This window comes from Oncorhynchus kisutch, linkage group LG29, assembly GCF_002021735.2.
Source record: "Oncorhynchus kisutch isolate 150728-3 linkage group LG29, Okis_V2, whole genome shotgun sequence".
Lineage (NCBI taxonomy): Eukaryota > Metazoa > Chordata > Actinopteri > Salmoniformes > Salmonidae > Oncorhynchus > Oncorhynchus kisutch.
In genome coordinates this window covers 37,293,660-37,365,347 of record NC_034202.2, presented here as the reverse complement: position 1 = coordinate 37,365,347, position 71,688 = coordinate 37,293,660, and the positions used below count along the sequence as shown (strand labels likewise).

General features: G+C 43.0%; 3 protein-coding genes, 2 non-coding genes and 1 pseudogene across 6 annotated transcripts; 3 read left to right on the top strand and 3 right to left on the bottom strand.

Moving 5' to 3' along the window:
• Positions 1–19,638: 19,638 nt before the first annotated feature.
• On the bottom strand, positions 19,639–20,589 carry LOC116358263 (uncharacterized; annotated as a pseudogene).
• A 12,002-nt stretch (positions 20,590–32,591) lies between these two features.
• On the top strand, positions 32,592–36,528 carry medag (mesenteric estrogen dependent adipogenesis). Its single transcript, XM_020465805.2, has 5 exons — positions 32,592–32,894; positions 33,020–33,156; positions 33,708–33,823; positions 33,981–34,151; positions 34,829–36,528. Exons 1-5 carry the CDS (start codon positions 32,698–32,700, stop codon positions 34,847–34,849), a joined length of 642 nt encoding a protein of 213 aa, XP_020321394.1. The 5' UTR covers positions 32,592–32,697; the 3' UTR covers positions 34,850–36,528.
• Positions 35,795–43,472, bottom strand: alox5ap (arachidonate 5-lipoxygenase-activating protein). Its single transcript, XM_020465806.2, has 5 exons — positions 43,340–43,472; positions 42,596–42,674; positions 37,485–37,555; positions 37,322–37,403; positions 35,795–37,221 (listed from the first exon to the last, which is right to left on the bottom strand). The coding sequence occupies exons 1-5, from the start codon at positions 43,407–43,409 to the stop codon at positions 37,059–37,061; spliced, it is 465 nt and encodes a 154-aa protein (XP_020321395.1). The 5' UTR covers positions 43,410–43,472; the 3' UTR covers positions 35,795–37,058.
• A 250-nt stretch (positions 43,473–43,722) lies between these two features.
• Positions 43,723–43,794, top strand: trnae-uuc (transfer RNA glutamic acid (anticodon UUC)). Its single transcript has one exon. It is a non-coding gene; the product is annotated as a tRNA-Glu (tRNA).
• A 2,205-nt stretch (positions 43,795–45,999) lies between these two features.
• uspl1 (ubiquitin specific peptidase like 1) lies at positions 46,000–70,078 on the bottom strand. 2 transcript variants are annotated; one of them, XM_031809432.1, is made up of 9 exons: positions 69,856–70,078; positions 68,687–68,860; positions 67,762–67,884; positions 64,767–67,209; positions 62,451–62,561; positions 60,459–60,594; positions 57,872–57,997; positions 50,719–50,879; positions 46,000–49,625 (listed from the first exon to the last, which is right to left on the bottom strand). In XM_031809432.1, the coding sequence occupies exons 2-9, from the start codon at positions 68,744–68,746 to the stop codon at positions 47,410–47,412; spliced, it is 5,376 nt and encodes a 1,791-aa protein (XP_031665292.1). In that variant the 5' UTR covers positions 68,747–68,860; positions 69,856–70,078; the 3' UTR covers positions 46,000–47,409. The 2 variants fall into 2 exon arrangements, with proteins under 2 accessions (XP_031665292.1, XP_031665294.1); XM_031809434.1 differs by having other exon boundaries at positions 68,817–68,860.
• trnae-uuc (transfer RNA glutamic acid (anticodon UUC)) lies at positions 58,195–58,266 on the top strand. The gene has a single exon. It is a non-coding gene; the product is annotated as a tRNA-Glu (tRNA).
• Positions 70,079–71,688: the final 1,610 nt, after the last annotated feature.

The following is a 71,688-nucleotide window of genomic DNA, read 5'->3' as shown; positions in this document are numbered from 1 at the left end:
TTCATTCTCCTCTCACTTTCATCCTTCCTCACTTTCTTCCTCTCAGTACATGTTTCTGGCCGTCTGTCTCTACCATAATTGCTTATGCCTTTCCATTTGATTGATCAGATTTAATTTATCACCAGATACCTCAATATGACAGCCATATAAATAAATGTAGAACTAGCAACATGTAGATGATCAACTTGTTAGATGGAAAATGGTTGTACATAAATCCTTCCAGTGATCTAGTAGAAGCTAACTGCTTAACGTTGCCCCAAAATGTTGATTTCTCTGCCCCTCCTACGAATCTTGTGCCTCTTGTCGAGATCAGTGGTGCCTTCATAGTACTTTGCCTGGTTTCAAAGATAATTTTATGTTTCCTCAATGGAAGCCATTAAAGTGTAAGCTATATACAACAGAAATCTACAGTAACAGTTAGCTAGCTAACGTTAGCTAAATAAAACTGTCTGGCTAGCTAGCTGAGTAGGTATCTAAAAACATCTTAAATGATTTACTGTTATTTAGAAAATATGTTCTTCTATAAAGACAAATATATGGTAAAGAAAGAGTGTTCTCTTTTCAGTCTTCTGAAGCAGTAGGTATTTATTGTCAAAAACAGTCCTTGGAGAGCGGTTCTGAGGTAATACAATTGCCCGAGCCATGCAAAAGGTTTTTAGCCTCCTGAGGGTTAAGAGGCGTTGTCGTGCCCTCTTCACGACTATTGGTGTGCTTAGACCATGAGAGATCCTTAGTGATGTGGACACCGAGGAACTTGAAACTCTAATCCCGCTCCAGTACCCATCGATGTGAATGGGGGCGTGCTCAGCCCTCCGTTTCCTGTAGTCCATGATCAGCTCTTTTGTCTTGCTGACGTTAAGGGAGAGGTTGTTTTACTGGCACCACATTTCCTGTTCTCTGGCCTCCTGTCTATAATCCTACCAATGTCATGTTGTCGGCAAACTTAATGGTGGTGTTCAAATAGAACCCACATTTTAAATAAGGTTAGCCCTCAATAAGCATATCCAAGAGGTCTTTGTAGACTGAGAGGGTAATGATCCTGGCCAGCACCCGGAGGTAGTTATTCAGCTCCATGTTGTGACTGATCGAACAGACTAGTTCCTGGGGAATTTTTCCCCCGTAGATGATGGATCAGCATCTTCCAAAAGATAAGCCCTCAGACACAGTGTTATTTAGGGACTGATCAAACAGCTCCAAAGACAAATGTATGTCATTCAGCAGACACACTTATCCAGAACAACTTACAATGCATACATTTTTACACTGGTCCCCCATGGGAATAAAAACCCACAACCCTGGCATCGAAAGCACCCTGTTCTATCAACTGAGCCACCAGCCATGTGCCTTGGGAACATTTCTCCATAGATTACCAAGACTAGCAAGCAGACCACAATTATTTCAGTAAATGTAATTTTCTAGCTACTAAGACCTTTCATCTCCACACCAAACAGGGCTGGAATGTGTAAATTGACATTTGATAGTAGGATCGGATGATACTTGTGATCAGAAAAAACATTAGGCTATAACTAGCAGAGCAAATGGCGCTGAGATACGAATAATAAGATCATACACGTAGTGTTAGCTAACAGTACACTTTACTTTTAAAATGAAAACGTGTAATATCTGAAAATGTAGCTAGCTTGACTATGTACCCATATACATCATGGATGCATGCTTCTCCCTGTCACGGATGCCATGGCTGCCCTTAATTTGAAGAAGCCTTACTTCATACCGATACTCCCTAATGTCATATATATATATATATGTAAACATTCATATACATGGCTCATATATTATACAGCGCCAAGCCAAACCGCCTGACTCAAGTCATCTTACGTACCCCTGCTAAAACAGGAACTAGCTCACACAGCCAGCAATAAAACTACCCCCCTAACACTATCCCCTCAGCTTTGTTGTCTCCCGACCCCAGGAAACAAAGACATTCCATCGCATGAACACATACACCCAGCCATAAAAACTGCCCCTCTACCTCACGAACCCCTGACACAAACATCTCCTAGTATAAACACACATCTCACCCCCTCTACTGGTCGGGAGCTCAGAGAACAAGACTCTGCTGTGCACCAATGGGGCTTCTGATCTGGCTAGAGCAGGTCCGCCTCCAACCCTTTGGGACCAGTCAGAAGACCAACACGACAAGACTCCACCTACATATTCCATGTATAAAATCTGCTGTGACCAATGTCTAGGGCTCTTTTTCACCTGACTCCTTACCGAGTTAAATGAACTAGATCCGTGCACGTAAAACTGCCGGACAAGATATCTTTGACTCAATAAATTGCCTTTTGTTACAACTGAAATCCACTCTGTCCAGCGTCCGTGATTTGGTCTCAACTCTCCAGTATTTGAACATCAACACTAACTCTGACGATCAGTTGCCGCATCCTCCTGATAATGTTGTAAGGAGAATCCCCTTGAGCTACGTTGTTTGTTCCAATGTGCACAATCAGTAGCAGTGGATCATTGACAGGTACGCAAGTGTTACAACTGCCGATGTGTTGCTCGTTCCAGAGTTGTGCCAGGGTGCACCCAGTAGTGTGCATCAGGCAATGCATGTTTCGTGCCTCGAAGCAAAAAATCTGCGAGGACGCAAACACTGACTCCTGTTGGGGAAAACATTAAGGTCATTCACAAGGAACAGATTTTGCCTAGGTTGAGATTACATAACATAAATACTAGGCTACATACCTTCACCTCTGAAGGCAACATGCCAGCACCAAGCCTCTCTAAAGCCCATAGGGACATGCGGGGCATATCTTCAGTTTAGCATTCTATAAATTGTTGGGTTGAAGTGTAATATGGCGACTGGTACTCCTACCCTATATACACCCTACAATATACAAAACAAATGCCCCGGGCGAATCAGCTATTGACTACACACTATAGCTGACAGCTCCCCCACCCTTTCCCCTCACCCTCACAGAAAAACTCCCGCAAGTGCTTTTTTCTGTCCCTTTCCACACTGCTAATGCAAAAGGAAGGACTGAAACAGAATTTTAAGAGATTACTGTGAATTACAATGATGATTCATGTTCATTATCTATTTTCATGATTCATGTTTTGAAATTATACTTGATTACTATTTCAATAACTATTATCAATAATTCTGAACATTAATTCAGTCACCTCTTGTCGAGAAACGTATGTTCCTATTACATTCATTGTCAAATTCATCATCCATCATGATCTAGCCCCTCTGCCTTCTCACACAAGAAGCCAACTCAACAAGCCCCGCAAAAACTCGTGCCGTCAGAGGCAGCGAATCACTCTGCCTTCTCGCGCAAGCGAAGGGTATGTTGAGGTAAAATGGTTAACTGCGAGGGTTGAATGATGTAATTTATTCGCGGGCTGTTGAAGAGGCATTCTTTTGTGTTTTCGAGGCATATCAAATTACCCAGCACCCATTTAGAAACAACAAATCGTAAAACAAAAAAGGTAATTTCTTTTGGCTGTTTAACTTGGCCACATCTTGAAAAAGAGGACAGGGACATGCATTTTGTTGAGGTTTACACCTTTTTCTGAAAATAAATCTAAATATGGTTAACCATTTAACGTTTGATGGCTATGCGCCAGCCATCATTAACACTGGGTTATAACAACATGTACCCAGGTGAACAGTGAGCTTCCTCACCAAGTAGCCGTAACCTTGTTAATAATAAGTTACCTGAGATAAGCCTCCGAGTTCAATGTGGGCAGGTCTCAGTACCAACTATAGCGAAGCAGGCATTTTGATGTAGAACAATGGGCTAGGAATAGAACGTTTGGAAGGCGAGTTGGTGCCACGGTGCTCAATAGAACTAATGAGGGCTGGCAGGGTGAAAAATGCCCTAAACTAAGGCTTGTGTTTTTGGGATTATTTCAAAATTACGGAAAGCAGCTGGGACATATGGTAATATTATGAAACTGAGCTACATGCAATGAACCAGTTTTTATCAGAAAAAAGCATCGTTAAAAATGTAATGTGTCCAGCCTACTAGTAATGTTAGTTAACCATGTTCCTATCATCAACATACTTGTGGATTGTCACGTGTACTCCCTCTCCGGCCTCTAGGTCACCAGGCTGCTCATTATGGTGCACACCTGTCACCATCGTTACGTGCACCTGCGTGTCATCAGACTCAACTGGACTCCATCACCTCCCTGATTACCTTCCCTATATATATCACTCCCTTTGGTTCCTTCCCCAGGCGTTATTGTTTCTGTTCCAGTGTCATGCCTTTGCATTATTTATGTTTGGTATTATGTTGCGTTACGTTACAATGCTGCAGACACCTTGGAGAAACGATAGAAAGGGCAGGCTCATTCCCGGCGCATTCACAGCCATATAAGGAGACAATGGAAAACAGAGCTTCAAAAATTCGGCCCATTTCCTGGTTGAAGTTTCATCTTGGTTTCGCCTGTAGCATGAGTTCTGTGGCACTCACAGATAATATCTTTGCCGTTTTGGAAACGTTAGAGTGTTTTCTTTCCAATGCTGCCAATTATATGCATAATCGAGCATCTTTTCACGACAAAATATTGCGCTTAAAACAGGCACTTTTTTTATCCATAAATTAAAAGAGCACCCCCTATATCCAAGAAGTTAAAACACTCACTCACTCCCTGAACTTGCTTCCCGACTCTCAGCGCACACGTTACATGGATATTGGATAGTTTATTGCCGTTACAATTGTGGCAGTAATATAGATCTAAATGATGCTAGTAGAGTTTTTAGGTTATAGCTAGCTTATGTAGTTAATGAGATGTCTAGCTAACGTTACTCAAACAAACAAGCTAACGTACCTTTTTTGCAGTTTCTCATGCAAGTGCACTCTGAGGTGATTCAAATGAATTGTGTTTTGCGCCGCAGAGCTTCTGTATTGCGCACTGGTCCCTGGCGTGCAGTTTCTCGCGCGGCTGCATTTTGAAGTGATTCAAGTGAATTGTGTTTCGCCCACAGAGCGTCTGTATCTGTATTGAGCGCTGTGTTTATTGAGTTGCAGCCTGTCTTGAGTTGCAGCCTGTCTGCCACAGCTCACAGAGCTAAATAACCTTCAAAACTGTGTTGAACCCAGACTGATTATCTATTTACCAAGAAAAGCGAATGTGCTTTACTGAACTTTATTGAAACTATGTTTGGTATAAATAGGATGTTTCTTTTGGTGTGGCGGCAATGATTCTGCCGTGGCGCAGCGCCACACTTAAATGAACACAGATGAGTACTGGTCAGGTTTATTGGGATGTGGCATCCTGTTTTGTAGATGTTGTTTAAGATACATGCTGAGGTTATGATATTGCATGTTGTTTTTCTGGGCTGTATAAAATAACTCCCCCTGAGCGGTCAATGCATCTGTATTCGGATTTAAGGACTCCCGATAGATCTCATTACAAAACTCCTCGTTTTCATCTGAGCATGGTTGTAGTACTCTTCTGCATCGTTGTTAGTGTGTAGGATTGGTGTCATGAGGCATGTTTTTTGTCCATAGCCACTATAACCTAAAACCCCAAACATACAAAGTAATACATTTATATTATAAGAAGCAGCACTATTTTAAGTGTGCCGTGGACCACAAAACAATTCCACAGGCAACAGGTATTATTTCCTACATTTTTTGCCCAGAAAATCTTAAGTGTTATTACATACAGCCGGGAAGAACTATTGGATATCAGAGCGACGTCAACTTACCAACATTACGACCAGGAATACAACTTTCCCAAAGCAGATCCTTTTGTCCACACCACCCGGGGCATTTGAACTGATCCCAGAGGCCGACCCAAATCAACGCCGCCGGAGAAGAGGAAGACGGAGCGGTCTTCTGGGCACACACCACCCACCTCTCCCGAGTGTATATATTTATTTATTTCAATACAAGCATTTCGCTACACTCGCAATAACATCTGCTAACCATGTGTATGTGACCAATACAATGTGATTTGATTTTGATTTGAGGTAAAGGAAAGAAAGGGTTTGTGATTTATGATCTATTCACATAATAGCCATCCATCAATGTGACCTTCCTGAAACTTGACCCCCAGGGTTGAATTTGATACCATGAAGGAGTCATGTGTGCTCCCGGACCATTTGGCAAAAACATTTGTGAAGGCTAGTGTGGCATTGCAGACTACTTGCACATTCATAGATTGGCATTTTTCTCAAATTAACATGTGTCCTCATCACGTGGACCCTATCAGGAGAAATGGTAAGACTACATCAAATACTCATAAAGCCTACTGAAATAATACATAATTGGTGGGGTGCAAACTCTACTTATGTAGCCATGGTTTGACAGAAGCTGGTCATTGTAACTGACCTTTACAGCCACATGGGTCCAACCCACTGCACCATTGACATTGGGGAAGATAGCCACCTCAAAAAATAACATTTCTTTTGGTGCTTATTTGTTCAGGTGCAGTTGATGGGAACTTGATACATCTCTGCACATGACGACACAGTACATTTCTTCTACCAGATCTATTGTGTTATATTCTCCTACATTCAATTAACATTTCCACAAACTTCAGAATTTTTCCATTCAAATGATACCAAGAATATGCATATCCTTGCTTCTGGGCCTGAGCTACAGGCAAGCAGTTAGATTAGGCTATGTCTTCAGGCGGAAATTGAGAAGAAGGGATGCAGCCATAGTCATTAAATAAAAGCTTTTCAAATTAACATTTACGTGGATGTTTTTAGTTATAATGTATTTTTTAAATACTCTCCTCCTGACACCAGTCTGCACAAGACAAAGGTTTAGCTGTCCTAAAGCTTAGTGCATTTCCAAGAAGAAATCCTAAAACATTATTTTTAAGAATTTAATTAATTCTTAACTTCTTTCTTATGAAGAAACAGTAAAAAAGAAAAGAAAAGCGTAAGGACATTTCCAATAACTTTATTGAGGAAAAGCAACGTTTAGTAAGTTTGTTCCTAAGTATAAACTTCAGGGAAAAAATGTCCCTTAGAAAGAAAATTCATTTTAAGAAGGTTTTGTGAATCTGGGCCCTAGTTCAGCATATCAACCAGCTAATTATTAGAATAATATGTTTTAGATTAGGGTTGGAGTGAAAACCTACATGAACCGGGTTGGAGTTAAAACCTACAGGAACCGGGTTGGAGTGAAAACCTACATGAACCGGGTTGGAGTGAAAACCTACAGGAGGGTAGTTCTACAGGAACAGGATTGGAGTGAAAACCTACAGGAGGGTAACTACAGGAACAGGGTTGGAGTGAAAACCTACATGAACCGGGTTGGAGTTAAAAACCTACAGGAGGGTAGTTCTACAGGAACAGGATTGGAGTGAAAACCTACAGGAGGGTAACTCTACAGGAACAGGGTTGGAAGGTAGTTCTACAGGAACAGGATTGGAGTTAAAACGTACAGGACGGTAGCTCTCCAGGAACAGGATTGGAGTGAAACCCTACAGGAGGGTTACTCTACAGGAACAGGGTTGGAATGTAGTTCTAGAGGAACAGGGTTGGAGTTAAAACCTTCTGAAATGAGTCTTCCCAGTCTGAGGTTGACACACGTGATAGACACATGTACACTCTATTTTACACACACACACCTCATCTCACACACTTCACACCCCATCACACACAACTCATCTCACACCTCATCACACACATCTCATACCTCATCTCACACACCTCAGACCACATCTTACACACCTTATACCTCATCTCACACACCTCATACCTCACCTCACACCTTATACCTCATCTCACACACCTCATACCTCACCTTATACCTCATCTCACACACCTCAGACCACATCTTACACACCTTATACCTCATCTCACACACCTCATACCTCACCTCACACCTTATACCTCATCTCACTCACCTCATACCTTATACCTCATCTCACACACCTCATACCTCACCTCACACCTTATGTCACCCCCCATCTCACACAACTCATCTCACACCTCATACCTCATCTCATACCTCATCTCTCACACCTTATGTCACCCCCATCACACACAACTCATCTCACACCTCATACCTTATCTCACACCTTATGTCACCCCCATCACACACAACTCATCTCACACCTCATTCAAACCTCATACCTCATCTAACACATCTTATACCTTATCTCACACACAATCGAAACACCCTATCTCTCATGTCTCATCACACATCTCCTCTCACACCTTATAGAAATTCTCAGGTAGGGAATTCACAATGATCAAATAGAAACAGCCAGAGTGAACGGTTCATGGACAAAACCCTACCCACACACCTCTCCCTTCTCTCTCTCTTCTCCCACACCTCTCTCTCTCCCTTCTCTCTCTTCACCCACACCACTCTCTCTCCCCCTTTACCTGCACCTCGCTGTCTCACCCTTGTCTCTCTCTTCACCCACATCTCTCTCTCTCTTGCTCTCTCTTCACCCACACCTCTTTTCTCTCTCTCTTCACCCACACACTGCTCAATTTAACGCAGTAGTCTTTATTGATATGGCAAATTAAGTTACTTACATTGTCAAAGTATACAGTACATATAGCAAAAATGGTGGGACCAACGGCAATAATAACAGTAGTAGTAGTGGAAATGTGATTACCATTAACAGGAACTACAATAACAATATTCATAAGAATAATAATACATTAAAGCAATAGCAGTAGAACAATCTCAACATGACTGAGAAGCCACATGACATGGTATGAAAGCCAAAACTAAATGGGAAATATTATTGACATTACATTGCACTCTTCACTGGCTGTCGCTCAGGTTGGCAGGAGGACACATATTTGGCTGCCAAAACTGCACATTTTGGCTTTTCACCCAATAAACGTTTGATTCATTCTTTAGCTATAGTTTTGAATTCTTTGTACTGAATTAGAATTTTGGGAAGGAAATACTCTCTTAAGTCTGAATATTTGCCACAGTGTAATGGGAAATGCAGCTCTGTCTCTACCTCTCCCCTGGAGCAGAGGGAGCACAGCCTGTCCTCTCTGGGCAGCCAGGTTTGCCTGTGATGACCGGTCTCTATTTTTATTTCACCTTTATTTAACCAGGTAGGCTAGTTGAGAACAAGTTCTCATTTACAACTGTGACCTGGTCAAGATAAAGCAAAGCAGTGCGACACAAACAACAACACAGAGTTACACATGGAGTAAACAAACATACAGTCAATAATACAATAGGGGGAACGTCTATATACAAGGTGTGCAAATAAGGTAAGATAAGGGAGGTAAGGCAAAAAATAGGCCATAGTGGTGAAATAATTACAATTGAGCAATTACAGTTTTTCTCAGTCGCTTTGGTGCATTTTCCACATCCTCCCTAACATGTGCAAAATAATAAGTGCATTTCTCAGAACAATTTGTACAAACTGCAATATACAATAGACATGTTTCTAAAGCTAGTCAGTCACTAAAAATCCTTAGTACATCCAGTATGATCATGTCAGAGTCATTGAGTCCTTGTTCACGAACAAGGTCGTCAAAATGTTTAGGCATGTTGTCAATGTAACTGTGTACTTTGACAGTATTACCTGATGTAAACTTAGGCTACAGTTTGGATGACAGTTACTGTATTGAAAATGCACAAGGCTGCACTTCTATGGCATATATCAATTTCAACAGTACTATTTACATATTACTGTATGTGGGTTATTGATTGAAAGAGACTGGACAACCCAAGGGGCACAAAGGAAAAAAAAACTAAATTAGAAAGAAACACAGGAAACCACCCCTAAGGCACAACTTTGCCCGCAGCACTGTTGTGCTGTCTCTACACATCCAGACGTTCCTGTCTGTCGGCCCACATATTCTCATCCACATCACACCGGATATTTTCACTTCCAATGCAATGCGGAAAGAATCTTTTGGAATGCCTTATCCATCCTCTGCAGGCGTCTACTGTGATGTCCTCACATGCTGCATCCATTGCAGCCAGCAGGGTCATCTGTGTGTGTGGCTGACGATCGTACACCTTCCACCTCCATGCTGAAAATAACTCCTCAATTGGGTTAAGGAATGGTGAATAAGGTGGGAGGAATTCTATGAGTATCCTCGGGTGGGTCACAAACCATTGCCTTATGATGTTTGATCGATGGAAACTCACATTATCACAAATGACCACATACTTTGGCAAATCCTCTCTAAACAGACCCCTCTCATCATCAGGGATAAGAGCCCTGTAGAGAGTCTCTAAAAAGTTGAGTAGATGCTGGGTGTTGTATGGCCCTATAAGCGGGATATTTTTTTTATTTTACCTTTATTTTACTAGGCAAGTCAGTTAAGGACAAATTCTTATTTTCAATGACAGCCTAGGAACAGTGGGTTATCTGCCTCTTCAAGGGCAGAACAACAGATTTGTACCTTATCAGCTCAGGGATTTGAACTTGCAACCTTTCGGTTACTAGTCCAACGCTCTAACCACTAGGCTACCCTGCTGCCCCTTGCTCTGTGCTCCGAAATAGCAGCACACATGGTGATTTTTTCCTCCCTGTTGGCCTGGCAAATCCACAGTAGCTCTGGGACCAATGATATTCCGACCCCGCCTTCTGCATTTGGTCAGGTTGAAGCCAGCCTCATCCACGTATACAAAGTTGTGAGAGGGTTCACTTGATTCCAGAACACACAGTTGAATTAGTTTTGGTAAGGAAGAGTGACATAAAATGTACATATATTGCATGTTCCTTCCACAGCAATGGAAATGTGTAGAGTTGATGCTTACTGTACTATGTATCACTATAAAATATTGCTGTAAAGTAGTTACATAGATATATGTTTTACCTGTACATACTGGTACCGTAGCTCCTTAACTCTGTCCTCATTCCTTTGGAATGGTACACGGTACAGCTGTTTCATACTCATCTGGTTTCTATGCAGCACCCTGTCGATGGTTGAGATGCTAACCGTATGGATGTTTTCAAAGACATCGTTGTCTTCTATAATGGTCCTTTGTATTTCCCTGAGTCTCATGGCATTTGTTTGCTCGGACCATGGGGCAAATAGCCTCCTCCTGTTGAGGTGTGAAAAGGCGTCCTCTGCCACCGGTTTGAGGTAATCTTGCAGTCCTATGTGGGGATTAATGCAGTGATGCATCGCACACTTTCACATAGACAAAAAATATGCGAACACACATTTTACTGTAAAACATACAGGTGGGTGCATGTAAGGTGCAGTATGTATCTGTATAGAGTATATTTCTGTATGCTGTGAAATACAAGTAGACTACTGTAATATGAAGCATTGTAGGAAGTATACAGTATACTGCTTATATACAGTAACAGTGCACTGTACATTGGTGGACATACCTGTTCTCTCTTCGAAACGTTTGAACTATTGAGGACACAGTTGATCTCCCAATATTCGGCTGCACCCTTCGACCCGCCCCAGCCATTGTAAGGCCATGATTGACAACATGGTCTACAATAGTGGCCCTTATGTCATCAGATATGCGCCTATGTCCTCTTCTGCCTCTTCCTCTGTTTTGCCATGCTCCTCTTCTTCCTCCTCTTGGCTGTTGACCCTGTTCGTTTCCTGGTCCATTCATTATTGGAAAATTGCAGCTCTGTGTTGTGGTCTGTCTATATATGCTTGCCAATTGATTCTTCATGAGATGCACCTTTGAGCAATTTAGACAACTGGTTGATTGTTGGTTGAACTAACACTTTACATTCCTCACTCATTCTTCATGAGTGAGGGTCTATTTCACCTGCACGATTCATCAATTCACGTTTTTGTACAAAAGGTCTAATAGAAATGTGTAAAACTATGCTTGACAGTTTATGACAAATAGTTCAACAATTGTGCATGTAATGGCTTATGCAAGGAACTAATGCCTAGATGTTTTGAGGGGTAAGACTATTCAACAGAGAACCATCTACTATATTTTGATCAACATGACATGAGCAATTGATCATGTGGAAAAAAGCTGACACTTGTACATTATCAATTGCAATTTGTTCAAAGGAATAAGAAATTGCTTTAATGATGTGCACAAGTGACTAGATGATTTGGAATTTGTACAAGTAGTATCAAGAATTGCACTTTTGATCTAAGAAATGCACCAAAGCGACTGAGAAACTGTAAACACTGGAGTGACAGATGTGCAGAAGATGAATGTGCAAGTAGAGATACTGGGGTGCAAAGGAGAGAAAATAAATAACAGTATGTGGATGAGGTAGTTGGATGGGCTATTTACAGATGGGCTATGTACAGGTGCAGTGATCTGTGAGTTGTACTGACATCTGGTGCTTAAAGTTAGTGAGGGAGATATGAGTCTCCAGCTGTAACGGTTTTATTCCTGGGAAGGAGAGGAGGACCAAAATGCAGCGTGGTTATTTATAAACAGCTTTAATGAAAGATGAAACCGTGAACAACTATACAAAATAAGAAAACGTGGGAAAACCGAACCAGTCCTAACTGGTGCAAAACACAGAGACAGGAACAACCGAACCAGTCCTAACTGGTGCAAAACACAGAGACAGGAACAACCGAACCAGTCCTAACTGGTGCAAAACACAGAGACAGGAACAACCGAACCAGTCCTAACTGGTGCAAAACACAGAGACAGGAACAACCGAACCAGTCCTAACTGGTGCAAAATACAGAGACAGGAACAACCGAAACAGTCCTAACTGGTGCAAAACACAGAGACAGGAACAACCGAACCAGTCCTAACTGGTGCAAAACACAGAGACAGGAACAACCGAACCAGTCCTAACTGGTGCAAACCACAGAGACAGGAACAACCGAACCAGTCCTAACTGGTGCAAAACACAGAGACAGGAACAACCACCCACAAGATACCTAAAGAATATGGCTGCCTAAATATGGTTCCCAATCAGAGACAACGATAAACACCTGCCTCTGATTGAGAACCACTCCAGGCAATCATAGACTTACCTAGAACACTCAGCTGAACACAGCCCCATAGACTACAAAACCCCTAGACAAAACAAGACACACAAATCACCCATGTCACACCCTGGCCTAACCAACATAATAAAGAAAACACAGAATACTAAGGCCAGGGCGTGACACCAGCTTCAGTGATATTTGCAATTCGTTCCAGTCATTGGCAGCAGAAAACTGGAAGGAAAGGTGGCTTGGGGGTGACCAGTGAGATATACCTGCTGGAGCGCATGCTACGGGTGGGTGCTGCTATGGTGACTAATGAGCTGAGATAAGGTGGGGCTTTACCTAGCAGAGACTTATAGATGACCTGGAGCCAGTGGGATAGGCGACGAATATGAAGTGAGGGCCAGCCGACGAGAGCATACAGGTCGCTGTGGTGGGTAGTATATGGGGCTTTGGTGACAAAACAGATGGCACTGTGATAGACTGCATCCAGTTTGCTGAGAAGAGTGTTGGAGGCTATTTTCTAAATGACATCGCTGAAGTCAAGAATCATCAGGATAGTAGGTTTTACGAGGGTATGTTTGGCAGCATGAGTGAAGGATGCTTTGTTGCGAAATAGGAAGCCAATTCTAGATTTAATTTTGGATTGGAGATGCTTAATGTGAGTCTGGAAGGAGAGTTTACAGTCTAACCAGACACCTAGGTATTTGTAGTTGTCCACATATTCTAAGAACCGTCCAGAGTAGTGATGCTGAACGGCGCTGGCAGGGGCCAGACTGCTTACTGAGTCTGTACCTAGTCCCACTGGGGGCGAACACCGGGGCCTCACTGTGGTGACGGTCTGCGTCAACTTTCTGGCGCAGCACGGCGCGCTGAAGGTGGACATGGGTGGCGTCCCATGTCTCCTCCGCGCGCCGGAACCAGTCTTCCACCGCAGGATCCTCGGTCTGACTCTGATGCCAAGGAGCCAGAACCAGCTGATACCCCAATACACACTGGAAGGGAGAGAGGTTAGTTGAGGAGTGGCGGAGTGCGTTCTGGGCCATCTCTGCCCAGTGCATGGATGCTGCCCACTCTCCCGGCCGGTCCTGGGAATAAGACCTCAGAAACCTACCCACATCCTGGTTAACTCTCTCCACCTGCCCGTTACTCTCGGGGTGAAAATCTGAGGTAGGCTGACCGAGACCCCCAGACCTTCCATGAACGGCCTCCAGAACCTCGACGTGAACTGGGGACCCCGCTCAGACACTATATCCTCAGGCACCCCGTAGTGCCGGAAGACGTGAGTAAATAGGGCCTCCGCAGTCTTTAGGGCCGTAGGGAGACCGGGAAAGGGAGGAGACGACAGGAATTAGAAAAACTATCCACAACGACCAGGATCATGGTGTTACCCTGTGAAGGTGGAAGATCGGTTATGAAATCCACCGACAGGTGCGACCATGGCCGTTGTGGAACGGGTAAGGTTTGTAGCTTACCTCTGGGCAAGTGCCTAGGAGCCTTACACTGGGCGCACACAGAGCAGGAGGAAACATAAACCCTCACATCCTTAGCCAAAGTGGGCCACCAGTACTTCCCACTAAGACAGCGCACCGTCCGGCCGATCTCAGGATGACCAGAGGAGGGTGATGTGTGGGCCCAATATATCAGCCGGTCGCAGACAGCAGATGTAACGTAGAGACACCCAGCTGGACACTGAGGGGGAGCGGGCTCTGCACGTGACGGCCGCTCATTGTCTGCGTCCAGCTCCCACACTACCAGCGCCACCAAGCAAGAGGCGGGGAGTATCGGAGTGGGATCCATGGGCCGCTCCTCTGTGTCATACAGCCGGGACAATGCGTCTGCTTTAACGTTCTAGGAGCCTGGTCTGTAAGAAAGGGTAAACACAAAACGGGTGAAAAACATGGCCCACCTTGCCTGGCGAGGGTTCAGTCTGCTCGCCGCCCAGATGTACTCCAGATTGCGGTGGTCAGTCCAGATGAGAAAAGGGTGTCTAGCCCCCTCAAGCCAATGTGTCCATGCCTTCAAAGCCTTGATGACAGCCAACAACTCCCGGTCCCCCACGTCATAGTTTCGTTCCGCCGGGCTGAGCTTCTTTCAAGAACAAGGCACAAGGGTGGAGCTTCGGTGGCGTACCAGAGCGCTGTTAGAACACAGCTCATATCCCAGCCTCGGACGTGTCCACCTCCACTATGAACGCCAAAGAGGGATCGGATGGGCCAGCACGGGAGCCGAGGTAAACAAAGCCCTCAAGTGGCTGAGAGCCCTGTCCTCCTCACCTGTCCAATGCAAGCGCACCGTCCCCCCTTCAGCAGTGAAGTAATGGGAGCCCCTACCTGACCAAAAACCCCGGATAAACCTCTGGTAGTAGTTGGAAAACCCTAAGAACCGCTGCACCTCCTTTACCGTGGTGGGAGTCAGCCAATTACGCACGGTTGCAATGCGGTCACTCTCCATCTCCACCCCTGACTTGGAAATGTGATACCCTAGGAAGGAGACGGACTATTGGAAGAATAGGCATTTCTCAGCCTTGACGTACAGGTCATGCTCCAACAGGCGACCAAGCACTCTGCATACCAGGGACACATGCTCAGCGGAGTATATCAAAATGTCATCAATATACACCACTACACCCTGCCCTGAAAATCTCGTCTACAAAAGCTTGGAAGACTGATGGCACATTCATCAACTCGTACGGCATGACAAGTTACTCACAGTGCCCAGAGGTGGTACTGAAAGCCGTCTTCTACTCATCTCCCTCTCGGATACGCACCAGGTAGTAAGCGCTCCTGAGATCTAGTTTGGTGAAGAAGCGCGCCCCCTGCTTGTTGCCAATTTTAACCACATATTTGTTTTTAGTGTACATTGATTTAATAACATCATGTGTTTTCCCTCCAATGCCACTTTGTATTAGTTTATAAAAAAAGACCTTTGTGCCAAATTGAATCAAATGCTTTCTTGATTTTGTTTTGCTTTACTTATTTATCAGTTAGAGTGTGGAGGGTATTGGTGGTTTGATGTGCGATAATTTGTTAAAAATCCAATCTGGCTTCTGCTCAGGACGTTGTGTTCATCAACGAAATGACGTAGTCAGCTATTTATGATACTACAGAGAATTTTCCCCAAGTTGCTGTTAATGCAAATTCCTCTAATTATTTGGGTCAAATTTGTCTCCCTTTTTATAGATTGATGTGATCAATCCTTGGTTCCAAATATCAGGGGAAATACCTGCAGTGAGGATAATTTTGAGTTTGAGTATAGCCAATTTGAATTTGTGGTCTGTATATTTGATCATTTCATTTAAAATACCATCAGCACCACAGGCCTTTTGGGGTTGGAGAGTGCATAGTTTTTCCAATAATTATTCTTCTGTAATTGGGGAATCCACAGGATTCTGATAGTCTTTGACTGCTGATTAAAGGTGATGTGTAATTGTTCTTGTATATCTTGTTGTTCTGGGCTCTTTGTTATATTTCTGTAGAGGTTTGCTAAGTAATTTCACCACATCACCATTTTGGATAGCCAATTCCTCATGATGAGGTTTGTTTAATATATTCCAATTCCCCTGAAATGGTTTCATTCTATTCGCCTTTGTGTTTGTGTTTCCGTTTTACAACTTCCGTCAATGCTAGCTAATTACATCAGAGCGGTGGCTAGCTAATAATTAAAAAACGTGCATCATTAACACATCTTATTAACAAATAAACAAAAACAAAACCTGGCTCACATTTGGGAACAGACACATGGCTTCACCAGGAGGGAAAGGGATTGGTCATTTGAAGGCCGATGTTCAGCCCAGCCAATCAAGCAGCTCTTACCACTCTGCTTGGGACACTTGTATTCAACAGCGGTTCAGTAGAAACGGCAGGATGCTCTTGCATCGCTGGCCTTGGGAAGTCATGCGGCCTCCATGTTGTGGAAGGTCGGCTAATAAGCAAAGTCGCTTGCATTTCTATGTCTAGTATTACTTAGCATAAGAGATTACAGCATACAAGTAGCCTACATGTGTTGTGGTGACAGTTACTATAGTCCATAGACCGACGTTATGACATAGTTCTCAGATGATATCTATGATCAATCTCCGCATTACTTGGTCTTGTAATTGATGTTTATAGCCTATTTTCTTCGTTCCTTTCATAGAAGAAAGTTTCGTAATACTGCCTTATCTAGACACAGAATGATAAAATATTCAGGCTTAACATAGCAGTTAGACCAAACGTTTTGTTGGATGAAAGCTGAATTGACAATGTCATTATTTATTGTTTATGTTAATATCATGTATTTGTGGATAAACAGAACTGCTGTATTAATGATTAATGATTCTGTAAGTATCCTGTCAAATCTCATGTTGTTGAAGCAAGGCAGGTTTATGGAGTCCAGGTGATAAAGGGTATAAAGTAGGGTATAAAAAACATGTCAGCATCACATGTATTTCTTTAGTGCCTTTAGTGTTATTGTTTTTTCTGGTTGAATAAGATTTGTAAAATATCCTTGTGGTTGGGGGGTAATGCCTAATGTTTGGTAGGTATAAGTGGTCTCATCTCATTGGGAACAATAGCAAGGTAAGTTTATGATAAAACGTGCATGTGTTTTGATGAAGTTGATCACATAGTCCTCAGTCACACAATAGTTAATAATGGGATTTTATATATTTTTTTGTAACAAACATTATATCACCGGTGCAGAATGCAGTGTCCAGAGGGCTAACTGGCATAGCGTACACAGATGAGCAGCGACAATGGAATGCAGGGACTCGGAGGAACCTTGAGCGGTTAAACAGCATAACTGTCCATAAGGACAGTGACCAATATGCAGAAAGGAGTCCAGAATGTCCACCCCTGCCTCCCACGCCTGCATTCCACTCACAGGAGGAATTGAATAGGAGCCTGAGACACCTGAATCTGCCTTTGGGGAGTCTGCTCTATAAGTGTGTTAGTGCTGATCCGAGCGTAACATCACAGCCAGTAGCATCCCAGGTAAAATTGGACTGAAAGGAATATTTATTTGTGGCTGAACCATTTTAATGTATTTGAAGATAATGAGAAGATAATGAGCTGAAGACTGTGGATACTCTGTGAACCACAGAGGCACTGTTGTCAGTGTCGAAGGGCCATGGCTATCAGCAAGCCCTGGCGGGAGTGCTGAACTCCAAGGAGCTGTCGGATAATCAAGTGTCCTGTCATAGGGAAGGGCTGTGATTCGCTAGTTGATGTCATCAATGGGTAAGCCTGTGATGTGAAGGTGGTGGAGGGCACACCCCAAATGCAACCACATGGGCCACGTGGCTACTACATGCAGGTGCAAACTGGTATGTTTTGCATAGGACTGAGAGAAAAGTAAGGTGCTCATCTGGACTCCGTCCCACACAAGTTGTCATCCCTGTTCCCTATGATGCACAGTCCTGTGCAGAGGCTGTTCTGCGGTTGAAGGCATTCTACTCAACACACATGCTGCCATTTATTGTTGAGGAGAATCAGGCAGGCAGATTGTCACTGAGTGACAAATATATGCAGCTCTGTATAGAGTATGTAGTCAGATGTCTCTCCTGTTTGCAGTTACTATTAACATATTGTTTTGATGTCCGGATGAAAAGCTTGCCCAAAGTAAACTGCCTGTTACTCAGGCCAGGGTATGCAGAAGCTAGGATATGCATTTAATTGGTCGATTTGGATAGAAAACAGTCTTACGTTTCTAAAACTGTTAAAATAATGTCTGTGAGTATAACAGAATTGATATGGCACTCAAAACCCCAAGTACAAACCATCCCCCCCAAAAAAGATTCAGCCTACCACTGTTTTCAATGGCCGTCACTTTTATTATAAGTTTGAAAACCTCCCAGATTGCAGTTCCTATTGCTTCCACTAGATGTCAACAGTCTTCAGAAAGCGTTTCAGGCTGTTTTTTGGGGAAAAAAATAGCTAGAAGTTGTAGTTTTTCTAAGTGGCTCCCATTTTGGCTGTTGTGTTTTCATGCGCGTGGAGGAAAGCGGTTTCTTTGTTATTTATCTCCGGTAATGAACATACTATTCCCCGTCTTAAATTGTATTGTTTATTTACGTATTAGGGTACCTAAGGTTTGATTATAAACCTTGTTTGACTTGTTTGGATAAGTTTATTAGTAACGTTTGGGTTTCATTTTGTATGCATTTTGATGGAGGGAAACTGGGTGGATTATTGACTGAAGCGCGCCAGCTAAACTGAGTTTTTATGGATATAAAGGACTTTATCGAACAAAAGGACCATTTGTAATGTAACTGGGACCTTTTGGAGTGCCAACAGAAGAAGATCTTCAAAGGTAAGGCATTTATTATATCGCTTTTTCTGACTTTCGTGTCGCATCTGCCTGGTTGAAAAATGTTTTTCATGGTTTTGAATGCTGGGCGCTGTCCTCAGATAATCGCATGGTGTGCTTTCACCGTAAAGCCTTTTTGAAATCTGACACAGCAGCTGGATTAATAAGAAGTTAAGCTTTATTTTTAAGTATTACACATGTATTTTCATGTATGTTAAATATTTATGTTTCTGTTGTTTGAATTTCGCGCTCTGTAATTTCACCGGATGTTGTCGAGGTGGGTCGCTTGCGGAACGCCTGCGCTAGAAAGGTTAATGCATCACCTGTCACAGTATTTTGGAATTTGTTTTTATGGCTTTGTTTTTTATTCATATTCATGAGTAATGTAAAACAAATAATTAAGTCAAGTTGTTATAAAATGAATTGACATTTACTTAACGTAACTTTTTACAACTTTAATTCATATTTGGAAATCGACCTTGTAAATGGCATGTGACTAGTCAGTTCATTCAGCATTTTATTGAATGATATCACCATGCACGTGTTTTGTCCATTTTAGATGAGAGGTTGATTGGCACTGTCTGTGAGATGATTCTAAACCGTTTGAGCCTTTTGAATTAAGCATTCCATATGAACCCTCACGTTAGCTCTCCGCCTTGTAGATGTGGTGTCCTCCTCTGACAGCTACGCGCCTCTTTTTGTGAAGGCTGGAATTGTTCATTTGACCTTCCACTCCTGTAGCAGATCACGGAATGTGAAGCCCCGGTCAGCCATGACGTCATCACCTGGACAGAGGTACTCCAGGACCCCAGAATCTGATGTTATATATTTGTCGCTAAATCTACCTCCATATGCTGAGGGGATAAACATCAGTAGACCACCAGGTGCAATGGCCACCAGGTACTTGGTAGTGTTCTGGGCGTAGTAATGGCTGAATGACCCCCCTTGAATCCAGATTCTTACACTTCTGTAAAGCAGTTTCTGAGCAGTCAATCATGCCAGTTGTTCCTGGGTAGTGGTTCTTAAAACATTGTGGCATTCTAACACGGATGGTCTCCCCTGGCAACCATGGAATGTACTCCCTGAGATTCCCTTCCATCGTGTCAATCCCAATAACTAATCACTCGACTGACAATCCTCTGGGAAACACCAAACCTTTCTGCTAGGTACTGCTGCAGCAAGTTGAGCTTCAGCTTCATCAGTGTCATCGGAAGTTGGTCTGTCAGGTCTAACTGAAAGCTGCCTTTGTAGAGGGTTAGAAGATGTTCCGTCAGGGTAGGAAAGGTAGCAAGAGACAAGCCTGTATGCAGTGGACAGAGTGCTTCGTTCCTCAGCAGGGTTTTGAGGAGAGGTGCTGCTGGGCACTGTGTCCCTGCCTCACAGGTAGTGAGCTCTACATGATCACCTGAGTTGTAGTTGTGATCACTTAGAGACGGGTCTTCCCAGTGGGTTTGGGCATCCTTCTCTGGAGGCAGAACCATTCCTTCTATCTGTGTTGGCCAATCCCCAAATTTTCAATTTGATGAACACTTGAGCCTGTTGTCTCATCTGTTAAGAAATCAGTATGGCTCGTTAAGCAAGTCAATGGACAATTAATAACAAAACCATACAATAAAACACCATACTGCATGGATGCTCTTATAATATTTAATAATCATAACAATTAAAAATATATAAAATGGGAATGTTTTATTGAGTTGTAGAGGAAATAAATTGTGCTATTATGAGACTGTGCTTAGAAGAGAGGGAGGGAGACACAAAATGAGAGCAGGCAAACTGCTCAAGCCTTAGGCTGACACGGAACCCAACATCGTGCATAGATTTATTTTGTCCCCCTACACCAAACGTGATCACGACACGCAGGTTAAAATATCAAAACAAACTCTGAACCAATGACATTAATGGGAACCGGTCGATAAGCATTAAACATTTATGCCAATTTAGCTAGTTAGCTTGCACTTGCTAGCTAATTTGTCCTATGGGAGGTGTCCTAAATTAGCTAGCAAGTTTTAGGATTTTGTGCGGTCCTGTCAGTGTAAAACTATCAATTTCTCAACTAAAAGTTCCGCTTTCACCTCCCACCACTAGCACGCGCTAGCGTCGCACGAATGTTGCCGGAAATAGAAACACAATTGCAACTAACTCCCAAGATCACTGTGATGTTCCAGAATAAGGCGAATAGATTCCTCAATTCCATCCAGCTGATTTCTAAAGTGGTGTTTGTATTGCTTCAGTGTTTCCCCATATTAAAAGGTGACTATTTGTGTTGTCTGGTTTTTGATTAGATATATTTCTCAATGACCTTACATTTCTTCAATCATTATCTAACCATTTTTCATTATCTATTATTTTGTTTCTTTATATTAGCCAAGGAGGCTAATTTGTTAAATATAAATTTTATGTTATAAACGGCCAAATGTCCACCTTCATTGCTGCAGGAGAATGTTAAGGCTAAAAAGTTGTCCAGGAGAGATTGTATTTTTTGGCTACTAATTGCTTGTGGGAAGATGTCTGTACTGTTTGCAATCCATCCATATAGGCCTGTTTAGTACCATGTAATGTATTGGGCCGTGATGCTTCATGGTTGGGTTCTGCTCTTCTCAGATACACTGTGATTTTACTGTGGTCTGAGAGAGCTGTTAGTGGGCTGACTGTGAAGGCTCTGAGACTCTGGGTTGAGGTCGGTGATAAATTAGTCTCTCTTCACCCACACATAAAGTGCATTCGGAAAGTATTCAGACTCCTTGCCTTTTTCCACATTTTGTTACGCTACAGCCGTATACTAAAATGGATTTAATTGTTTTTTTCCCCTCATCAATCTACACACAATACCCCATAATGACAAAGCAAAAACAGGTTTTTAGAGAAGTTTGCAAATGTATAAAAAAAATGACCTAAAATGTCACATTTACACATATATTCAGGCTCTTTACTCAGTACTTTGTTGAAGCACCTTTGACAGCGATTACAGCCTCGAGTCTTCTTGGGTATGACGCTACAAGCTTGACACACCTGTATTTGGGATGTTTCTCGCCTTATTCTCTGCAGATCCTCTCAATCTCTGTCAGGTTGGATGGGGAGTATTGCTGCTCAGCTATTTTCAGGTCTCTCCAGAGATGTTTGATCAGGTTCAAGTCCGGGCTCTGGCTGGGCAACTCAAGGACATTCAGAGACCTGTCCCAAAGCCACTCCTGCGATGTATTGGCTGTGTGCTTAGGGTCGTTGTCTTGTTGGAAGGTGGACCTTCGCCCCAGTCTGAGGTCCTGAGTGTTCTGGAGCAGGTTTTCATCATGGATCTCTCTATACTTTGCTCTGTTCATCTTTCCCTTGATCCTGACTAGTCTTCCAGTCCCTGCTGCTGAAAAACATCCCCACAGCATGATGCTGCCACCACCATGCTTCACAGTAGGGATGGTGCCAGGTTTCCTCCAGATGTGACACTGCATTCAGGCCAAAGATTTCAATCTTGGTTTCATCAGACCAGAGAATCTTGTGTCTCGTAGTCTGAGGGTCTATGTGAAGGGGTCTGAATACTTTCCAAATGCACTGTACCTCTCCCGCTCTCTCTTCACCCACGCCTCTCTTTCTCTCTTCACCCACAACTCTCTTCCTCTTCACCCACGCCTCTCTTCCTCTTCACCCACGCCTCTCTTTCTCTCTTCACCCACAACTCTCTTCCTTTTCACCCACACCTCTCTTCCTCTCTTCACCCACACAACTCTCTTCCTCTTCACCCACACAACTCTTCCTCTCTTCACCCACAACTCTCTTCCTCTTCACCCACACAACTCTTCCTCTCTTCACCCACACCTCTCTTCCTCTCTTCACCCACACAACTCTCTTCCTCTTCACCCACACAACTCTTCCTCTCTTCACCCACAACTCTCTTCCTCTTCACCCACGCCTCTCTTTCTCTCTTCACCCACAACTCTCTTCCTCTTCACCCACGTCTCTCTTCCTCTTCACCCACGCCTCTCTTTCTCTCTTCACCCACAACTCTCTTCCTTTTCACCCACACCTCTCTTCCTCTCTTCACCCACACCTCTCTTCCTCTCTTCACCCACACAACTCTCTTCCTCTTCACCCACACAACTCTTCCTCTCTTCACCCACAACTCTCTTCCTCTTCACCCACACAACTCTTCCTCTCTTCACCCACACCTCTCTTCCTCTCTTCACCCACACAACTCTCTTCCTCTTCACCCACACAACTCTTCCTCTCTTCACCCACAACTCTCTTCCTCTTCACCCACACAACTCTTCCTCTCTTCACCCACAACTCTCTTCCTCTTCACCCACACAACTCTTCCTCTCTTCACCCACAACTCTTCCTCTCTTCACCCACACAACTCTCTTCCTCTTCACCCACACAACTCTTCCTCTCTTCACCCACACAACTCTCTTCCTCTTCACACACACAACTCTTCCTCTCTTCACCCACAACTCTCTTTCTCTCTTCACCCACACCTCTCTTTCTCTCTTTACCAACACACCCCTCTCTTTCTCTCTTTACCAACACACCTCTCTTTCTCTCTTTACCCACACCTCTCTTTACCCACACCTCTCTTTAACCACACCTCTCTTTAACCACACCTCTCTTTCTCTCTTTACCCACACCTCTCTTTACCCACACACCTCTCTTTCTCTCTTTACCCACACCTCTCTTTACCCACACCTCTCTTTACCAACACACCTCTCTTTCTCTCTTTACCCACACCTCTCTTTACCCACACCTTTCTTTCTCGTATTACCCACATCTCTCTTTACCCACACAACTCTCTTTCTCTCTTTACCCACACACCTATCTTTCTCTCTTTACCCACACACCTCTCTTTCTCTCTTTACCCACACACCTCTTTCTCTTATTACCCACACCTCTCTCTCTTTACCCACACCTCTCTCTCTTTACCCACACCTCTCTCTCCCTCTCTCTTTTCATTCTTTTGTATTTCTCTCCTGCTATCATTCTTTCGATAAATTATTTTGTTAAACCCCCAACCTCTTTCTTTCCCATCAATCTGTGATTAGTTTTTCTTCTTCTACCATTCACTCATTCCTAGTCTCTTTAGGTGCACCCTCCTCATCTCTCCTGTCTCTGTTCTTACCCTCCTCATCTCTCCTGTCTCTGTTCTGTACCCTCCTCATCTCTCCTGTCTCTGTTCTGTTCCCTGTTCAGTGTTCTGTACCCTCCTCATCTCTCCTGTCTCTGTTCTTACCCTCCTCATCTCTCCTGTCTCTGTTCTTACCCTCCTCATCTCTCCTGTCTCTGTTCTGTACCCTCCTCATCTCCCCTGTCTCTGTTCTGTTCCCTGTTCTGTACCCTCCTCATCTCTCCTGTCTCTGTTCTTACCCTCCTCATCTCTCCTGTCTCTGTTCTGTACCCTCCTCATCTCTCCTGTCTCTGTTCTGTTCCCTGTTCAGTGTTCTGTACCCTCCTCATCTCTCCTGTCTCTGTTCTGTACCCTCCTCATCTCTCCTGTCTCTGTTCTTACCCACCCTGTTCAGTGTTCTGTACCCTCCTCATCTCTCCTGTCTCTGTTCTGTACCCTCCTCATCTCTCCTGTCTCTGTTCTGTACCCTCCTCATCTCTCCTGTCTCTGTTCTTACCCTCCCTGTTCAGTGTTCTGTACCCTCCTCATCTCTCCTGTCTCTGTTCTGTACCCTCCTCATCTCTCCTGTCTCTGTTCTGTACCCTCCTCATCTCTCCTGCCTCTGTTCTTACCCTCCCTGTTCAGTGTTCTGTACCCTGTTCACTGTTCTGTTCACTGTTCTGTACCCTGTTCACTGTTCTGTACCCTGTTCACTGTTCTGTACCCTGTTCACTGTTCTGTACCCTGTTCACTGTTCTGTTCCCTGTTCTGTACCCTGTTCACTGTTCTGTACCCTGTTCTGTTCCCTGTTCTGTACCCTGTTCACTGTTCACTGTTCTGTACCCTGTTCACTGTTCTGTACCCTGTTCACTGTTCTGTCCAAATCCAATTTTATTTGTCACATACACATGGTTAGCAGATGTTAATGCGAGTGTAGCGAAATGCTTGTGCTTCTAGTTCCGACAATGCAGTAATAACCAACAAGTAATCTAACTAACAATTCCAAAACTACTGTCTTATACACACAAGTGTAAGGGGATAAAGAATATGTACATAAAGATATATGAATGAGTGATGGTACAGAGCGGCATAGGCAAGATACAGTAGATGGTATCGAGTACAGTATATACATATGAGATGAGTATGTAAACAAAGTGGCATAGTTAAAGTGGCTAGTGATACATGTATTACATAAAGATGCAGTAGATGATATAGAGTACAGTATATACGTATACATATGAGATGAATAATGTAGGGTATGTAAACATTATATTAGGTAGCATTGTTTAAAGTGGCTAGTGATATATTTTACATCATTTATAAATCAATTCCCATTATTAAAGTGGCAGGAGTTGAGTCAGTGTGTTGGCAGCAGCCACTCAATGTTAGTGGTGGCTGGTCCACTGTTCTGTTCACTGTTCCCTATTCAATGTTCTTTGGTAAATAAACGTTTTGTATTGTGTGTTTGCATTGACCTTACATTGATTGAAACTATTCTCTTCTTACAATATTATTTTTAATGGTTAGTTGAGCTGATCAGTCTTGGCCCAGCCCACCATTTTGTTAAAATGCCATTTTAAAATGTTATAAGTCTAGTGTAGACTATAGTCAACCCCTATCTTTCCTGTCTCTCCCTCTTATGTGTCTTTCTGTCTGTCTTGTCTCATTCTTTGCAGTCAAACAGGCAGGCCGCCACTGCAAAATAACAGTTGAGGAGTCAGAGACAGGTCAATGGGGACCTCTTCTGGCGATTTCAGTGTACTACAACAGTTTGAGGACGAATTAAAAAATGACTTGGCAGAGAAAAATTGCTTCACAATATTACTGTTTTTTTTTTACTTATCCTCTGGGGGGGGCGTTTGCTCTAGTTCCTCAACAGCAAAAATAGGAGAGCTCATAAAAGCACCTTATAGTTTAAATTACTTAGGAACTGTGAACACTTTGGAGAGGTGTGTGTCCACTTGGAGACACCAGTTAGTCCTCCCACTCAAACCCTTGTCATTTTTTTTTTTGTCTTCTGTTGCACCTACACCACATTTTCAAGGAATATTATTATCATGTTGCTGAATGAATGTATCCAGAGGATTTCGTTATCTACAAATACGGCAAAAGGTACAGTAAATGTAAAAATGCACATAAAATCAACAGTGTCATGTTTGGATTCAGTCCTGTGTCCGGTGAACTGTTGTGTCCTCACAGCTGACTGAACCGGGCGAAAAAAATACTTTCCATAGCTAAACCTTCATATCATAACCACTAACCTCTACACACAGCCTAGATCGTTATCGCCATTATTAGCTAGCTAACAACATATTCAACATCACTACTAGAACTAACTGGTTGGTAAACCCACTATAATCATGCAGTACAGTGTAGTCAGCAAGCAGTTTAGCAGTTACACCAGCGGGCCCCGTGGCAATAAATGAATAAAACCAAAAGCTTACCTTGACTTGGAAGAGTTCCTATGTTGGATAACCATAGCCAGCTAGCTAACATAGCATCCCTCTGTTATAGCCAGCTAGCTAACATAGCATCCCTCTGTAATAGCCAGCTAGCTAACATAGCATCCCTCTGTTATAGCCAGCTAGCTAACATAGCATCCCTCTGTTATAGCCAGCTAGCTGACATAGCATCCCTCTGTTATAGCCAGCTAGCTAACATAGCATCCCTCTGTTATAGCCAGCTAGCTAACATAGCATCCCTCTGTTTGAGCCGGGTGTTTAGGTTGTTCACGCTTCCTCTCTCTCCAGTCGAAGAGAGAGAAGAAGGACAGCTGTGAAAACAACAGCTGGAAAATGAGTTGGAATCACAGTAACATTTGGATGCATTTTAATAATGTAGACAATGTTAGAGCACAGGTAGAATTTTTCCAAAACAAAATATCATATAAAGCCGGTTCTACGTACAACCTACACCGGTATATGCAAACTGTGAAGCCAACTGTGAAGCTAGCTGTAGCGGAGCTTCGAGAAACTAGCGGGCCTGCTAGTGATAGTGGTGGAGCCAGCACCTCCACACGTGGAGATGTATCAACTCAGTCAAGTAGGCCTGCTAGTGGTAGTGGTGGAGATGTATCCACTCATTCAAGTAGGCCTGCTAGTGGTAGTGGAGGAGATGTATCCACTCAGTCAAGTAGGCCTGCTAGTGATAGTGGTGGAGATGTATCCACTCAGTCAAGTAGGCCTGCTAGTGATAGTGGTGGAACCAGCACCTCCACACGTAGAGATGTATCCACTCAGTCAAGTAGGCCTACTCCACGACCCACAGCAACGCAGTCTTCTATGGACCAGTTTATGCAAAAGTCTATGTCTGTAGCAAAACCAGCCTAAATTGATATTGCATTGGCTAAAACAATTGCCACCGATTTCCAGCCATTTTCGATTGTGGAGGACAGAGGTTTTAGAAATTATAGCAATAGTCTAAATCCAATGTACACAATTCCAAGCAGGAAAAACCTTTCAAAATCACTTATTCCACAACTGTACGAGAGCACACATGCTTCAGTGCAGCAAAGAGTCCAAAAAGCCACTGCAGTTTGCCTTCCCACTGACTGTTGAACATCAAGGGTAACCACTTCTTACATGTCGGTTACATGTCACTTCATTGAAGATGGTTTGATGTCTAGCTGTTTTCTGGGCTGCTTTGAGTTCAGCGACAGACACACCTCAGAGAACTTGGCAGAGGAACTGTTGAGAGTGGCCAGAGAATAGCAAGTAGACGGAAAAGTGGTCTGTTGTGTTAGCGACAATGCAGCTAACATAACCAAAGTCATGAACATTTTAAAACGGACCCATCATCCATGTCCTGCCCACACAATCAACCTGATGGTAAGAGATGCTCTGAAGGTGTGTCACGCCCTGACCTTAGAGAGCTGTTTTATTTCTCTATTTGGTTAGGTCAGGGTGTGATGTGGGGTAGAGAGGGTCCCCAGTCCGGGGTCGGAGGCGAGGTTCCCCACACCAGGTCCCCAAGTGGGGTGAGCCGCACACTCTAAGAGCTCAGATGCAAAAATGTAATACCAACGTTTCGACAGCCAAGCTGTCTTCATCAGGGTATAATCACAAAGACTGCGGGATGACTCGTTTATATAGTGTCAAAAGACACAGGTGTCTGTAATCATGGCCAAGAGTGGCCTAATATCATTGGTTAATAATCAAATATTAAAATGTCATACAAAGAACAGCATACAAACAACAAATGGATAGCATGCGATCATAGATTATTTTAACTACACAAGTTTACAAACAATTACAATGGCAAAGTCACAATCACAAGAATGGCTTCAGATCAAAGTCTACGTTGAGACCGAAGGGCGCAAGGGTCTTTAAGTTAAAGATCCAGGCAGCCTCTCGTTTTAACAATAAATTATCAAGGTCACCCCCTCTCCTAGGGAGGGTGACATGTTCGATGCCAATGTAACGCAGAGACGAAATCGAGTGGCCTGCCTCCAAGAAGTGGGCCGCAACTGGATAAGTAAAGTTTTTACACCTAATGGTGCTACAATGCTCTGAGATACTTACTTTTAATTCGCGCTTTGTTTTACCTACAAGTTATAAGATAGATAACTGCCTTAGTGGAGCACGTAATAACACCTTTGATTGGGATCGATTTCCCTGTTTGTGGGTGTTTGAAGGATCTACATTTATAAGTACCATTGCATTGAGCACAGCCATTACATTTGTAATTTCCATCCAGTAGGGGCGCAAATAGACGTTGTTCAGGAATATCTTGGGGTGGTAAATCAGAGTTTACCAATTGGTCTCTGAGATTTCTGCCCCACGAGAATACGACCAAGGGAACGTCCGAAAACACATTACCGAGACAATCGGATTTTAGGATGTGCCAATGTTTGTGAACAATTCCCTTAATTTGTTCAGAGCACTTTGAATAGCGGGTAGTTAGAACGCAAGAATGTGTCTTTTTGCGAGACTGACCTTGAAAAAGGTCATGTCTCGTTTTGTTTTGAATTTTCTCAATGGCAATATTAATCTGATCATTCTTGTAGCCCCTCTCCTTGAACTTTCTTTGCATCTCAGCCATATTTCTGTCGAAATCGGATTGTTTTTTGCAAATTCTTTTGAGTCGACAGAATTGGCTGTAGGGCAAACTATTTTTCAAGGGAAGTGGGTGACAACTATCAGCCCTCAACAAACTGTTAGGATCAGTAGGCTTCCTGTAAAGATCAGTGTATAGAACATTATCTTCACACAAGATCAGAAGATCAAGGAAACTGATTCGACGTGTATCAGATTGCATAGTAAATCTCAGATGCTCAGAACAGGAGTTAAGAAAAGCATGGAACGCCTGGAGCTGTTTTGCATCAACCCCTCCATAGAACAAAAATATCATCAATATACCGTTTCCAAATAATGATGTGAGGCAAGATTTTTTTGGGGAGAGGATTGAAAATAGACTGTTTCTCCATGTAACCCACATACAAATTAGAATAGTTAGGAGCCATAGGGGATCCCATAGCAGTACCTTTCGTCTGAATAAAGAAATCATTTAGAAACATGAAATAGTTGTGCGTGAGTACTATTTCAGCCAATGTTACAATGCATGCACTGGAAGGTAGTTCATTAGGGTCACGTTGCAGAAGAAAATGTTCCATAGCTTCAATACCGCCCTCGTGTGGAATATTAGTGTATAATGACTCAACATCAAAAGTAACTAAGGTATTCTCAGGGAGAGGATCAAGAGATTCAATGATAGAGATCATACTGCTGGTGTCCTTCACAAAGGAGGGGAGCTGTTCTGCGAGTGGTCTAATAAAAAAGTCAACAAAAGTAGATAGAGGGGCCGTTACTGCATCAATGCCCGCTACAATAGGGCGCCCTGGAGGTTGTGTAACATTCTTGTGTAATTTCGGCAAAGTATAGAAAGTGGCAATTTTAGGGTGTTGAATAGCCAAAAAAGCATGTTCTTTTTTGGTTATCTGACCAGAACTTAAATACCCATCTAGAACAGTCAAGATAGTATTCTGAAATTGGGAAGTGGGGTCACTTCTGAGTTTCTTGTAAAAGGTGTTGTCAAGCAGCTGTCTATGACACTCATGTACATAAGCTGTCCTATCCATGAGTACAACCAACCCACCCTTATCAGCAGGACGAATAAGGACTGACGTATCAGATTGTAAATCAAGCAAAGCTTGTTTTTCATTCTTGGGTAAATTATGGAAAGATTTGGATCCCTGTTTATTCTTAAGGAGAAGTCCAACATCATTTTCCACAAGTCTGCAATATGTCTCGATAGAGTGATTGCGATTGGCTGGAGGTATAAAATAACTCTTGCTTCTAAAAGGAGTCGGAGTCTGTGCAGGTTAGTAACCTGCTGGTTCAATAGAAATATCAGGATTAGGGGAGCTAAAGTATTCCCTTTAACAGATGTTTCCAAAAGACTTAAACATGTCTACCTTAACATCAAATCGTTGCACTGAGTTGTGGGCACAAAAGATAACCCTTTATTAAGCAAAGAGACATGGGCAGGGCTCAATATCTTGCTAGATGAATTAAAGACACTCAGTCCCGTGGGTTCTGGAACCGTGTGAACGGTCTCCTCTGCCTCTGATAGTCGTTTCTTCTTACCCCGTCGGGTGCGACATCTCGTCGATGCGCGTGCCTGCGGCCACTTCCGCCCTTCTGTCCGTCCATCTCGTCGATGCGCGTGCCTGCAGCCTCCTCCGCCCTTCCGTCCGTCCAGTCTCTCGTTGAATAAAAAGCCGATGAGTTGCTGGTTGTGGAGCGTTGATCAGACAAGGGTGGATAGAAGTAAGCGGCATCCCTCCTACGTCTGTCATGGAGAGGGGGAGCAGGACCTCTTTTGTCAGGGTTTCTCCAGAAGTAGACTTTACCATCGGCCTCGTCAGGGTTTCTCCAGAAGTAGACTTTACCATCGGCCTCGTCGGGGTTTCTCCAGAAGTAGACTTTACCATCGGCCTCGTCAGGGTTTCTCCAGAAGTAGACTTTACCATCGGCCTCGTCGGGGTTTCTCCAGAAGTAGACTTTACCATCGGCCTCGTCAGGGTTTCTCCAGAAGTAGACTTTACCATCGGCCTCGTCGGGGTTTCTCCAGAAGTAGACTTTACCATCGGCCTCGTCAGGGTTTCTCCAGAAGTAGACTTTACCATCGGCCTCGTCAGGGTTTCTCCAGAAGTAGACTTTACCATCGGCCTCGTCAGGGTTTCTCCAGAAGTAGACTTTACCATCGGCCTCGTCAGGGTTTCTCCAGAAGTAGACTACCATTTCTTCTTCTTTATTTCTGTAGACAACTTGTCCTGGAGCGCTTGGTTAGTTTTCATCAGTTCATTGAATATGCCATCATCATTAACAACTGTTTGTAGAGCTGTGCGTTTGTCTTTAATCGTGTTAACCATTTCAATAAAATCCTTCTTCAACTGGTCAAAAATTAATGTCATTAAATCAATAGAGCATTTGTTCAGGATGGCACACCAGCACTCACAGTAATCATCTGTGCGCTGTCCCAATGATGGTTCTTTTTGCCACCTGAGTCCCCGTGGAATAATGCCTTGACGCATTGAATATTGAATATGCCATCATCATTAACAACTGTTTGTAGAGCTGTGCGTTTGTCTTTAATCGTGTTAACCATTTCAATAAAATCCTTCTTCAACTGGTCAAAAATTAATGTCATTAAATCAATAGAGCATTTGTTCAGGATGGCACACCAGCACTCACAGTAATCATCTGTGCGCTGTCCCAATGATGGTTCTTTTTGCCACCTGAGTCCCAGTGGAATAATGCCTTGACGCACATAATCACTAAGAGTGACTATATGTAGATGCGTTCTCGTCTGGCGCTTAGATAAATGTAACAGTTCTTTCGAGAGGTCAGAATTATGTCAAAAAGAGACTCCGAAGTAATGATCTTATCACGCTCCCTTTGACTATATTCAAAGTAATCTAGTATGGGTCTATGACCAGTGTCAGGAAAATAATTATCATACGGCATCGTTTAAGAGCTTTTTTTGCTGTTTACTGGGTAACAGAACGATCTAGAAGAAAAAGAAACGCACACCTATTAAGGCGAGGTGTTGGCTAGCGGAGTAGAAAACTTGAAAATATTCTATTATTATGTTGTTCAGATTGTATTTGTTTTGAATTGTTAGATTGATATGCACTTTGTTTAATATACATTAAACAGTTATACTTTAAATGCAAATGTTTAATAGCATTCTTTTTCATAACAAACCAATGCATTTCTAAATACATTGTGGTTAAGGTAGAGTATGATTTCATTTAATCATTTAATTAGAATTATTTTAACACCAATCACAGTCAAAGCTATCGCAAACTTTATGACTTGAAAAAATACAAAATATATATTTTTTAAAGAGCCGTTTGGGAGCTAAAAAGAGCTCACTGAAAAGATCCGGAACGCCCATCTGGGGTTACAAGACCTGTATTTCCTCATCACGTGATCTGGAATCGCAGCAGAAAAACAGATATTGCTCGAGACAGAAAACTCCACATAACTCCAAAGACATGACGATCACAGACGTGTCCCGTTGTACGATGGAAGTTATAGAAGTTGAGCAATTCTTGCGGAACCCTCCGCCCGGTTTCACCGTAGAGGCTGGCTACGGATTCGTGAAAAGCGATCCTGAAAACTGCTGCGTGTTCATCGATGACTTCGAGTTATCCAGAGGAGGAAAAGTAGTCTTCCAACACTCGCAGGGAAAGTAAGGAATATGTTCATTTTAAAAGTTTGATACATTAGTCAGCCTTGAAAATATAATTAATTCATCTGAGCATCAACTTCTTAACTAGCAATCGGAAATGTATCCAACAATTTATTTTCTTTCAGGAAAATCACAGTGCGCAATTTGGGAGATTACACTCGCTTCAGGAAGAACCTAACCTCAAAAAAGATATATATACTGGTGTCTGCATGTGAAAGTACACCTTCATCGACAGATAACAAAGCTCCCAAAAACAGAAGAGGTACAACTTTTCACTGTTCTATCTATAATGGTCCTGTCGGCTGCAGCAGACACGGCGTGCTCTGCGCTGTCGTCCATGGTTTTCATAAATTACTTTTCATAACGTTACTCTTTACTGCATCAAATACCAGATTGCATATGTACAGGAGTAAATGTTAGCCTGATACAGTATATGTGTGTTGGTGGATATCAACAGTACATAGTTCTTAACCATGCAGTGAAACAACAACGTTATTTATGTATTTTTAACCTGGGCTGGCCCTTCCATATGGAGGTTATAATGAGTCACTCCCTGCTTCCCAAATTGTACCTTATTCCCTATATAGTACACTACTGTTGGCCAGGGTTATGGTCAATATATTGTACTATAAAGGGAATATGGTGCTATTTGGGACGTAACTGTGGTTTTTGACCGGTTGCAGGCGGTGCAGAGTGACCTTTTAAGTGTGACTCACAGCCTAACTTAACACAGTGGCCTTCACAGGACTGACTGACTCTTTCTGATGCTCTTTCTCTCTGTCTCTCTCTCTCCTTTTCTCCCTCCCTCTCCAGTGCTCCAGCAGTATGTGGTGTCCATTGATGGTCGTAACCCTCTGATCAAGTGGGAGATTGAGAGAGGCCTGGACAGGACTATCTCCTCTGTGGCTGGGGAGAGCTACAGGGTCGACGTGAGTTTGTTATTAATTATTGTTATAGATTCTTAGATAACAAGCTTATTTTCTTTACACAGCCACCTCTCAACATTGTAAATGGCATATTCATATTTTTTTATTTTTTTTATGTAAAGTTGAAATACATTTTTCCCTCTGCTTATTTTGTTTTCAGATTGACCTGTGTGATGCGTTGCGTGGCTGGGAAGGGGAGAGTTTCTGTCTCCTAGGCAACAGAGAGAAGGTCACACCCGTGTGGAAGGATACCTGCTTCACCTTGAAATATTACTCGGATGCCCTCTTCGACTTCCCACACTGGCTCGGCTTCAGCAAACGCCATTTCAAGGTCAAATACAATTAAATGAATAAGGACTATTTATTTATGAATGTATCTGGAACGTTCCTCTTAGCTTATTGATGTGTATTCTCTACTGCGGACAGTTTACTGCTGAATAATCTGTGTTTCTCTGAATCTTACTTGTGGCCATCAAAGGGTGTGTCACAATAATATCTCGGTCCTCCTGAAGTGTGCACTTGTTTACAACTTTCCACCAATTTAAAAGCATTGAGATATGGTGGACACTCCCACCAGCCCATTGCTTCGCAATATTTCTTATACCGGTAATTTTCTTTCAAATCAGTGAAGGGAATAGATCCATTCTGGGAGGAAGGAGGTGATTGGGCCATAGCTAGGGTGTCCACTCTGGGAGGAAGGAGGTGATTGGGCCATTGCTAGGGTGTCCACTCTGGGAGGGAGGAAGGAGATGGTTGGGCCATAGCTAGGGTGTCCACTCTGGGACGGAGGAAGGAGATGGTTGGGCCATAGCTAGGGCGTCCACTCTAGGAGGAAGGAGATGATTGGGCCATAGCTAGGGCGTCCACTCTGGGAGGAAGGAGATGATTGGGCCATAGCTAGGGTGTCCACTCTGGGAGGAAGGAGATGATTGGGCCATAGGTAGGGTGCTCAATCTGGGAGGAAGTAAAACCAACACATGTTTATTTACTTTGATTTCTTCCCTGTAGATCTCCTACCATGGAAGATGAGACCTTAGCAAGAATCAATAATTACTATTTGATGGGCAAGAAGACTGGACATAGGCCAAAGATGATGATCTATTATATTGACAAGGTAGCCGAGTGACCACTCTAACAATGGAAATGCATGTCCTCAATGTTTGAAGGCAACTGAGGTCAGGTGGGACCATACTAGCCAATGAGGGGGCAGATATGTGTGTGAACAACAGGCACAACCAAGTCATTTTTCGCAAAGCTGTCGGAATGCCACCTGCATCCACTTATATCAGTACATTTGAAACAGTCAAAAAATTACAAACTTCTATTGAAATCAAATTAGCCCCATGTATTTCTACACTCTCTCATAGACCTCCATACAAAAAGGGTCTTATCTCACACGGACATATTTAGGGCGGTAAAATCCTCTCGCTTCGCCTCTTCCAAGGCCCACGTTTCAGTGGACAGTGACAACTGCCAGTTGAAGTGAGAAGCTGGGATACCTGCTGCCTGCTATGCAGGATTCCACCACTGGGAGGAGCTGTTTATCAGTAGACTGGATCATCTCGTTTAGGTGTAAGACATGGATGGTGTGTTCAATGCTGCTGCTTTGGTTTGAGAATTTAACCCTCGGCTGCACTGTTATGTCACTGGGAAGATGGAGTAAGCCAGTCGGAAAGGAACTATTGAAAGAACAGCCCAAAAGACTTTCCAATAAGTTGTTTCATCAAGTTCATATATACAGGGCCTTCAGAAATTATTCCCACCCCTTGACTTTTTCTACATTTTGTTGTGTTACAGCCTGAATTTAAAATGGATTAAATTGAGTTTTTGTTACTGACCTACACACAATACCCCATAATGACAAAGTGGAAGGATGTTTTTAGATTAAAAAAAAGAAAGAAAATCAAATTAATAAAAATAAATAGTTGTAAGTATTCAACCTCTTTTGGCAAGTCTAAATAAGTTCAGAAGTAAACAATCCACATAATAAGTTTACATGGACTCACTGTGTACAATGATAGTGTTTAACATGACTTTTGAATGACTACCTCATCTCTGTACCCAACACACAATTATCTGTAATGTCCCTCAGTTGAGCAGTGAATTTTAAAAAGAATAATGGGCAAATGTTGCACAATCCAGGTGTAGAAAACTCTTAGAGAGGTACCCAGAAAGACAGCTGTAATCGCTGCCAAAATTGCTTCTACAAAGTATTGACTCGGTAGTATTTCTGTATTTACTTCTCAATAAATTTGGAAAACATTTGTAAAAAAACAGGTTTTCACTTCATCATTATGGGGTATTGTGTGTATCTGGGTGAGAGGGAAAAAAATCTAATCAATCCATTTTGAATTCAGGCTGTAACACAAAATGTGGAGTAAGTTGAGAGGTATGAATACTTTCTGAAGGCTATTTACGTTGTTAGAAAACATTTTAAAATTGTGTATGGCGACATGATTTCTAGAACATCAGGCGGCATGATTTCTAGAACATGGGGACATGATTTCTAGGACATTTGAATGTAGATGTTGAGATGTATGCTCTTCAGATGAAGGGTCACCTTGAAACTGTTCAAATGTCATTTAGAGGGATAGCTGTGGCATATCAACATATTTTATACATTTTCAATAGAATTCAATACTATGTAGCTTTTGTGTTTTTATTTCCCAGACAAAAATATAAACAAATAAAGAATATAAAACATGAAATGATTGAGCACAGAAGTGGATAATTGCACCACATTGAATCACCCATCACATCACCACACTTGCTCCCCTTGCACTGTGCAAATACACACAGACACGAAACAGACTTTATAGTCACTTTCAGTAGTACCTCAACACAGACACAAAACAGACTAGTCACTTTCAGTAGTACCTCAACACAGACACAAAACAGACTTTATAGTCACTTTCAGTAGTACCTCAACACAGACACAAAACAGACTATAGTCACTTTCAGTAGTACCTCAACACAGACACGAAACAGACTTTATAGTCACTTTCAGTAGTACCTCAACACAGACACAAAACAGACTATAGTCACTTTCAGTAGTACCTCAACACAGACACAAAACAGACTTTATAGTCACTTTCAGTAGTACCTCAACACAGACACGAAACAGACTTTATAGTCACTTTCAGTAGTACCTCAACACAGACACAAAACAGACTTTATAGTCACTTTCAGTAGTACCTCAACACAGACACAAAACAGACTTTGTAGTCACTGCCGTAGTTCAGGGAATGAGGAGTAGAGCAGAGGCTGCGTTGGTGATCGTTTCCATGGTGTCTTTATAGTCGTTGCCGAGGTAACGCACCAGCAGGAAGTTGAAGATACCCACAATGCACATCAGGATGAGGAAGGCCAGGACGCGTTTCCCAAACAGGAACCCTGGAGTGCTGTCAGACAGAAACACAGTTGATTAGTCACACACATACAAAACAGCAGTCAATCAGTTACAAATACATACTTTACACACACACACACACACACTCTCACCTCTGAGATGTCTGACCCATGTACCCGACAAAGTACTTCTGCCTGGCCACCAGGTAGATGATCCCTGCGAAGGCAGCAGGAGCTGAACACACCAAGATCACAGAGTGTTAGCTAGATGAAAAGAGAGACTGGGTAATGTTACAGTATCTGTGTGATGATTTACCTTGGTTAAGGCAGAGCCCAGCACACCACATCACTGCTAGGAAGGTAGGGTAGGAATCCATACAGTTACGACTGTGGAGACAGACAAGAGAAACACATGATGAAAACCCCAGTTAGGCCTAGATTCAATCAGATTAAGGGTTACCCGGCGCTAGAAGACACATGCATAGCAGTGTGTTTTGGCGATGTCGGAGGTGTCACTACAGTCCCTGGTTGAAATCCAGGCTGTATCACTATCCGGCCATGATTGGGCGTCCCATAGAGCGGCGCACAGGCCGCCATTGTAAATAAGAATTTGTTCTTAACTGAGTTGCCAAGTTATTTAAAGGTTAAAAAGTAATAATCCACACTTGCCCTACTCGTGTTAGAAGTTCGGAGCGAGAAAGTGTAGGCTATACAGAAATAATTACGCTCCAACTGAAAAATCATTCAAGTTAATAATGATTTCTAGCATCTTAATGGAGGTGTAGATTACAGTTTACATGGGATTTCTGTTGATGTGACTCAGCATAGCCAATGGCAATGGCCGCTTTAGGTATAATTTACATTTTAGTCCTTTAGCAGAGGCTCTTAACCAGATAATAGTTCTATTTAAGACAGGAGTCAACCCAACATTCTGACATGTTATTAATAAATAAATACATGATTACACCCCTCACTTCCCCCAGACAACCCCACCCCCAAATGTGTGTGCGTGCCCGTGCAGTGTGTGTGTGTGTGTGTGTGTGTGTGCGATGTGTGTAAATGCTGGTGTTGCAAATACCCCAATCTACCCAACCGAGTCCACACGGAAGCCACTTGTGGCTTCGACAGCTCTACCTAAATTCCACCGCTATGTGGATGTTGGCTAAAGCAGATCTGATTGAAATAGAGCCCTTGGGCTTAGACAGTTTGATGCTGAAATTACACTGAATACAAACACACACTGAGACTCGACTCGTATGAAGTGTTAGGCTTCTAATCCATACAGTGGAAACTCAGCATTACAGCGCGATTGACATGTAAAGGCAATGTTCTTGCTTTAGCGGAGACTGCGCTCACGGTAAAAGCTACATATTTCGGCTCAATCGGAAAATGGCTATTGAAGTTCTATTGCGGAAGCTGTAACGCTTCAAGAATGAATAGAGCCCTGAGTCACGAGAGCCATCGCAAATATTCTGTGGTCAGTAAAATACTCTGTAGTCAGCAAAGTAACAATGATGAAATGGGTTGACAACATCCTCAGCCCTGCTCTCTCACTAGGAAGGAGGGGTGTTGCAATAAAAAAACACCACCTCTTCCTGAAAATACAAAAATATAGTTCCTGTGTGACAGCGCAGCCACACAGAAACTTCCTGAACTTTGTTTTTTATTGCGAAGTGTTTCACTTTGTGTGTGTGTGTGTGTGTGTGTGTGTGTGTGTGTGTGTGTGTGTGTGTGTGTGTGTGTGTGTGTGTGTGTATGTGGATGTGTATGTGTATGTGTATGTGTATGTGTATGTGTATGTGTGTGTGTGTGTGTGTGTGTGTGTGTGTGTGTCTGTTTCTTCACACGCAATGTCAGCCTAACCACCTTAACTTAGTCCTCTCTACAGAGAAGTTGTATTAGTCATATGTACAATATATGCATGATAGACATCGTCCAATGAAATGCTTACAGGCAGGTTATTTCTGGACAATGCAACAAGGTGAGGAGCAGAAAAAGGGTGTGGGTCCACTGCTTCCTTTTTTAATACAGGAAGTACATCATCGCAACAACGATGGCCTCCAATGAAACAACAGTCCTGATCCTCTGTTCCTTCATGTCTTTATCTACGTTATTCCTTTTTTTGACCAGAATATTTGAAGGAAAGGAGACAAGGAGAGGAAGCCACTTCATACTATTGAGATGCACCCTATGGGCCGATTTCCTGGTCTGAGATTAAGCCAAGTCCTGGAGTACAAAACACTTACAATGGGGCTGTTTCCATTGAGTGTGCCTTTTAGTGCAGGAATAGGTTTAACATCTGTACAGGAACCCATTAGAGTCTAACCTCCACTAAAGACCCAGGGCAGTTCCACACAGTAAGCAGAGTCTAACCTCCCCTAAAGACCCAGGGCAGATCCACACAGTAAGCAGAGTCTAACCTCCCCTAAAGATCCAGGGCAGATCCACACAGTAAGCAGAGTCTAACCTCCCCTAAAGACCCAGGGCAGATCCACACAGTAAGCAGAGTCTAACCTCCCCTAAAGACCCAGGGCAGTTCCACACAGTAAGCAGAGTCTAACCTTCCCTAAAGATCCAGGGCAGATCCACACAGTAAGCAGAGTCTAACCTCCCCTAAAGACCCAAGGCAGTTCCACACAGTAAGCAGAGTCTAACCTCCCCTAAGGACCCAGGGCAGATCCACACAGTAAGCAGAGTCTAACCTCCCCTAAAGACCCAGGGCAGTTCCACACAGTAAGCAGAGTCTAACCTCCCCTACAGCCCCAGGGCAGTTCCACACAGTAAGCAGTCTAACCTCCCCTAAAGACCCAGGGCAGATCCACACAGTAAGCAGTCTAACCTCCCCTAAAGACCCAGGGCAGTTCCACACAGTAAGCAGTCTAACCTCCCCTACAGCCCCAGGGCAGATCCACACAGTAAGCAGAGTCTACACCCTATTCCCTATATATTACACTACTGTATGGGCCCTGGTCAACAGTTACGCACTATAAATAGAAAATAGGGTGCTATAACCTGGTCTGGTTGGACTTTGAGGAAACTCCATGTGATGGTTAGTAATGTTAAGAGAGATGGAAATCACATGTAAAAGGTGACCAGATGGAAGAGAGAGAGGAGACATGGGATATGCAAAACCCTTCTCCCATTGGCAACACCACTAATGTGTAAAGAAACAACCGCAGTGTTGTGGGTTACAGCATGGCTATTATTAGGTCATGGCTTGATACACGGGGATAGTAGCATTTATGTAAATGAAATAAGCAGTAAAGAAATGATAACCAGCTGGATCAACAGTTAAACAAGGTTGAAATGGTACGTCCTTGTTTGGGTTATGTGTAACAGTTTTCCTCCTCTTCTGAGGAGGAGTAGGAAGGATCGGACCAATATGCAGCGTGGTAAGTGTTCGTCATTTTAATCCATAGAACTGAACACTAAAAATACAAAGTAAACAAAAATAACAACCGAAACACTTCCGTCTGGTAAACTACATACAGAAAACAACAACCCACAAATCATAGTGGGAAAACAGGCTGCCTAAGTATGGTTCTCAATCAGAGACAACGATAAACAGCTGCCTCTGATTGGGAACCATACCAGGCCTAAACATAGAAATAGACAAATATAGAACAACACATAGAATGCCCAGCCCAACTCACGCCCTGACCAAACTAAAATAGAGACATAAAAAGGAACTAAGGTCAGGACGTGACATTATGGGCTTAGTTCACATTCTGAATACACAGGGAAAGAATATAATTGTACATTGTGTGTGTGTGTGTTTTTATATTTATTTATTTTATTTCATCTTTATTTAACCAGGTAGGCCAGTTGAGAACACCTTTATTTAACCAGGTTGGCCAGTTGAGAACACCTTTATTTAACCAGGTTGGCCAGTTGAGAACACCTTTATTTAACCAGGTTGGCCAGTTGAGAACACCTTTATTTAACCAGGTTGGCCAGTTGAGAACACCTTTATTTAACCAGGTTGGCCAGTTGAGAACACCTTTATTTAACCAGGTTGGCCAGTTGAGAACACCTTTATTTAACCAGGTAGGCCAGTTGAGAACACCTTTATTTAACCAGGTTGGCCAGTTGAGAACACCTTTATTTAACCAGGTTGGCCAGTTGAGAACACCTTTATTTAACCAGGTTGGCCAGTTGAGAACACCTTTATTTAACCAGGTTGGCCAGTTGAGAACACCTTTATTTAACCAGGTTGGCCAGTTGAGAACACCTTTATTTAACCAGGTTGGCCAGTTGAGAACACCTTTATTTAACCAGGTTGGCCAGTTGGGAATAAGTTCTCATTTACAACTGTGACCTGGCCAAGATAAAGCAAAGCAGTGTGACACATACAACAACACAGAGTTACACATAAACAAACGTTCAGTCAATAACACAAAAGAAAATAAAAATATGTGTACAGTGTGTGAAAATGTAGAAGAGTAGGGAGGTAGATAATAAATAGGCCCTAGAGGCGAAAATAATTACAATTTATAATTAATACTGGAGTGATAGATCTACAGATGATGATGTGCAGGTAGAGATACTGGGGTGCAAAAGAGCAAGAGGGCAAGTAATAATATGGGGATGAGGTAGTTAGGTGGGCTATTTACAGATTGGCTGTGTGCAGGTACAGTGATATCGGTAAGCTGCTCTGACAGCTGATGCTTAAAGTTAGAGAGGGAGATATAAGACTCCAGCTTCAGAGATTTTTGCAATTCGTTCCAGTCATTGGCAGCAGAGAACTGGAAGGAGAGGCGGCCAAAGGGAGTGTTGGCTTTGGGGATGACCTGCTGGAGAGTGTGCTACGGGTGGGTGTTGCTATGGTGACCAGTGAGCTGAGATAAGGCGGGGCTTTACCTCGCAAAACTTATAGATTACCTGGAACCAGTGGGTTTGGCGACGGATATGTAGTGAGGGCCAGCCAACGAGAGCATACAGGTCACAGTGGTGGGTAGTATATGAGGATTTGGTGATAAAACGGATGGCACTATGATAGACGACATCCAGTTTGCTGAGTAGAGTGTCGGGGGTTATTTTGTAAATGACATCGCCGAAGTCAAGGATCAGTAGGATAGTCAGTTTTACGAGGGTATGTTTGGCGGCATGAGTGAAGGAGGCTTTGTTGCGAAATAGGAAGCCGATTCTAGATGTAATTTTGGATTGGAGATGCATAATGTGAGTCTGGAAGGAGAGTTTACAGTCTAACCAGACACCTAGGTATTTGTAGTTGTCCACACATTCTCGGTCAGAACCGTCCAGAGCAGTGATGCTAGTCGGGCCGGGAGGGTGCAGGCAGCAAACGGTTGAAGAGCATGCACTTCGTTTTACTAGCATTTAAAAGCAATATTTTTATTCCAGGATTAGGTTTAATGTGTGTCTGGGGAAAATGGTGTGTGTGTGTGTGTGTGTGTGAAAGTTACTTACTTGGCGCACGACACTCTCTCAAAAGCAGTTTTGTTGTTGTGCTCTTTACCCTCCCTCTCTACCTTTGTTGCAAAGAAAGCTGGAAATAACAAGCCAGATAAACCACCAACAGTTCAGAAATGTATTTTATCGTCGATCAGAGAAGTGAAGAAAAAGACTTGGTTATCAAGTGATATACAGTCCTTTAAAAGTAAGGCACAGTATTCAATTCAAAGCATCAACCGAGAGGTTAAATGATAAATACATTTTACAGTATGAAAAACAAAGAACACTACTACTAATGTGTGTAATAAATCACATAGTAAGCTACTTTACAATGTGAGTAAATCCTCCACAGGTCACCATTTATAAAGATATTATTTATCTCAATGGGACTTCCTGGTTAAAACAAAAGAATATATTACATTTATAGTCTCTTACCTGAGATAGGGCCGGTTTCCCAAACGCAGATTAAGCCTTATCCTGGACTAAAAAATCGCCATTGAAAGTGATTTTTATACCAGGATTAGGTTTAATGTGTGTCTGGGGAAAAGACCCATAAAGTTAAATTATTCTCTCGCTGACAATGACAATGCAAGTAACTTCGCCACAGTTGTCTTTTTGGCCTCCTTTCTATACATATATTATTCATGTAAATGGGACATCCTAGTTTAAATCAAATAAAAAATGTAGTCAAACATTTAAAAAAATAATAATAATAATAATAACCTAAATAATGTATATAAAGTGTATTAATTATCTTACCATTCTGTAGGACGCTAATGAGAGTGACGATGACCAAGAGAAAGATGTGTTCCACCACTATGGACAACATGACGACTCAGAACGGAGGGACAGATAGAACAGAGGGAGGACAGGCTTATTGAATATAAGGATAGAGGAGGAGGGACAACAGTTATAACTCTCTCTGTGTCTGTCGCACACATTCTCTCTCTCTCTCTCTCGCACTTCCTGTTAGACTGACCGTTTTTTTCTCCGTTTTTATGCAAACTATTTCTCAGACATGATTTCCTTACTGATGTGTGTATTGGTAACGGAGTTCCCTCACCTCTCCGTCATGATTAATTCATTGTTGTTCTCATTGCGTTGTGCATTCAAAACCCCATTGATGACAAACAAATTCATACTCCCATATGGTCTAGCGGTTAGGATTCCTGGTTTTCACCCAGGCGGCCCGGGTTCGACTCCCGGTATGGGAACGAGTATTTTTCTTACTAGTCTTCTCACCAATAAATCGTTTTATAGGCGATTCAATTTACTTACATATTTTTACAATTATGCTTTTAATGCATGCATGACGTTCCAATTGGCGAGGAGTATTCTGCGTTAGTAACCGTAAGATAGTCGAGAGAACATCCAATACATCAGCCTAGCTAGTACTGACTGTTACACATGTATAATTTATGTCAATAAATTAAACAAAACATTGATACCTCCAACTGATAAAATACCTTCTTTGATAATAATTTACATACTGTAGCTAGATAGAACCAGAGATGGTAGAGAAAGCGAGACACCACACTCCGTAATTCTTTCTGGTCTACTTATTTCCCTCGCCCCGCGGAGCAGGTGCCCCCAGGGCGAGATATGTCACTGGCAAAAGAAAATATGGTCGGGGCGGATGGGGCGAGCGGGAGGGGACAATAAGTAGACCAGAGCCAGCTATCAATTCAATTTAAGGGCTTTATTGGTATGGGAAACATATGTTAACATTGCCAAAGCAAGTGAAGTAGATAATAAACAAAAGTGCAATAAACAATACAAATGTATTTAATTTAACTTTCTCAATAGCAAGCTTTGCTCACTGAGTGTGTATATAGTTAAAGCTTTCCTTAATATTGGGTCAGTCAGTGGTCAGGTATTCTGCCACTGTGTACTCTGTTTAGGGCAAAATAGCATTCTAGTTTGCTCAGTTTTTTTGTAAATTATTTTCAATGTGTCAAGTAATTATCTTTTTGTTTTCTCATGATTTGGTTGTGTCTAATTGTGTTGCTGTTCTGTGGGGTCTGTTTGTGTTTGTGAACAGAGCCTCAGGACCAGCTTGCTTAGGGGACTCGTCTCCAGGTTCATCTCTCTGTGATGGCTTTGATATGGAAGGTTTGGGAATCGCTTCCTCTTAGATGGTTGTAGAATTTAACAGATCATTTCTGGATTTTGATCATTAGCGGACATCAGCCTAATTCTGCTCTGCATGCATTATTTGTTGTTCTACGTTGTACACAGAGGATATTTTTGCAGAATTCTACATGCAGTCTCAATTCGGTGTTTATCCCATTTTGTGAATTCTTGGTTAGTATGTATAGTTTTTTGTGTGCTCTAGGGCAACGGTGTCTAGATTGAATTTGTATTTGTGGTCCTGGCGACTGGACATTTTTTGGAACACCATTATTTTTGTCTTACTGAGATTTACTGTCAGGGCCCAGAAGATGTAGGGGCTGCAGTAGGCCCTCCTTGGTTGGTAACAGAAGCACCAGATCATCAGCAAACAGTAGACATTTGACTTTAGATTCTAGTAGGGTGAGGCCGGGTGCTGCAGACTATTCTAGTGCCTTCGCCAATTCGTTGATATGTATGTTGAAGAGGGTGGGGCTTAAGCTGCATTCCTCTCTTTTGCATGAGTATGCCAGATATTATGGAGGACCCGTGAGCTCACGCGGGAAAAGCAGGCTCACGCGAAAGAGGTAACGCCCACTTACACATACAGGAACATTGAAAAAAGAAAGCAGGATAAACTCTTATTTATCTACCATCTTTGGTAGAATATTGAAAAACTGAAGTTGGGTAAATGGACATGGTCTTTAGAGAGCGCATTAGCACTATCGAAGAGCCTGCTATGGTGAAGTAAAGTATGTTATTTGTAGCGTCACTACTAGTGAAATTCTATTACCAGTAAACCGGTTGGTGGTGAAACTACTTACCAAACGATGTATATTCAGTACAATTTATCACCTTGTAATGAGACCACAACTACAAAGCTACATCACTACATTTTCATATCTTTCCCTTCATTTTAGTTTATTAAGGTCTGTATATTTTCCTGCAGGTTGCTGATGATTCTTAGCCTGGGTATCACTACCCGTCTATTGTGCCATCATGCCACAGGAGTTGGAGTCCTATCTGGGACCAGGCTAGTTCATTTCTCACAACTCTCCCCAAGAACAATTTCTTCTAGATTCTAGAAATTGTCAATATGGAGCATTTTGCCTCCTGATTGATTTGCTACAAGGAGTCAACAGTATTTTCCACTACCTACCATTCACAAATAAATAAGGAGATGGTTTGTGGGGGGGGGGACCGACAAGCGTTCTGTCCAAGAGGTACAGCTCCATCACACGGACTCACGCAAATATAAAAACTATTATTTAGATTCTGGCTCAGACAAATACCCCCCAAAAACATGTGTATCCATGTAAAGAATATTTTATTAGAATTACATACAGTATCTGATTCAGTACAACATTTTAGAACTCTTGTCACAGTTTTTTATTACAAAAAATACATTCAAAAGATAAGAGTTCGAACCACCCTTTAAAACACAAACATGTTTTTATCCTAGATGTCAGGCTTTTTCCCCCTAGTTTTCAAGTAATTCAGACAAACTAACATTTTTTAAAAAGCAAACAAAAACAGCATATGTTGTCTTCAGGAGTTTTTTTCCACAAAGCAGGATCAAATAATTGGGTCTATTAACGTTCCAGAATACTCTGAAACAACCTCCATTTTTAATCTCCCTTAAAGCCTCAGAACCTGTAAGTACAATGGTTCCATCACAAATGGGCACCTTATTCCCTTTAAAAAAAAAGTACACGACTTTTGATCAGATCCCTATAGACCCTAGTCAAAAGCAGGACACTATGTAGGGAATAGGGTGCCATTTTGGACAAAACCTCAGTGAGTATTAACATTACTCCATGTTCAACTCCAACATTCTTGATAAACCACAAAAAAAAACATGAGCGATATCCAAGTGCTTACCAGAGTTACAGGGACAGTTACAGGGACAATGATGCATTGGTTTCCTTACCCTGTAAGCAGGTCTATGGATGACAGCAATCCATGCTTTGGTTAAGTTTCCCTGGCATTGTTTCCATATGCTAACTTTTAGTATTTGTATCAGAAATCCCATCCAAGGGACTGATATTAGCATTTTTCATGCATCCTGTCCTAACCATCCAAAATGATCTAAAATGCATTGTGAATCTAAGCAAAGTCACTTAAATATGATTTGAACAGGATGTGTAGAAAATAATAAATCGGTCCCATGATTTGAATGGGATTTGTGCCACAAATGCTAAAACGTGGAAACAGTGGCAGGGAAACTAAACCAAAGCATGGATCGCCATCGTACCTTGTCCATTGACTGCTTCCAGTAAGAAAACCAATATGTCACTTTGTAATTTAGGTGAACTCTCTCTTTATAATGGCAGTTTGATTCCGCTTCATGTAACACATGCTACCCAGAACAGAACAACCCATTGATGCCAAGCACACAGACACACACACACACACACACACTCTCCCGACTGAAAGGAATAGTAGCATGCAGTTTCTACTAGAAACTGTCTGAATGCATCCAAAATGGCACACTACTCCCTTTAGAGTGCACTACTCATATAATTAGGAATTAGAATAGTTTAATTTAATAGGATCTCTATGGTGCTACTTTTGACCAGAGGCTCTATATAGGGATTAGCATGCCATTTGAGACGTAGACTTAGCCACTGATCTAAGGTAAGCTTTGCATTTCCCCCAACGTTTAAGCTTAGGGGTTGGGTAAGAGTTGTTAGCAGATCCTAGACCTGTAGTTAACGTGCCTAAAAGAACAGGTCGAGAGCACTAAGGGTATCAGTCTCCATCTCCGTCTGCTGATTGGCCGACCCTGATATGAACTCTTCCAGGAAGTTCTCACCAGAGGTCGTGATTGGCTCGGCTAGACCAGGATGTGGCACTACTACACCGTGATTGGCCGGATGCAAGATCATAGGTGTCACCACCTGTGAGGCTCCACTAATACCGTTCCCCCCACACGCCAAGTCCCCGCCCCCTTCTTGCCCATTGGTGGTCAGCATCTCCAGCAAGCCCGTGCTGTCCGGCGATAGGTTGCTGGCGGTCGTCGCCGGCGAAAGAAGGTCAGCAAAGAACTGGTCGTATGCGGGGCTGTCGTAGACAGAGGTACTAGAGCTCACGGTGTGGGAGGGACTCCGATCAGTGATGTCTGGTGTGCAGGTTACTTCCCCCAGTCCTCCCGCACCCCCCTGATTACCCAGCATCTGATTCAGCTTCTCTAGTTTCTTCTTCTTGGCTTTCAGCTTCTTCAGCAGCTTGTACCTGAGGGCATCGGTCTCACTGACCTGACCGCCGGGGCTGTGTTTCCTGGAGGAAGAGATTTTAGGGATCTCCGTGACTCCTGGAGAGGGAGGAAGTGAGGTCACAATAGGCACTGCTGAAGTGGTGTGGTTGATAAGGGGTTTTCGCGAGACGAGGGCAGGAGGTTGACTCTGTATCTTCCAGGCGCCATTTTGAGGGTCAGTTCTTTGAGAGAGAAGCTGGGTGGGAGATGAAGTCTTGGAGGGGCTGTTCATGTTTATATTTACGATCCTGCTTCTGGCCTGGAACCCTCCGTACATCTCGGCAGCCTTCACCGGCAGGGCCTCATTGTCCACCTTACTTAGTTTGGGTTTGGGTAGAGGCGGAGGCTTCTTCAACCTGGCGTCTGGGTTGGGGGGAGCCATCCTTGGGGTCTGCCAGCTATGTGAAAGCTGCTGGAACCGGTTGGGTGTTGAGTGTTTGAAGTGACTGGTTGGTCTTGGGGGATTGGGGATGGAGGTGGGGTGGAGGCTAAGCAGGTAGGACCAGCGAGAGTTGGGGTCCGGGGGTGGAGGAAGGCCGGGTTTGCTCTGCAGAGAGGTGGAGGTAGTAGCGGGTTTGGAGTGGGGCAGGGGAGAAGGAGGAGTAGGGGCCTCTGGTGATGGGGTACTGGGTTCCACATATGACGGTGACATCATAGATACAACTGAGGGCAGGATCATTCCACCACACTTTCCAGGAAGTGCCATTGGTGTAGATGTTCTTGGTGGTGTTGTTGCGACCACCTTAGCTGCTGGTGCAACTGGAGTGTTGGATGCCATCATTTTGGCTTTATTGCTGGTGCTTCTGCCCCTTCTGAGCCTGGGAGGACTAGGAGGAGTGGGCTTTTCAGAGTCGGGCTCAGAAGGACTGTCACTGCTGTCATGGAGAAACCCACTAGCAGTATCAGGGGATGATGGCCTTTTGATGACGAAAACATCTGTTTCAGGGGGCATTTCATGGGCAGGTGCAGGGTTCTCAGTCTCGGGTGTAGGAGCAGGTAGAGAACTGAGGTTTCCATTTTGCCTGGGAGCCAGGGAGACATCGTTGTCGTCCAACGGCCTCCCATCAGAGCCAACTTTGACCTCTACGAGCGTCAGGGTGACAACGTCATCGTGGGAGAGGCCCTCGAAGGTGTCAAGCAGTGTGGTGCTACCGATAGACGAGTTACCAGCTTTACCGGTGGTTACCGTGGTGTCCATGATGTCGTTGTCGGTATCGTCAGACACAGTCAGTGCCTCGACAATGGCTGTGTCGTTGTGAAGGAGGGGGAGAGAGAGGTTGTGGTAACAGGATTGAACCGGTACGCCATGAAGCACACTGGTGGAACCGATGGCGATGGGAGAGTTAACGTTATTCGTTAATGTTGCGTCCATATCGTTAGCAGTATAGCCAGCAGTTATGGTGGTGTCCATGTCAGTGTCCGCATCATCAGAGACCGACTGAGAGATGTCTTGAGATTCATTGTTGACAAAGAGTTTGGCTAAGGGAGGTTGCTGCAGTTCTTTGTGTATCAGTAAAGTGCTTGTCAGGGATACAGGGGGAGAGCAGGGTGTCTGTGGGTTGTCCGGTCTGTCGGTCTTCAACTCCCAGAAGACAACGTGGATTTCTCTAGGAGGGACCACCAGCTGGGTGTGGGAGACACAGTTAGGGTGCTTCAGATCGTCAAACTCCAACCACGATCCTGTGGGGAGAGACAGCAAGAGAGAAGAGTGAGGACTGGGTTCTATACACTGGTTGTGGAGGGGGAGAGTTACTACAGTCAGAGGACTGGGTTCTATACACTGGTTGTGGACGGGGGGGAGAGTTACCACAGTCACAGAGGACTGGGTTCTATACACTGGTTGTGGATGGGGCGAGTTACCACAGTCACAGAAGAATGGATAACATGCTCACTCTGATCATTCCTCAATCGTAGGAAGGTGCTGAATCCTTGTGATAACTAAATGGATTATTGAAGGTATTTTTGGTGTGCTGTCCATCTCTTTTAAAGAGTTAACCCAACACAATGTAGAGACCTACTGATTGGCTACACATAATTAGACAGAGACTGACATTACTTTTCAGTTATGAAATATAATTGCTTCTATCCATTGATAATGGAGGTATGAATAAGCTATATATTAGCATTCTTAAAAGGGATATTTCGAGATTTTGGCAATTAAGCCCTTTATCTACTTCCAGAGTCAGTTGAACTCAGGGATACCATTTTTATGTCCTTGCATCCAGTACGAAGGAAGTTAAGAGGTAGTTTCGCGAGCCAATGCTAACTAGCAATCTATAAGCATGCTAGTAGTTACCATAGACTTCCAGTCATTGCGCTAACACTAGTTAGCAATTTCCTTCAAACTGTCCTCAGAGGAATAAAAATGGTAGCCACGAGTTAATTTGACTGGGGAAGTTGATAATCCCGACATATACATTTACAAAGAACACAAATTTACTTGTTGACCAGTAAACAACAACAACTTTTTTTATTTATTTTTTTACCTTTATTTAACAAGGCAAGTCAGTTAAGAACAAATTCTTATTTTCAATGACGGCCTAGGAACAGTGGGTTAACTGCCTGTTCAGGGGCAGAACGACAGATTTGTACCTTGTCAGCTCGGGGGTTTGAACTTGCAACCTTCCGGTTACTTGTCCAACGCTCTAACCACTAGGCTACGCTGCCGCCTCAAATAATACGCCCCTTTACTAAGGAAATGACAGTCAACGGCCCCTGAAGGGACAAATAACAAATAATGTTATACTGAACTAAATGACAAAGTCACACTGACCGTCAGTTCTGCGTATCCAGGTGACAAAGTGCTTGAGTTGCTGGTCATACTGTATGACTGTGGTGACGGAGTATTCCTGCTGCTGGAAGGTGAAGGAGTACACGCAGAGGTCGTTGTCAGGAAGACCTTCTACAAAGTGCAGCACAAACACAGGAGACACCCTGGAGGGACAGACAGAATACATATCAGCCTCAGGAAACAGAGGTAGAGAAAGCAAGACATAATCTACAACATGGTGTCTCGATCGTTGGATGATAAATCCTCTACTCATTTCCTGTCCTCCATCTGCAACGACTGGTAACAGAACGACAATCTGCAACGACTGGTAACAGAACGACAATCTGCAACGACTGGTAACAGAACGACAATCTGCAACGACTGGTAACAGAACGACAATCTGCAACGACTGGTAACAGAACGACAATCTGCAACGACTGGTAACAGAACGACAATCTGCAACGACTGGTAACAGAACGACAATCTGCAACAGAAAACATGAAAAAAGGAAAACCAAGACAAGACGAGCTCGAGCGCTTGCAGTTGCTTCACAAATCACCTAGCTTTGGAAGACCAGCAAGTCTGGCGGAAGTCCTCCAAGCGTCCACATGGCTGGATGCGTTTTGCTATCACCGTAAACATCGGGAAGATTGCCCATTATTTAAAAAAATTCTAAGGACCCAGAAAACGGAGGCAGTGGAAGAACCTATTCAAGTAAGTAAATATAATTTTGAAAATGACAGCTGCAGGCTAACTCAAATGAGCTAATGTAATGTTCGCTAGCTGATTTTACATACTGTATAGCTAATCAAGTCAATTAAATATCACCAGCAAGCTAACTTCATATTAGCTACCTATCTTGATCTATCTATTTTTGTAACTCAAAATGCATTTGTAGCTAGCTAGCTAACAGCCATGGAAACGGGTGAAAGGAATAGATGGCAGTTCCAGCTGTCAGAGAAGGGAGAGTACTACTCTGGATAGGGCAGGTACCTTTGTGGGAGGACACTACAAAAAGATTCCCCAGTTTACAGTCCCTAGCGAGGAAAACTCTGAGACACAGCAACATAATATTTAGGGCTGTCTAATTGGAGTAGAATGCAGCCTGTTTCTATGTGATGTGTTCTGTCCTCCGATACAGAGAGCGGTGAAACCCTGTCTGCAGATGAAGAGGTCCTAAAGAATGTCCCAAGAGAATAAGGATCCTTTTAAAACATGGATTATATGTGTATTTATGTTGGCATATTGAGTAAAGAAAAATAAATTTTAAAAAGGTCACACATACAATGTAGAAACCTCCTACAACTGGAGAAGGCTAACCCTGCTGGGCGTGCAGGCTTCTGTTTCAGCCCAGCACTAACATACATGATTCAATTTATCAAAATGAAGTGTGCTATTGCTGGGCTGGAATAGAAGTCCTCCCAGCCAGTAGATCAGGGATCAGTGGAGCAATGTTGGCCCCTTCTGGTATTTACATGTTTTCGTTCACCTGTGGTTTTATGCTTTAGTAATAATAGCCTACTTGTTACTAACACATCTTACCTTTACATAAGAGTTAGCTTACGCGAAACACTTTGAAAAGAATATGAAATAGTGTTGATTCTTTGAAGTGAAGTGTTTAAATTTGTTTTAATTGTTAACTTTAAAACTATTATTCAAGATGAACTAGGTGTCAATGTTGACTCATCACAGCTCACAATCCTGTCTACTTTGTGTGTTATATTCTCAAATGAACATGACCTTTTGTTCAGTTGTAAAGGTCTTACAATTAGTATTATTTGATTGTCACTTTTGTTCAGGATATCAGCCACGTGAACCCATTTTGCAACGCCAATGCAGCCATAGGTCTACAGCAGTGGTTCCCAGCCATTTTTGTTGCAGCCTGGTGTGCTTGTCCGGGGCTACAATAAAACCGTGTGCTATTGGGGGTTCTCGAGGACCGGAGTGGGAACCACCGGCCTACAGTGTGATGGCATAAGCCTTATAGTAGAGTTTCCTAAACTTGGTCCTCGGTACGCACATTTGGTTTTGTTGCCCCTAGCACTACACAGCTGATTTAAATAATTAAGTTATCAAGATTTGAATCAGCTGTGTAGACTTAGGACAAAAAAACTAAATGTGCACCGCTTTGTGTCCCAAGGACCGAGATTGAGAAACACTGCCTTGTAGGCATTTGCAACGCACCCCTTGACCATTGTCCATCTGAAGCATTATCGATTAACATTATTTACATATTGTTGAGCTATATGTTCAAGAAAACAAATTATACCAGTCAACAAATGTACAGTGAATTCAGAAAGTATTCAGACCCTTTGACTTGTTACACACTTTACGTTACAGCGTTCAAAAATGGTTAAACTGAAATATGACATTTACATTTAGTATTCAGACCTTTTACTCAGTACTTTGTTGAAGCACCTTTGGCAGCGATTACAGCCTCGAGTCTTCTTGGGTATGAAGCTACAAGCTTGGAACACCTGTATTTGGGGAGTTTCTTCCATTCTTCTATGCAGATCGTCTCAAGCTCTGTCAGGTTGGATGGGGAGTGTCACTGCACAGTTATTTTCAGGTCTCTCCAGAGATGTTTGATCGGGTTCAAGTCCGGACTTTGGCTAGGCTACTCATGGACATTCAGAGACTTGTCCCGAAACCACTCCTTGTCTTGGCTGTGCACTTAGGGCCATTGTCCTTTTGGAAGGTGAACCTTCGCCCCAGTCTGAGGTCCTGAGCGCTCTGGGGCAGGTTTTCATCAAGGATCTCTCTGTACTTTGCTCCGTTCATTTTCCCTCGATCCTGACTAGTCTTCCAGTCCCTGCCGCTGAGGAATATTACAACAGCAAGATGCTGCCACCACCATGCTTCACCGTAGGGATGGTGTCAGGTTTCATCCAGACTTCATGCTTGGCATTCAGGCCAAAGAGTTCAATCTTGGTTTCATCAGACCAGAGAATCTTGTTTCTCATGGTCTGAGAGTCCTTTAGGTGCCTTTTGGCAAACTCCAAGCAGGCTGTCATGTGCCTTTTACTGAAGAGTGGCTTCTATCTGGCCACTCTACCATAAAGGTCTGATTGGTGGTCCTCAGAGACACTTGTCCTTCTGGAAGGTTCTCCCATCTCCATAGAGGAACTCTGTCAGAGTGACCATCGGGTTTTTGGTCACTTCCCTGACCAAGGCCCTTCCCCCGATTGCTCAGTTTGGCCGGGCGGACAGCTCTAGGAAGAGTCCTGGTGTTTCCAAACTTCTTCCATTTAAGAATGGAGGCCATTGTGTTCTTGGGGACCTTCAATGCCTATTGGTACCCCTCTTCAGATCGACACAATCCTGTCCCGGCGCTTTACAGACAATTCCATCGAACTCTTGGCTTGGTTTTTGCTCTGACATCCACTGTTAACTGTGGGACCTTATATAGACAGGTGTGAGCCTTTCCAAATCATGTTCAATCAATTGAATTTACCACAGGTGGACTCCAATCAAGTTGTAGAAACATCTCAAGGATGATCAATGGAAACAGGATGCACCTGAGCTCAATTTGTAGTCTCATTGCAAAAGGGTCTGACTACTTATGTGAATAATAATACTATTTTTTTTTTTTATAAATGTGCAAACATTTATAAAAACCAGTTTTTGTCATTATGGGGTATTGTGTGTAGATTGCTGAGGAAAACAAAATTGTATCCATTCTAGAATAAGGCTGTAACATAACAAAATGTGGAAAAAGTCAAGGGGGTCTGAATCCTTTCCGAATGCCCTGTAGAGGCGAAGACTACACCAGATGTTTTACATGCCTTGTGTTGACATGTTTTAGTGCAAATCCAACCCTTGTAATCTTGGTGGTGAAATGTCTGGTAGGACATGATGGGATCCTTATCTTAGAACATACAAACTACTACCACCAAGTTCCATGCCAGATACTTGTCTGTCAGAAGGTCTGAGAGGCACTTGGAGGTTCCACTGTGATAATGAAGATGGTTTACCAAAGACTACCACAACAATTGCACATTGTCTATGCTAAATGTGTTTAAATAGTAAAAAGAAAGACAATAGTTGGGCTATAAGAAATACATTTTATTCAATGGGGTGAAACAGAGACGACACACAATATACTTTTACTATCACCTATACAACTATATATTAAAATACAGTATTTTAACAATATCATAAACATTTGACATGTTGTTTCAAATTACAATGTATATACTCATACGGTTTATTTTGTCATGACAAGGTGCTCACTACTCAAATGGCACAACATAAATCATTCAGATTTACCACAGTAGAGCATTTGATAACCAATGTGTCTAACTGAAGGATGTCTCCTTTCATATCTGGAAAAGGACGAAGAAGTATAAATGCTGCAGCATTGGTCATCTTCACAGGGGGGGGAAACTGATGGTGCTGCAGCATTGGTCATCTTCACAGGGGGGGAAACTGATGGTGCTGCAGCATTGGTCATCTTCACAGGGGGGGAAACTGATGGTCCTGCAGTATTGGTCATCTTCACAGGAGGGAAACTGATGGTGCTGCAGAATTGCTCATCTTCACAGGGAGGGAAACTGATGGTGCTGCAGCATTGGTCATCTTCACAGGGAGAAACTGATGGTGCTGCAGCATTGGTCATCTTCAAAGGGAGGGAAACTGATGGTGCTGCAGCATTGGTCATCTTCACAGGGGGAAACTGATGGTGCTGCAGCATTGGTCATCTTCACAGGGAGAAAGTGATGGTGCTGCAGCATTGGTCATCTTCACAGGGAGAAAGTGATGGTGCTGCAGCATTGGTCATCTTCAAAGGGAGGGAAACTGATGGTGCTGCAGCATTGGTCATCTTCACAGGGGGAAACTGATGGTGCTGCAGCATTGGTCATCTTCACAGGGAGAAAGTGATGGTGCTGCAGCATTGGTCATCTTCACAGGGAGAAAGTGATGGTGCTGCAGCATTGGTCATCTTCACAGGGGGAATTCAGTCGACATCGGTGTCTTGACAGAGGTCTGCTGGTGAACCTACAGTACATAAACAAATGAGAAACACATCTGATGTTAGAATATAATTGATTTAAGTCATCAATACCATCATGGCTCATAATTGTTTGGTTGTGTTTAATTCGTTCAGGTGTTTTAGTGTCATATAAATATTCAATATATTGTTGGGCTGGAACATTAGTCAACACAACAGGTTGTCATATCCCAGTGAGGCATTTGTCCTATGCTGTAATGTCCATACATTTGACCTCTACTTATGAATCAAGTTCTCTACAAATGATCACTGGGTCATTGGACAATAATGTCCTCCTCCAGGCTATAAGAGCCTCATATTGTACAATTTGTGTCTTCTCTTTTCATGGTCATCGCTAGAAGGGATCCGACTACGTCATTTGACTTTTCGTAGCTAATTAGGAGAATTTACGCTGCAGGCTAGGATAATTAACATAGCAGGTTAGGATAATTAACATAGCAGGTTAGGATAATTAACATAGCAGGTTAGGATAATTAACATAGCAGGTTAGGATAATAAACATAGCAGGTTAGGATAATTAACATAGCAGGTTAGGATAATTAGCATAGCAGGCTAGGATAATTAGCATAGCAGGCTAGGATAATTAACATAGCAGGTTAGGATAATTAGCATAGCAGGCTAGGATAATTAACATAGCAGGCTAGGATAATTAGCATAGCAGGCTAGGATAATTAACATAGCAGGCTAGGATAATTAGCATAGCAGGCTAGGATCATTAACATAGCAGGTTAGGACAATTATTAGGGTAAGGAAAAAGTTTAGCTAAAATGACTTGACATTAATTTACCAATAGCTGGATCCCTTCTAGCCATGACCCCTTTTCATAGGCCTAGATGATATGGTTACATTCTAGACAAGGCCGTTTTCATTCATCTGTTGTCAAGTGTCAGCAGAGTAGGCCTAGACTACCATCGTACTTTAAAAAAAAAATATTCTGCTAATGTCTCCAGTCATTTTACAAGTCCATGAAATGTTTGACATAAGGCCACAGAAAGGTCTCTAGAATAACCTATAGGTCTATGCTACTAGCCACTTATTAATAGCCTACATTATGACCATCCAATCTACTCATCACATTAGGAATACTAGACTTAACATTAGTTTGCAAATGCGATGATAAATGCATGTTATAAAAAGGTGCATGTTTTAATGGTGCAAAAATTGCTTCCCCTAAAACGTTAAACTCACGCAACACATGCTAATAGCTAGACTACAGGCTAATAGCTAGACTACAAGCTAATAGCTAGACTACAAGCTAATAGCTAGACTACAAGCTAATAGCTAGACTACAAGACTACAAGTTAATAGCTAGACTACAAGCTAATAGCTAGACTACAAGCTATCTTTCTAGCTAATTTTGTCTAACAGTGTTGTCAACACCTGGTTAGCATAACGGCTAAACTAAACTGGAAATTGATCAGACTTGACTTACCAGTGATGAAATGATCGTAGCAGACCCTGTACTGACAGTTGTCTGGGTTCAGGTCTTGACAGGCAAAAAGGTTTCTTCACTTTTCTAACATTTGGTGTATCCTGGTGTTTCATGATTGCGGGGAATCCATTAACATGTTTTTTTCCCCCCGTTGTCTTTCCTGCCATGTTAGAGCAGCCAAATACTGATGAATCAAAGACGTTTTAGGCACTGTTATCATGTTCTTTCTGGAAGCTAGTCAGCTGTTATCGGAAGAATTAATGCAGTGGTCTTCCAACATGGCCACCAGGTGGCATCATACGTCAACTTCAAGCCCTCTAAAAACTACACGGCCCCATCTCAATCGTCTACAATATCAACTATACGGCTCCATCTCAATTGTCTACAATATCAACTATACGGCTCCATCTCAATAGTCTACAGTGGCTTCCACTACTCATCTCCTCCATCTGCACTGAATGAATAGGTAAAGAGAAAAGGGCCTGGAAATCCCTGGAGCGGAATTCCCTTAAGATCAGGGTTGGGGTCAATTCAGTTCTACTCCTCCACTGAATAGGAAGTTGCCCATTGTTTTCTATGAGGACTTCTCAATTCGTGAACAGAATTTAAATTTCATTCACTTCCTGAATTAAAAAAAAAAAAAAAAACAGAATTGACCCCAACCCTGGTTGAGATACACCCCAGGTATGAAAGGTTAGAGGTTGCGCCCTCACCTCTCCAGCACCAACATCCTGGTCTGCTTCCTCTTATTACACTTGCTGCAACGTGATTGGTGGACTGCGTTGAGAGGGTGCCAATCAGAAAGCACCTTGGTGAAAGTGGTGAGGGTCTTCTTACATCTGAAAGAAAAATACATTTGATAGTAAATAAAAGACACAGAGACATTTTGGTCCAGTTGAGTGAGTCAGTCTCCCCCTTTATTTGTTTAATGAAAATTATTTTCTGAAACGTCCTTGTACACTCCCTTTCTGTCAACATTACATCATTGTTACCATTACCATTCAAAAGCCCAATTAAAATACAGACAGACACAGCTTCCCATATTGTCTAGCGGTTAGGATTCCTGGTTTTCACCCAGGCGGCCCGGGTTCGACTCCCGGTATGGGAACGAGTCATTTTGTTTATGGTTTTCATCTCACTTAAAAAGTATGATAAGCCATCTAAACCAATTACATTTGAATTCACACAGGAATATAAGAGATGAAGGTTTCAACAAATAATATCTACTCCTTTCATCATCTGGTAAACTTGTACTGAGTCAAGCTCTTCAAAAGATACCAAACCAAAAACTACAGGAAATATTCAATGAGATTTACATTTGAGTCATTTAGTAGACGCTCTGATCCAGAACAACTAACAGGTTTAAGGTTTAAGTGCCTTGCTCAAGGGAACAGAACATTTTTACCTAGTCGGCTCTGGGATTCAAACCAGCGAACGTTCAGTTACTTGCCCAATGCTCTAAACCGCAGGGCTACCAGCCGCCCCAGTAAATAACGGATTAGTTTCAACAGACTAAATCGCTACCCTTTTCACCATCTGTATTGTAGCTACTGGGCCAAGTTCCTTGAAGAGTCTGAATTAGACCAATAGGTTCACAGTAATGTTTGCTCTTTGCACTGCTAAAATGTTGCCAAATACCTGCTTCACTGTCTATATTGGTAAACCTGCCTCACTGTCTATATTGATAAACCTGCCTCACAGTCTGTATTGGTAAACCTGCCTCACTGTCTATATTGGTAAACCTGCCTCACTGTCTATATTGATAAACCTGCCTCACTGTCTATATTGATAAACCTGCCTCACAGTCTGTATTGGTAAACCTGCCTCACTGTCTATATTGGTAAACTTGCTTCCCTGTCTATTTTGGTAAACCTGCTTCACAGTCTATATTGGTAAACCTGCTTCACGGTCTATATTGGTAAACCTGCTTCACAGTCTGTATTGGTAAACCTGCCTCACTGTCTATTTTGGTAAACCTGCTTCACTGTCTATATTGGTAAACCTGCCTCACTGTCTATATTGGCAAACTTGCCTCACTGTCTATATTGGTAAACCTGCCTCACTGTCTATATTGGTAAACCTGCCTCACTGTCTATATTGGTAAACCTGCTTCACTGTCTATATTGGTAAACCTGCTTCACAGTCTATATTGGTAAACCTGCCTCACTATCTATATTGGTAAACCTGCCTCACTGTCTATATTGATAAACCTGCTTCACTGTCTATATTGGTAAACCTGCCTCACTGTCTATATTGGTAAACCTGCTTCACTGTCTATATTGGTAAACCTGCCTCACTGTCTATATTGGTAAACCTGCTTCACTGTCTATATTGGTAAACCTGCTTCACTGTCTATAGTGGTAAACCTGCCTCACTGTCTATATTGGTAAACCTGCTTCACTGTTTCTATTGATAAACCTGCCTCACTGTCTATATTGGTAAACCTGCTTCACTGTTTCTATTGGTAAACCTGCTTCACTGTTTCTATTGGTAAACCTGCTTCACTGTTTCTATTGGTAAACCTGCTTCACTGTTTCTATTGGTAAACCTGCTTCACTGTTTCTATTGGTAAACCTGCTTCACTGTTTCTATAGGTAAACCTGCTTCACTGTCTAGATTGGTAAACCTGCTTCACTGTTTCTATTGGTAAACCTGCCTCACTGTCTAGATTGGTAAACCTGCCTCACTGTCTATATTGGTAAACCTGCTTCACTGTCTAGATTGGTAAACCTGCTTCACTGTCTATATTGGTAAACCTGCTTCACTGTCTATATTGGTAAACCTGCCTCACTGTCTATATTGGTAAACCTGCTTCACTGTCTATATTGGTAAACCTGCTTCACAGTCTATATTGGTAAACCTGCTTCACAGTCTATATTGGTAAACCTGCTTCACTGTTTCTATTGGTAAACCTGCTTCACAGTCTATATTGGTAAACCTGCTTCACTGTCTATATTGGTAAACCTGCTTCACTGTTTCTATTGGTAAACCTGCTTCACTGTCTATATTGGTAAACCTGCTTCACTGTTTCTATTGGTAAACCCGCCTCACTGTCTAGATTGGTAAACTTGCTTCCCTGTCTATTTTGGTAAACCTGCTTCACTGTCTATATTGGTAAACCTGCTTCAGTCTATACCCTGCCGCCCCACATATCTTCTAGGATAAATGACTAATAATGATATTGATCACTAAATCACAGAGATGAAGATTCACCATTGAAAGTGCTTCTTAGTCCAAGACTAGGTTATATATTTATGTCTAGAAAACTGGCCCTAAAAGTTCAAGATGGCTCTTACTTACTTGGTGTTGGTGGCATGTTGACAAGTTGTTGAGATACACTCAAACTGCCACTCATAAGCTTGCTGGAAGAGAGGTTCTGCCCAGGAGTCAGCCCTGAGGAGGAGCGGCAGGGCGAACACAGGTGTCTCATTCTGACCTGCAGGAGAGGAGACAGCAGGGGTCAGGGTAAAATCAGGTACATTTTTAATCAATCGTGGAATGCTTGTGTTAGTTCTGAAGGTAAGAGATGGTTGAGAAGGTGGTATATGTTTGTGTTAGTTCTGAAGGTAAGAGATGGTTGAGAAGGTGGTATATGTTTGTGTTAGTTCTGAAGGTAAGAGATGGTTGAGAAGGTGGTATATGTTTGTGTTAGTTCTGAAGGTAAGAGATGGTTGAGAAGGTGGTATATGTTTGTGTTAGTTCTGAAGGTAAGAGATGGTTGAGAAGGTGGTATGTTTGTGTTAGTTCTGAAGGTAAGAGATGGTTGAGAAGGTGGTATGTTTGTGTTAGTTCTGAAGGTAAGAGATGGTTGAGAAGGTGGTATGTTTGTGTTAGTTCTGAAGGTAAGAGATGGTTGAGAAGGTGGTATGTTTGTGTTAGTTCTGAAGGTAAGAGATGGTTGAGAAGGTGGTATGTTTGTGTTAGTTCTGAAGGTAAGAGATGGTTGAGAAGGTGGTATGCTTGTAATCATTATGAAATGGGTAGTTTTACAAGATAAAAATGAAAGAAACAGAAGAGGCATAATCCCAGAGGAAAACCTGCTTCAGTCTGCTTTCCACCAGACACTGGGAGAGGATTTCACCTTTCAGCAGGACAATAAACTAAAACACAAGGCCAAATCTACACTGGAGTTGCTTACCAAGAGGACAGTGAATATATTTGAAAATCTATGGCAAGAACCGAAACTGGTTGTCTAACAATGATCAACAACCTATTTGACAGCTCAAATCATTTATTTTCTATTTTTTATAATGCGCAAAAGTTGCACAATCCAGGTGTGGAAAGCTCTTAGAAACTTACCCAGAAAGACTTACAGTTGTAATCACTGCCAAATGTGCTTCAATATCATATTAACTCAGGGGTGTGAATACTTATGTAAATGAGATATTTCTATATTTAATGTAATACATTTGCACAAAAAGAAAAGTAATAACTTAATGAATTTTGAATTCATGCTGTAACACAACAAAATGTGGAATAAGTCAAGGGGTATGAACACTTTCTGAAGGCTCTGTATATTACTTTAGACTAAGTAGGTAAGAGCAGGGTCTAGGGTCAAGAGCGTTGGACTAGTAACCGCAAGGTTGCAAGTTCGAATCCCCGAGTTGACAAGGTACAAATCTGTCGTTCTGCCCCTGAACAGGCAGTTAACCTACTGTTCCTAGGCCGTCATTGAAAATAAGAATTTGTTCTTGACTGACTTGCCTAGTAAAATAAAGGTTAAACTTTTTTTTTTTTAATGCTCATATCCAGAAAGACTCGAGCTTTCACACATGTTGGTTGACCTATGAACTACTGAAAGCCATCACCAATCACCTCTGATTCCCTGCCAGGTTCTTGTTTTTTAATTATTATTATTATTTTTCTACCTCTTTTTTGTGGTATACAATTGGTAGTTACAGTCTTGTCTCATTGCTGCGACTCCCGTACGGACTCGGGAGAGACAAAGGTTGAGAGCCGTGCGTCCTCCGAAACAAAACCCAACCAAGCTGCACTGCTTCTTGACACTTAACCTGGAAGCCAGCAGCACCAATGTGTTGGAGGAAACACCTTGCACCTGGCGAGCGGCCAGCCACAGGGGTCTCTAGTGCGCGATGGGACAAGGACATCCCTGCCAGCCAAACCCTCCGGACGACACTGGGCCAATTGTGCGCCACCCCATGGGTCTCCCGGTCGCGGCCGGCTGCGACAGGGCCTGGACTCGAACCCAGAATCTCTAGTGGCACAGCTAACACTGTGCTGCAGTTCCTTAGAACAACGCACCACTCGGGAGGCCCCCAGCCAGGTTCTTACCCAGTTTACATTTCAGTAGCGGCTCCAGCAGTCTAAAGATGGACATCCTGATGGCTTGCATCTCAGTTTGGACCCTCTGTAACACCGCAGAGGGCACTCTGACAACACCGTCTGGAGAGAGATGAGGGAGACAAACACAAACAGGTGTAAACATATATTAATGATTAGGTAATTGATTAATACACAAGAAGCCCTTGCTCATGTCCACAACCCCACGGAAATTAAATTAGCATTTTTTTTACCCCCCCCCCCCCCCCAAAAAAAAGTCAGTTTAGGCATTGGATGCATCTCAATCCACCGCATCCGTTGATGTCACACTTCCGTATCTGTGAGGAAAGGTCACAGAGCCAGAGCGGTGACCGCCAGACCATGAGACATCCCGTTTAAAAAGGTCTGCTCAACAAAATGAAACTAAAGAAGACGACGGTGTTATCCGTTTTGAACTACGAATTCAAGGGTTTCTTTATTTTTTACTATACTCTACATTGTAGAATAGTGAAGACATACATATAAAGACTTATATGAAATAACGCATTTGGAATCATGTAGTAACCAAAGAAAGTGTTAAACAAATCGAAACATTTCATATCTGAGATTCTTCCAAGTAGCCACCCTCTTTACCTTGATGACAGCTTTTGCACACTCATGGCATTCTCTCAACCAGCTTCATAAGGTAGTCACCTGGAATGCATTTCAATTAACAGGTGTGCCTTGGGGGGTATACAGAAGATAGCCCTATTTGGTAAAAGACCAAGTCCATATTATGTCAAGAACAGCTCAAATAGGCAAAGAGAGATGACAGTCCATCACTAGTTTGAGACATGAACGTCATTCAATATGGAAAATGTCAATAACTTAGGAAGTTTCAGTCGCAAAAACCTTCAAGCGCTATGATGAAACTGGCTCTCATGAGGACCGCCACAGGAAAGGAAGACCCAGTATTACCTCTGCTGCAGAGAATAAGTTCATTATTGCAGCCCAAATAAATGGTTCACAGAGTTCAATTAACAGACATCTCAACATCAACTGTTCAGAGGAAACTGCTTGAATCAGGCCTCATGGTCGATGTGCTGCAAAGAAACCACTACTAAAAGACACCAATAAGAAGAAGAGACGTGCTTGGGCCAAGAAACACGAGCAATGGACATTAGACCAGTGGAAATCTGTCCTTTGATCTGATGAGTCCAAATGTGCGATTTTTGGTTCCAACCACCGTCTTTGTGAGACGCAGAGTACGTGAATGGATGATCTCCGCATCTGTGGTTCCCACCGTGAAGCATGGAGGAGGTGGTGTAATGGTGTGGGGGTGTTTTGCTGGTGACACTGTCTGTGATTTATTTAGAATTCAAGGCACACTTAACCAGCATGGCTACCACAGCATTCTGCAGCAATACTCCATCCCATCTGGTTTGCACTTAGTGGGACTATCATTTGTTTTTCAACAGGACAATGATCAAAAACACACCTCCAGCCTGTGTCAGGGCTATTTGACCAAGAAGGAGAATGATGGAGTGTTGCATCAGATGACCTGGCCTCCACAGTCACCCGACCTCAACCCAATTGAGATGGTTTGGGACAAGTTGGACTGCAGAGTGAAGGAAAAGCAGCCAACAAGTGCTCAGCATATGTGGGAACTCCTTCAAGACTGTTGGAAAAGCATTCCTCATGAAGCTGGTTGAGAGAATGCCAAGAGTGTGCAAAGCTGTCATCAAGGCAAAGGGTGGCTACTTAGAAGAATCTCAAATATTAAATATATTTTAATTTGTTTAAGTGTTATTTTGAGATTGGTTATTACATGATTCCATATGTGTTATTTCATAATTATGATGGCTAAATGCATGTTAAAAATATATATATATATATATATTTCCTGTTCTTTTATCTCTCTCTCAAATATATGACAGACATTTCAGAACAAACTTCAGATTTTTTTTGGGGGGGACCATCTGTTTATCCATGTAGTAAATATTTTATGCAATTCATTTGTATGGGCTAACAGCAGAAAGGCCAAAAATATAGATATATATATATTTTTAAATTACACTTCAAGGAGTCTTAAAATTCTAAATCAAATAGATAAATTATCGTTGGTATGACCTTCTTAAAACAATTCCATATAGCTTAGTACCCCGCCACCACCAAGCTTAGACAGGGCTAAGTCTGTAGAGGGGTAATTCAATCAATAGATGTATTGTATCAAAGGGATAGTATGTGTGCGGATACATTCTTCCCCATTCAAAATAGATATTCAGCTCTTTGCTGCCAATGTTGTACATCAATTCAAATAAACCTTACTAAATAGATAAGTCCACCCACCTGCACCAGTGTGTTGGTAGGCTGTGATGAGACCACAGGCCCGGTTGTAACTCTCACACAGGTCCCAGACAGGTTGACCTACAGTGGGCCTCTTGGTGGGCCGTCTGTCCCTCAGGGTGTGAAGGTGGACCAGCGCTACCAGCAAGGTGTCCAGCCAACACAGACTATGCTCATTCCTCCAGAATAGGTGAGGCCCGGGAACCGGAACCAACTCATCAGTCGAGATCACTTCCGGGTCAAAGTTGGGCACCACTACCTGTGTGTATTTAATAATAGGAGTCTTTCTCGGCCGGCCCATTTTCTTTTTTGGCGGTGATGGCACGACTTCCACTTCCTCAGTGACGCTTCCTTCCCGTTCTGTTTCCATGGTTTCGCCGGTCATCTCGTCCTCGCTACTGATTAGTTGCCGGGTGTTCTGAGCTCTTCTTCTAGCTTTGATAGGACCATCATCATTATCATCATGAACTTCAACAGGCACTTTGCTCTGACTGAGGTCCACACTACAGGGCCTACACATCACCTCTGGGGAGCACTCTTCCTCGTCAAAGACAGACAGATCATCCTCTCCGTACTCATTATCCATCAAGGCAGGTGTAGCCACCTCCTCCTCATCTTTCTCTGAAGCAGGGACAGCCTCCACCAAGGCAGGTAGAGCCTTCTCAACCTCTTCTAAAGCAGGGACATCCTCCACCAAGGCAGGTAGAGCCTTCTCAACCTCTTCTGAAGCAGGGACATCCTCCACCAAGGCAGGTAGAGCCTTCTCAACCTCTTCTGAGGCAGGGACATCCTCCAAAGCCACAAGTATAGCCACTTCTTCCTCCTCGATTAAACACTCCTCTTCCTCATCTTTCTTTAAGACAGAGAGACCCTCCTTTATGTCAGGTGAATTATTCTCTAAGACAGTCAGAGCATCCTGCAACACCAGGACAGCTTCCATGGCAGGTGGAACCATGGCAACCTCCTCTGGCGCAGGCACAACCTCCTCTGGCGCAGGCACAACCTCCTCTGGCGCAGGCACAACCTCCTCTGGCGCAGGCACAACCTCCTCTGGCGCAGGCACAACCTCCTCTGGCGCAGGCACAACCTCCTCTGGCGCAGGCACAACCTCCTCTGGCGCAGGCACAACCTCCTCTGGCGCAGGCACAACCTCCTCTGGCGCAGGCACAACCTCCTCTGGCGCAGGCACAACCTCCTCTGGCGCAGGCACAACCTCCTCTGGCGCAGGCACAACCTCCTCTGGCGCAGGCACAACCTCCTCTGGCGCAGGCACAACCTTGACAGTCCTTTGTAAGGGAGGGTGAACCTTCTGACGTGATTGTGTAACTTCCCCTGGGGCAGTCAAAGCCTCTAAGAGAGACACTGTGTCCTCAAAGGTAGGGACAACCTCCACTAAGGCAGCCTTGGCCAAGGGTTTCTCTGGGGCAGACGTTGAGGCAGACATGGCCACATGTAAGGGACGTGAAATCTTCTCTGGAAGAGAAATGGCTACTTGCGGGGCAGAAAAAGTATTTTCTCGGGCTAATACAGCCTCCTGTAAAGTAGAGAGAACCTCCTTTTGTGCACCTTCAGACTCTACAGCAGACTCTACAGCAGACTCTACAGCAGACTCTACAGCAGACTCTACAGCAGACTCTACAGCAGACTCTACAGCAGACTCTACAGCAGACTCTACAGCAGACTCTACAGCAGACTCTACAGCAGACTCTACAGCAGACTCTACAGCAGACTCTACAGCAGACTCTACAGCAGACTCTACAGCAGACTCTACAGCAGACTCTACAGCAGACTCTACAGCAGACTCTACAGCAGACTCTACAGCAGACTCTACAGCAGACTCTACAGCAGACTCTACAGCAGACTCTACAGCAGACTCTACAGCAGACTCTACAGCAGACTCTACAGCAGACTCTACAGCAGACTCTACAGCAGAAACGGCCACCTGTAAGACTGATAAAGTCTTCTTTTGGAGAGGAAAACCCTTGTCTAAAGTTGGTGTACCGTCCTCTGGGCGAAAGACACCACCTTGTTCCTCTTCTAGGAGTTCCTGGTCCATTTCTTCTGGCATCGACCAACCAGAATCCTTGTGATATGCGTTGGCCCCTCCCCTCTCAGTCTCAGGAAGTGTGTGTTTGAGGGTTTTATTCACCACATCCATGTTGGTGTGTTCTGATTGGCGGAGTCTCTCCTTCTTCCCATTAAAGCACTCTTCTTCCCCATTGAGTTTGTTGGTGATGCCGCTGACTGATGGAGCTCCACTCTGTGATACGGCGTCCTCGGCCACTTCGGACTCCACCGATCGTGCATGTTTGGGGGAAGGTACAGGGTCTCCGTTTTCCAACCCGCAGGGACTCTTCCTCTTGCTCCCTGTCTGAGTTTGGTGTAGAGGGGGTACGAGGCTGGCCAGGACATCATCCAAAGGACGAGAGACCAAGGGAAACAGGCACTGTAGGGGAGAATAAGTTACTTTAATTTATTTGTTTATTTAAAACAGGCAAGAAAATTCATATTTACATTGGCCTGGCAAGAGACGAGGCTGAATGAAGACATTATGGGTAACTGTCGGGGAAGTTCAAACTTCACATTGGCTTCATATTGTTTCTTGACCCTACTACTTGTTTTCACTCTTGCATTAAAGGATGGGGCCCAGGAAAACACTAGAGGACAACACTCAGACTATAAACTAGCAGTGAAAGGATAATTTAGCACAGTTTCTGAATGCATTTACTGCGCTGACAGTAACACAGAATTCAGCCAAAACTTGACTCTCTCATAATACTGCCACAATGGCGGACAACAAAACAAATCTAGACAAGGGCCAGTTTCTCTAAGAAACTACTAAACCCGGTGTCTTGTTCAGACAGTTTAGGAATCACCCATTGATCCTGCTTTGTGAAACACCCTTGTTTTTTGTTGACGTTGTGCTGATTGTGTGTGCTTGTATACGTGTGTGTCTGTGTACGTGAGCACATGTGTGTGTGTGTTAACGCTACCCTACCTGTGGGTCAGTGCAGAGAGTGATGAACTCCTGGGAGTTGATCCTGTAGGAGCGAAGGGCCAGAGACTGTCCTTTAGCAGCACACCATGGACAGGTCTCCAACAGAGCTGAGCGTTCCTGGATCTGCAGGGACCAATCACAAAACATGTTAATACCCCTGATAGATATCAGTAGGGGAGGGTAACCTGGTCAACGGAGAGACCGCATACAGTAATTACACAGAGTATTGTACAGTATCATTGAGTACAACAGAGTATGACCAGTATCATGATACTTGTTAGTACCTTAGCCAGAAGACAAAAAAACAAAGCAGATTTTTACTTATTTAGGAAGACAGCCATAATGTTGTAAACAGATGTAAACATGTTGTCATCCAGAGAGACATTCATTTTCCAAGATATAGTACATAATATTTTACAAACAGCAGGTTTTTAAAGGACCAAAGAGTAAAACCTGCTTTGTGTTTTCATTTAATGCATGGGGGGGGGGGGGGAATCCCGATAATGGTTTCGTCAAAATAGAATTGAGTGCCATCAGAGTATCGTACACAATCTTAATGTCATATAGTACAGTGTAGTATCAGATTAGAGGACACAGTATCATCGATTTTTTTTTTTTGTATCTCAAGATATCATTTATTACAGTGGATTTACAATTCAGTCGATGAGAATCATTTTTAAGTTTTGCATTGTACCCGGCAGTCAATGTCAATCAATCTAGCCCTCAAAAGCACCCACACAACAGATCAAAACCTTTCGCTTTTTGAAACCAAAGTTTCAGTTCCTTTGTTTTGTTGAGTTTCTCGATTTTGAATGTTGATTTGGGATACAAGAGGATTCTGCCTTCCCAATCAGACAGCATCTCTCAGACCCAAAATAGCTTTGCACAAGTGACAGTAATTGAGAGGAAGACGAGTTCAACTGACTTTTTCCCAATACACTGCTAGCGGGTCAGGGGCCCCCAAACCAGTGCCGTCACCACTCATCACAGGCAAACCACTGCTGTTTCTTGTTGTTGTAGCCAGTACTGTCAGTGTCCTGCGTCATTCACTTTACCATATCACTGTGACCACCCAGGCTCACCACCTCAGCATGGTAGGCTATGGGGGAGGGACAACAACAAAGCAGAAGATGTTAGGTTAGTGAGTCATGTTACCAAGAGATGTGTGTATCTAAAGAAGAAGAGTCAGAGAATGAACCCATGTCAGCCAATGGAACTCCGGCCTACTGACAAGGTAATTGACTACCATATTTATTTAGATGTGCACACTAATGGCTACACAGCCCTATTCTAGCCACCAGAACTGTAGATTAGTGTAGCTAAGCACGGTCTTTCAGGGGTAGAATATATGGTTTCATGATTAAGTAGTTACCTAGTTCAACCAGTATCTTTACGTTAGGGACCTCTAAAGTCCAGAATGCTCCGATTCGTAGGCGTTATAATAATAAACCAACGAGAGAAGTTATTTTGGTTATTCGAGTTTTATAGTTGTACTGTTGATCATGCTTAACCAGGACCAGTTGATTTGAAAATATATTTTACGGATGATAGTAACAGGATATGCTGAAAAGGTATTTGAGCTAATATTTTTATTGGACCGATTTACTTAAGCCTTTTTTATACCGGACATAACGGGAGTAAATGAAGGTAGTTTCTCAGCGAAATTCAATGAACCCATTTTGCCATTATAACGCTTGCAGAGCTAGTGAATGGGAGTTTGAGTCGGAGCTTTCTGGGAGTCAGAAGGGTCTAACGCAGATGCTGGTCTGTTCGTCAAAGTTAACAATTGTCACGCTGACAGACAGTACATTGGCAAAGTACACATGCAGCAAAACGTTGGCATTACGTTTGGATATCTAACGAAGTTAGCTAAATTAATCGCTAAACGTTATACACCCATAATCGTTCATACTAATGTCCGTAACACAGTTGATATGACAATGCAGGGAATGTGATTTAATCTTGCTGTGGAAAAAAAATAGTAACGTTAGCTATAACGTGGTGCGGTTTTTGCTAGTTGTTAGCAATGCCATGCTAGCTAGCAGTTTGAAAAAACGCTAGACCTCAAACCTTGCTAACAAGGTTTTAACATACCTCAGTAAAGCGCTTATTATATCCAATTTAGAGATGAATATGATTCCAATAATCCATCTGAATTTAATTCATTCATCAACTCGGGTCCCCGGTGTTCTTCCATGTGCACCGCTCTTTCGGGATCGAAACGTTGTGTTTCCGGTTGGGGGCGTTCCAAAATTCATGAAAAGCTACAAATTTGGTCTTAGTTTTTATGTATTTTTTATTTTTTTAGGCATACGGTTAAAAATGAGGTGGAGGTTAGGTTGGAAATCAGATTTTAAGAAGACAAATTGTAGAAAATGGGCGGGGTTTATGACTTTGTGGCTGTGGTAGCTAATGAAAATAGCTGGCGCTGGTTCTGTAGCAAGTTTTTACCTTCCTTTCGAACGGGGAAAAAGACGTTGGTGTACCACCCCTCAATGGTCACACAATGTACAACACCTTACTGGCTAGACTGGTCATAGATAAGGATAGAGGCCTCTAGTGGCAAAAAGGCTATTTATCATGGGCGGTGCCACTGAGGACTTCCACCATTTTAATATAACCAACTGGGTGGGACTTCTAACTTCATTGGCTGATCCATGTCCAACCGGGACATCAGGAAGGATCAGACAATCGTGAAAAAGAAAATGGATTACTTCAGAATGGATTGTCTCAATGGTACTGCCCATTGGCTAGACTGTAAACTCTCCTTCCAGACATGAAGCATCTCCAATCCAAAATTAAATCTAAAATCGGCTTCCTATTTCGCAACAAAGCAACCTTCACTCATGCTGCCAAACATACCCTCGTAAAACTGACCATCCTACCGATCCTCGACTTCGGCGATGTCATCTACAGTGCCTTGCGAAAGTATTCGGCCCCCTTTAACTTTGCGACCTTTTGCCACATTTCAGGCTTCCAACATAAAGATATAAAACTGTATTTTTTTTGTGAAGAATCAACAACAAGTGGGACACAATCATGAAGTGGAACGACATTTATTGGATATTTCAAACTTTTTTAACAAATCAAAAACTGAAAAATTTTGCGTGCAAAATTATTCAGCCCCTTTACTTTCAGTGCAGCAAACTCTCTCCAGAAGTTCAGTGAGGATCTCTGAATGATCCAATGTTGACCTAAATGACTAATGATGATAAATACAATCCACCTGTGTGTAATCAAGTCTCCGTATAAATGCACCTGCACTGTGATAGTCTCAGAGGTCCGTTAAAAGCGCAGAGAGCATCATGAAGAACAAGGAACACATATCAGGCAGGTCCGAGATACTGTTGTGAAGAAGTTTAAAGCCGGATTTGGATACAAAAAGATTTCCCAAGCTTTAAACATCCCAAGGAGCACTGTGCAAGCGATAATATTGAAATGGAAGGAGTATCAGACCACTGCAAATCTACCAAGACCTGGCCGTCCCTCTAAACTTTCAGCTCATACAAGGAGAAGACTGATCAGAGATGCAGCCAAGAGGCCCATGATCACTCTGGATGAACTGCAGAGATCTACAGCTGAGGTGGGAGACTCTGTCCATAGGACAACAATCAGTCGTATATTGCACAAATCTGGCCTTTATGGAAGAGTGGCAAGAAGAAAGCCATTTCTTAAAGATATCCATAAAAAGTGTTGTTTAAAGTTTGCCACAAGCCACCTGGGAGACACACCAAACATGTGGAAGAAGGTGCTCTGGTCAGATGAAACCAAAATTGAACTTTTTGGCAACAATGCAAAACGTTATGTTTGGCGTAAAAGCAACACAGCTCATCACCCTGAACACACCATCCCCACTGTCAAACATGGTGGTGGCAGCATCATGGTTTGGGCCTGCTTTTCTTCAGCAGGGACAGGGAAGATGGTTAA

What these genes read in the sequence shown, in the direction of transcription:
- medag (XM_020465805.2), top strand. Translation starts at nt 32,698, where the DNA reads ATGACGATCACAGACGTGTCCCGTTGTACGATGGAAGTTATAGAAGTT. An exon ending in AGCTCCCAAAAACAGAAGAG is followed by an intron (nt 33,157 to 33,707) that starts GTACAACTTTTC and finishes CTCCCTCTCCAG; the next exon opens with TGCTCCAGCAGTATGTGGTG. An exon ending in GGGAGAGCTACAGGGTCGAC is followed by an intron (nt 33,824 to 33,980) that starts GTGAGTTTGTTA and finishes TTTTGTTTTCAG; the next exon opens with ATTGACCTGTGTGATGCGTT.
- alox5ap (XM_020465806.2), bottom strand. Translation starts at nt 43,409, where the DNA reads ATGTTGTCCATAGTGGTGGAACACATCTTTCTCTTGGTCATCGTCACT. An exon ending in GAGAGAGTGTCGTGCGCCAA is followed by an intron (nt 37,556 to 42,595) that starts GTAAGTAACTTT and finishes CTGTCTCCACAG; the next exon opens with TCGTAACTGTATGGATTCCT. An exon ending in TGGGCTCTGCCTTAACCAAG is followed by an intron (nt 37,404 to 37,484) that starts GTAAATCATCAC and finishes TGGTGTGTTCAG; the next exon opens with CTCCTGCTGCCTTCGCAGGG.
- uspl1 (XM_031809432.1), bottom strand. Translation starts at nt 68,746, where the DNA reads ATGAGTGGTGACGGCACTGGTTTGGGGGCCCCTGACCCGCTAGCAGTG. An exon ending in CAACATGCCACCAACACCAA is followed by an intron (nt 57,998 to 60,458) that starts GTAAGTAAGAGC and finishes TTTTTCTTTCAG; the next exon opens with ATGTAAGAAGACCCTCACCA. An exon ending in CTGGATACGCAGAACTGACG is followed by an intron (nt 49,626 to 50,718) that starts GTCAGTGTGACT and finishes CTCTCCCCACAG; the next exon opens with GATCGTGGTTGGAGTTTGAC.